The sequence below is a fragment of the Pseudopipra pipra genome, unplaced genomic scaffold (genome assembly GCF_036250125.1).
Source record: "Pseudopipra pipra isolate bDixPip1 unplaced genomic scaffold, bDixPip1.hap1 HAP1_SCAFFOLD_61, whole genome shotgun sequence".
Classification (NCBI taxonomy): Eukaryota; Metazoa; Chordata; class Aves; order Passeriformes; family Pipridae; genus Pseudopipra; species Pseudopipra pipra.
In genome coordinates, this window is record NW_026991099.1 from 118115 (window position 1) to 188430 (window position 70316).

At 52.2% G+C, this 70316-nt stretch overlaps 2 protein-coding genes and 2 long non-coding RNA genes across 5 annotated transcripts in view; all 4 read right to left on the reverse strand.

The window, feature by feature from the left end:
* Window positions 1-11382: 11382 nt before the first annotated feature.
* On the reverse strand, window positions 11383-13899 carry LOC135408760 (uncharacterized). Its single transcript, XM_064643753.1, has 4 exons — window positions 13883-13899; window positions 13479-13564; window positions 12164-13020; window positions 11383-11582 (listed from the first exon to the last, which is right to left on the reverse strand). The coding sequence occupies exons 1-4, from the start codon at window positions 13897-13899 to the stop codon at window positions 11526-11528; spliced, it is 1017 nt and encodes a 338-aa protein (XP_064499823.1). The 3' UTR covers window positions 11383-11525.
* An 8763-nt stretch (window positions 13900-22662) lies between these two features.
* LOC135408762 (uncharacterized) lies at window positions 22663-28034 on the reverse strand. Of its 2 annotated transcripts, XR_010427823.1 has the most exons (3): window positions 27884-28018; window positions 23424-23562; window positions 22663-23006 (listed from the first exon to the last, which is right to left on the reverse strand). It is a non-coding gene; the product is annotated as an uncharacterized LOC135408762 (long non-coding RNA). The 2 variants fall into 2 exon arrangements; XR_010427824.1 differs by lacking the exon at window positions 23424-23562 and having other exon boundaries at window positions 27884-28034.
* A 54-nt stretch (window positions 28035-28088) lies between these two features.
* Window positions 28089-29725, reverse strand: LOC135408759 (uncharacterized). The gene is made up of 3 exons (XR_010427822.1): window positions 29564-29725; window positions 28708-28746; window positions 28089-28163 (listed from the first exon to the last, which is right to left on the reverse strand). It is a non-coding gene; the product is annotated as an uncharacterized LOC135408759 (long non-coding RNA).
* Window positions 29726-64125: 34400 nt separating this feature from the next.
* LOC135408761 (GPN-loop GTPase 1-like) overlaps window positions 64126-70316 on the reverse strand; it is a 14361-nt gene continuing 8170 nt past the window's right edge. The window contains exons 2-6 of the mRNA XM_064643754.1: window positions 69536-69605; window positions 69326-69427; window positions 66527-66598; window positions 65728-65845; window positions 64126-64449 (exon numbers count right to left, since the gene is read on the reverse strand). Of these exons, the coding sequence (XP_064499824.1) occupies window positions 64397-64449; window positions 65728-65845; window positions 66527-66598; window positions 69326-69427; window positions 69536-69605 (415 nt within the window). The 3' untranslated portion in view covers window positions 64126-64396. The remainder of the gene's footprint in view (window positions 64450-65727; window positions 65846-66526; window positions 66599-69325; window positions 69428-69535; window positions 69606-70316) is intronic.

The window sequence follows — 70316 nt, forward strand, 5'->3', positions numbered from 1 at the left end:
CTATCCCAGTGGTGGCCCAGTGTGTCCTAGTGCCTCCCCAGTGCCTCTCAGTCGTATCCCAGTGCCTCCAGTCCCTCCCCAGGGAATCCCAGTCCCAGCCCAGTTCCCCCAAGTGCCCCCAGGGCCTCTTCAGTGCCCTCAGTTGTACTGGGAAGGGACTGGGAATCACTTAGGAGGGACTGGGATGGGACTAGGCAAACTGGGGAAGGACTGGGTTGCACTGCAGGAGGACACTTGGGAGGGAAAGGAGGTGGTGGGTTGCAGTGGGGGAAGTGGGGAGAGACTGGGATGGGAGTGGGGACACTGGGGTGGGACTGGGAGGACAGGTGGCACTGGGCCAGGACTGGGGGAACTGGGGAGGGAGCAGGGAGGGACTGCGAAGTGACTGGGATGGGAATGGGATGCACAGGGAAAAGGAGTACAACGCACTGGGGAGGGACTGGAGGCAGTCGGGAGGGACTGGGATGGGACTGAGGACACTTCAAGGGAGTTGGATTCACTGGGTGCGATTAGGGGCACTGGGTGCGACTATGGGCACTGGAGAGGGATTGGGGGTAGTAGGGAGGGACTGGGATGGGACTGAGGGCACTGGAGATGGACTGGGGAGAACTGGGCTGGCACTGGGGGCACTGGACTGCAACTGGGATTTCTCAGGGGAGGGACTAGGGAAAGTGGGATGGGACAGGGGTCATTGGGGAAGGATTGGGGTCAGTGGGACTACAGGCACTGGGATGGGACTGAGATGCGCTGGGTGGGCACAGGAATGGGACTGAGGTCACTGGGGAGGGAACTGGGATGGGACTGGGAGCACTGGGAAAGGGACTGCAGGGACTGGGATAGCACTGGGAAGGGACTGCAAGGGGACTGTGAGAGGACTGGGGAGGGGACTGGAGAGCGTGCCTGGGATGGGCCTGAGAATCTCTGGGGAGGGACTGGGACCACTGGGATGGGAGTGCTGTCACTGGGATGGGATGCAGTTATACTAGGAAGGGACTGGGAATCACTTAGGAGGGACTGGGATGGGACTAGGCAAACTGGGGAAGGACTGGGTTGCGCTGCGAGAGCACACTTGGGAGGGAAAGGAGGTGGTGGGTTGCAGTGGGGGAAGTGGGGAGAGACTGGGATGAGAGTGGGGGCACTGGGGTGGGACTGGGAGGACAGGTGGCACTGGGCTAGGACTGGGGGAACTGGGGAGGGAGCAGGGAGGGACTGGGAGGGGGCTGGGAAGGGAACTGGGATGGTACTGGGATGGGAATGGGATGCATGGGAGGAAGGAGCGGAATGCACTGGGGAGGGACTGGGAGCAACGGGAAAGCCACTGCAGGGACTGGGATTGGACTGGGGAGGGACTGCAAGAGGACTGTGACAGGACTGGGGAGTGGGCCTGAGATGGGACTGGGATGCACAGGGGGAAAGAACCGGGATGCCCTGGGGAGGGACTGAGGTCACGGGAGGGCTGGGGATGGGTCAGGGGCACTGGGGAGGGACCTGGGATGGGACTTGGATGTTCTAGGGAGGGACTGGCATGCACTGGGAGGGACTGGGGGCAGTGGGGAGGGATGGGGATGGGACTGGGGACACTGGAGAGGGACTGGGGGCACTGGGGGGATTTGGGCTGGGAGTGGGGACCCTGGGGTGGGACTGAGATTTTCGGGGGGCGGAGGGGGACTGGGAGCACTGGGATGGGACTGGGGGTCATTGGGGAGGGACTGGGGACCATGGGACTGGGGGCACTGGGATAGGAGTGAGATGCACTGGGGAGGGACTGGGCCGGGACTGAGGGCACTGGAGAGGCCCTGGGGGCACTTGGGGGAAGTGGGCTGGGACTGGGATTCTCTGGGGAGGGACTGGAGGCACTGGGATAGGACTGAGAGGCACTGGGGAGGCACTAGGACACACTGGGGCACCACTGGGATGGGACTGGGATCACTGGGGAGGGAATTGGAACGGCACTGGGGGCAGTGGGAAAGGACTGGGATGGGACTGGGCAAACTGGGGAAGGACTGAGTTGCACTGCAGGAGGACACTTGGGAAGGAATGGGTGCGCTGGCTTGCACTGAGAGAAGTGGGAAGGGACTGGGATGAGAGTGGGGGTACTGCGGTGGGACTGGGAGCACTGGTGGCACTGGGCTAGGACTGGGGCAACTGGGGAGGGAGCAGGGAGGGACTGCGAAGTGACTGGGATGGGAATGGGATGCACAGGGAAAAGGAGCACAACGCACTGGGGAGGGACTGGGGGCAGTGGGGAGGAACTGGGATGGGACTGGGGACACTTCAAGGGGGTTGGATGCCCTGGGTGCGACTAGGGGCACTGGGCTGAGACTAGGGGCACTGGAGAGGGACTAGGGGTAGTAGGGAGGGACTGGGATGGGACTGAGGGCACTGGAGATGCTCCCTGTCCCACCCCAGTGCCCCCATTCTCGTCCCAGTCCCTTCCCACTTCTCTCAGTGCAAGCCAGTGCACCCATTCCTTCCCAAGTGTCCTCCTGCAGTGCAACCCAGTCCTTCCCCAGTTTGCCCAGTCCCATCCCAGTCCCTTCCCACTGCCCCCAGTCCCATCCCAATTCCCTCCCCGGTGATTCCAGTCCTATCCCAGTGGTGGCCCAGTGTGTCCTAGTGCCTCCCCAGTGCCTCTCAGTCGTATCCCAGTGCCTCCAGTCCCTCCCCAGGGAATCCCAGTCCCAGCCCAGTTCCCCCAAGTGCCCCCAGGGCCTCTTCAGTGCCCTCAGTTGTACTGGGAAGGGACTGGGAATCACTTAGGAGGGACTGGGATGGGACTAGGCAAACTGGGGAAGGACTGGGTTGCACTGCAGGAGGACACTTGGGAGGGAAAGGAGGTGGTGGGTTGCAGTGGGGGAAGTGGGGAGAGACTGGGATGGGAGTGGGGACACTGGGGTGGGACTGGGAGGACAGGTGGCACTGGGCCAGGACTGGGGGAACTGGGGAGGGAGCAGGGAGGGACTGCGAAGTGACTGGGATGGGAATGGGATGCACAGGGAAAAGGAGTACAACGCACTGGGGAGGGACTGGAGGCAGTCGGGAGGGACTGGGATGGGACTGAGGACACTTCAAGGGAGTTGGATTCACTGGGTGCGACTAGGGGCACTGGGTGCGACTATGGGCACTGGAGAGGGATTGGGGGTAGTAGGGAGGGACTGGGATGGTACTGAGGGCACTGGAGATGGACTGGGGAGAACTGGGCTGGCACTGGGGGCACTGGACTGCAACTGGGATTTCTCAGGGGAGGGACTAGGGAAAGTGGGATGGGACAGGGGTCATTGGGGAAGGATTGGGGTCAGTGGGACTACAGGCACTGGGATGGGACTGAGATGCGCTGGGTGGGCACAGGAATGGGACTGAGGTCACTGGAAAGGGAACTGGGATGGGACTGGGAGCACTGGGAAAGGGACTGCAGGGACTGGGATAGGACTGGGAAGGGACTGCAAGGGGACTGTGAGAGGACTGGGGAGGGGACTGGAGAGCGTGCCTGGGATGGGCCTGAGAATCTCTGAGGAGGGACTGGGACCACTGGGATGGGACTGCTGTCACTGGGAAGGGATGCATTTGTACTGGGAAGGGACTGGGGAGGGACTGGGATGGGACTGGGTGCAGTAGGAAGGGACTGGGATGGGACTGGGCGAACTGGGGAAGGACTGGGTTGCACTGCAGGAAGATACTTGGGAAGGAATGGGTGCACTGGCTTGCACTGAGAGAAGTGGGAAGGGACTGGGATGAGAGTGGGGGCACTGGGGTGGGACTGGGAGCACTGGTGGCACTGGGCTAGGACTGGGGCAACTCGGGAGGGAGCAGGGAGGGACTGCGAAGTGACTGGGATGGGAATGGGATGCACAGGGAAAAGGAGCACAACGCACTGGGGAGGGACTGGGATGGGACTGGGGACACTTCAAGGGAGTTGGATGCACTGGGTGCGACTAGGGGCACTGGGTGCGACTATGGGCACTGGAGAGGGATTGGGGGTAGTAGGGAGGGACTGGGATGGGACTGAGGGCACTGGAGATGGACTGGGGAGAACTGGGCTGGCACTGGGGGCACTGGACTGCAACTGGGATTTCTCAGGGGAGGGACTAGGGAAAGTGGGATGGGACAGGGGTCATTGGGGAAGGATTGGGGTCAGTGGGACTACAGGCACTGGGATGGGACTGAGATGCGCTGGGTGGGCACAGGAATGGGACTGAGGTCACTGGAAAGGGAACTGGGATGGGACTGGGAGCACTGGGAAAGGGACTGCAGGGACTGGGATAGGACTGGGAAGGGACTGCAAGGGGACTGTGAGAGGACTGGGGAGGGGACTGGAGAGCGTGCCTGGGATGGGCCTGAGAATCTCTGGGGAGGGACTGGGACCACTGGGATGGGAGTGCTGTCACTGGGATGGGATGCAGTTATACTAGGAAGGGACTGGGAATCACTTAGGAGGGACTGGGATGGGACTAGGCAAACTGGGGAAGGACTGGGTTGCGCTGCGAGAGCACACTTGGGAGGGAAAGGAGGTGGTGGGTTGCAGTGGGGGAAGTGGGGAGAGACTGGGATGAGAGTGGGGGCACTGGGGTGGGACTGGGAGGACAGGTGGCACTGGGCTAGGACTGGGGGAACTGGGGAGGGAGCAGGGAGGGACTGGGAGGGGGCTGGGAAGGGAACTGGGATGGTACTGGGATGGGAATGGGATGCATGGGAGGAAGGAGCGGAATGCACTGGGGAGGGACTGGGAGCAACGGGAAAGCCACTGCAGGGACTGGGATTGGACTGGGGAGGGACTGCAAGAGGACTGTGACAGGACTGGGGAGTGGGCCTGAGATGGGACTGGGATGCACAGGGGGAAAGAACCGGGATGCCCTGGGGAGGGACTGAGGTCACGGGAGGGCTGGGGATGGGTCAGGGGCACTGGGGAGGGACCTGGGATGGGACTTGGATGTTCTAGGGAGGGACTGGCATGCACTGGGAGGGACTGGGGGCAGTGGGGAGGGATGGGGATGGGACTGGGGACACTGGAGAGGGACTGGGGGCACTGGGGGGATTTGGGCTGGGAGTGGGGACCCTGGGGTGGGACTGAGATTTTCGGGGGGCGGAGGGGGACTGGGAGCACTGGGATGGGACTGGGGGTCATTGGGGAGGGACTGGGGACCATGGGACTGGGGGCACTGGGATAGGAGTGAGATGCACTGGGGAGGGACTGGGCCGGGACTGAGGGCACTGGAGAGGCCCTGGGGGCACTTGGGGGAAGTGGGCTGGGACTGGGATTCTCTGGGGAGGGACTGGAGGCACTGGGATAGGACTGAGAGGCACTGGGGAGGCACTAGGACACACTGGGGCACCACTGGGATGGGACTGGGATCACTGGGGAGGGAATTGGAACGGCACTGGGGGCAGTGGGAAAGGACTGGGATGGGACTGGGCAAACTGGGGAAGGACTGAGTTGCACTGCAGGAGGACACTTGGGAAGGAATGGGTGCGCTGGCTTGCACTGAGAGAAGTGGGAAGGGACTGGGATGAGAGTGGGGGTACTGCGGTGGGACTGGGAGCACTGGTGGCACTGGGCTAGGACTGGGGCAACTGGGGAGGGAGCAGGGAGGGACTGCGAAGTGACTGGGATGGGAATGGGATGCACAGGGAAAAGGAGCACAACGCACTGGGGAGGGACTGGGGGCAGTGGGGAGGAACTGGGATGGGACTGGGGACACTTCAAGGGGGTTGGATGCCCTGGGTGCGACTAGGGGCACTGGGCTGAGACTAGGGGCACTGGAGAGGGACTAGGGGTAGTAGGGAGGGACTGGGATGGGACTGAGGGCACTGGAGATGCTCCCTGTCCCACCCCAGTGCCCCCATTCTCGTCCCAGTCCCTTCCCACTTCTCTCAGTGCAAGCCAGTGCACCCATTCCTTCCCAAGTGTCCTCCTGCAGTGCAACCCAGTCCTTCCCCAGTTTGCCCAGTCCCATCCCAGTCCCTTCCCACTGCCCCCAGTCCCATCCCAATTCCCTCCCCGGTGATTCCAGTCCTATCCCAGTGGTGGCCCAGTGTGTCCTAGTGCCTCCCCAGTGCCTCTCAGTCGTATCCCAGTGCCTCCAGTCCCTCCCCAGGGAATCCCAGTCCCAGCCCAGTTCCCCCAAGTGCCCCCAGGGCCTCTTCAGTGCCCTCAGTTGTACTGGGAAGGGACTGGGAATCACTTAGGAGGGACTGGGATGGGACTAGGCAAACTGGGGAAGGACTGGGTTGCACTGCAGGAGGACACTTGGGAGGGAAAGGAGGTGGTGGGTTGCAGTGGGGGAAGTGGGGAGAGACTGGGATGGGAGTGGGGACACTGGGGTGGGACTGGGAGGACAGGTGGCACTGGGCCAGGACTGGGGGAACTGGGGAGGGAGCAGGGAGGGACTGCGAAGTGACTGGGATGGGAATGGGATGCACAGGGAAAAGGAGTACAACGCACTGGGGAGGGACTGGAGGCAGTCGGGAGGGACTGGGATGGGACTGAGGACACTTCAAGGGAGTTGGATTCACTGGGTGCGATTAGGGGCACTGGGTGCGACTATGGGCACTGGAGAGGGATTGGGGGTAGTAGGGAGGGACTGGGATGGGACTGAGGGCACTGGAGATGGACTGGGGAGAACTGGGCTGGCACTGGGGGCACTGGACTGCAACTGGGATTTCTCAGGGGAGGGACTAGGGAAAGTGGGATGGGACAGGGGTCATTGGGGAAGGATTGGGGTCAGTGGGACTACAGGCACTGGGATGGGACTGAGATGCGCTGGGTGGGCACAGGAATGGGACTGAGGTCACTGGAAAGGGAACTGGGATGGGACTGGGAGCACTGGGAAAGGGACTGCAGGGACTGGGATAGGACTGGGAAGGGACTGCAAGGGGACTGTGAGAGGACTGGGGAGGGGACTGGAGAGCGTGCCTGGGATGGGCCTGAGAATCTCTGAGGAGGGACTGGGACCACTGGGATGGGACTGCTGTCACTGGGAAGGGATGCATTTGTACTGGGAAGGGACTGGGGAGGGACTGGGATGGGACTGGGTGCAGTAGGAAGGGACTGGGATGGGACTGGGCGAACTGGGGAAGGACTGGGTTGCACTGCAGGAAGATACTTGGGAAGGAATGGGTGCACTGGCTTGCACTGAGAGAAGTGGGAAGGGACTGGGATGAGAGTGGGGGCACTGGGGTGGGACTGGGAGCACTGGTGGCACTGGGCTAGGACTGGGGCAACTCGGGAGGGAGCAGGGAGGGACTGCGAAGTGACTGGGATGGGAATGGGATGCACAGGGAAAAGGAGCACAACGCACTGGGGAGGGACTGGGATGGGACTGGGGACACTTCAAGGGAGTTGGATGCACTGGGTGCGACTAGGGGCACTGGGTGCGACTATGGGCACTGGAGAGGGATTGGGGGTAGTAGGGAGGGACTGGGATGGGACTGAGGGCACTGGAGATGGACTGGGGAGAACTGGGCTGGCACTGGGGGCACTGGACTGCAACTGGGATTTCTCAGGGGAGGGACTAGGGAAAGTGGGATGGGACAGGGGTCATTGGGGAAGGATTGGGGTCAGTTGGACTACAGGCACTGGGATGGGACTGAGATGCGCTGGGTGGGCACAGGAATGGGACTGAGGTCACTGGGGAGGGAACTGGGATGGGACTGGGAGCACTGGGAAAGGGACTGCAGGGACTGGGATAGGACTGGGAAGGGACTGCAAGGGGACTGTGAGAGGACTGGGGAGGGGACTGGAGAGCGTGCCTGGGATGGGCCTGAGAATCTCTGGGGAGGGACTGGGACCACTGGGATGGGAGTGCTGTCACTGGGATGGGATGCAGTTATACTAGGAAGGGACTGGGAATCACTTAGGAGGGACTGGGATGGGACTAGGCAAACTGGGGAAGGACTGGGTTGCACTGCAGGAGGACACTTGGGAGGGAAAGGAGGTGGTGGGTTGCAGTGGGGGAAGTGGGGAGAGACTGGGATGGGAGTGGGGACACTGGGGTGGGACTGGGAGGACAGGTGGCACTGGGCCAGGACTGGGGGAACTGGGGAGGGAGCAGGGAGGGACTGCGAAGTGACTGGGATGGGAATGGGATGCACAGGGAAAAGGAGTACAACGCACTGGGGAGGGACTGGAGGCAGTCGGGAGGGACTGGGATGGGACTGAGGACACTTCAAGGGAGTTGGATTCACTGGGTGCGACTAGGGGCACTGGGTGCGACTATGGGCACTGGAGAGGGATTGGGGGTAGTAGGGAGGGACTGGGATGGGACTGAGGGCACTGGAGATGGACTGGGGAGAACTGGGCTGGCACTGGGGGCACTGGACTGCAACTGGGATTTCTCAGGGGAGGGACTAGGGAAAGTGGGATGGGACAGGGGTCATTGGGGAAGGATTGGGGTCAGTGGGACTACAGGCACTGGGATGGGACTGAGATGCGCTGGGTGGGCACAGGAATGGGACTGAGGTCACTGGGGAGGGAACTGGGATGGGACTGGGAGCACTGGGAAAGGGACTGCAGGGACTGGGATAGGACTGGGAAGGGACTGCAAGGGGACTGTGAGAGGACTGGGGAGGGGACTGGAGAGCATGCCTGGGATGGGCCTGAGAATCTCTGGGGAGGGACTGGGACCACTGGGATGGGGCGCAGATGTACTGGGAAGGGACTGGGGTGAGACTGGGATTTGATTGTAAGCACTGGGGAGGGACTAGGAATCATTTAGGAGGGACTTGGATGGGACTGGGGAGGGACTGGGGCCACTGATGATGGCTCTTTAATGCACTTGGGAGGGACTGGGAGCACTGGGTTGCAGTGGGGAAGGACTGGAGGTACTTGGATGGGACTGAGAGAACTAGGATTGCACTGTGGGCACTGGGGAGGTACCAGGGGCACTGGGTTGGGACTGGGCTGCACTGGGGGCACTTGGGAGCAAGTGGGATCACTGGGGAGGGAACTAGGATGGGACTGAAGGCACTGGGGAGGGACTGCAATGGGTTTGAAACAACTTGGGAAGGACTTGGAGCACTGGGGAGGTTCTGGAGGGAACTGCACAGGGAGCTTGGTTGGACTGAGGGTACTAGGGATGGACTGGGATGGGACTGGGGTGTAGTGGGAGCAATTGGGAAGAAGTGGAGGCACTGGGGAAGGAACAGGGAGGGGACTGACTGCACTGGGATGGGGTTTGGGGTACTTGGGAGAAACTGGGAAGGACTCAGGAGGGACTGGGGACAGTGGGGAGGGACTGGGGACAGTGGGAAGGGACTGAAAAGGTGAAATTGAAACAGACTCACCTGAGTCATGCTCTAAGAAGTTCTGCTACAGCTCCTGACTCCGAACAATAGCCAAGGGGCCTCAGCCCAAGCCCTGGCCCCTCCTCCCCCTCATTGTTAACACCTGGGCCTTCCCCATAGAACAGCTGACTCTACCCAGTACTCCCAGTTCCCTCCAATGGCTTGCAATAAAATTACTAGACTCCCCAGTGCGCACAAAAATACAATCCCAATCCCACAGTAATTTCTACTCAAAACCAACAGTCCCTGACCAAAGTATCCAGTCCATATTCTAGCCCCCAGCTCTATCCCAGCCCCTCAGTGATTTTAGCTTGAGACCCACAAGCTTTATTGCACTGCCAGCTCTGCTCTCTCAGCAGCAGCTCCAAATCTTGCAGGATCTTCATCTTGGCTCCATCTCTGTGACTTTCCAGCTCCACCCTCACACTCCCATTCCCAGTCCCCCAATTACTCCTCCAGCCCCACAAACCCTAGCCCAATTCAAAACTCACAAACCCAGCACTAGACTAATTTAACCTCTCCTCGCCCAGTCCATGTTCCTGCCCATCAATCAATAGTCCACAGTCGCATAGGTTTTTAAGTAACGGTGCCAGTCCCTATCCGAGCTCCAGACACTCTCCCAGCTCCAGAGATGCAATCCTAAAACTATACTGACTTCAGGCCCAGCCTCCCAGTCCGCATTCCCAATTTACAATCCCAATTCCAACCACATAGGGATTTTAGCGACGGTGCCACAGGCCCTATCTCACAGTGATTGCTTTGATTACTGCCCAAGTGTTACTGTCCCCAGCCCAGAGCCCATCCCTACCCCAGCCCCTCAGTGATTTCAGCTCGAGACCCACAAGCTTTATTGCACTGCCAGCTCTGCTCTCTCAGCAGTAGCTCTGCATCTTGCCAGCGCCGCCACAGGAAGCTGCTCCAGGTTCTCACTGCAGGATCTTCATCTTGGCTCCAGCTCTGCCACTTTCCAGCTCCACCCTCCCAATCCCAGTCCTCCAGGTGCTCCTCCAGCCCCAAAATTCCTATCCCAATACCAAAGACACAAGCCCAGCACTAGACTGATTTCAGCTCTCCCGCCCAGTCCACATTCCCAATTTACAATCCCATTTCCAGCTGCATAGAGATTTCAGCGACGGTGCCACAGGCCCTATCTGAGCTCCAGACACTCTCCCAGCTCCACAGATGCAATCCTAGCATTATGCTGATTTCACCCCCAGCCTCTCAGTCCACATTCCCAATTATAATCCCAATTCCACAGCCACACAGAGATTTCAGCGACGGTGCCACAGGCCCTATCTCCTCCTCACACGGATTCCTGCCCAAGTGTTACAGTCCCAAGCCCAAACCCTGTCCCTACCCCAGCCCCTCAGTGATTTCAGCTCGAGACCCACAAGCTTTATTGCACTGCCAGCTCTGCTCTCTCAGCAGTAGCTCTGCATCTTGCCAGCGCCACCACGGGAAGCTGCTCCAGGTTCTCACTGCAGGATGTTCAGCTTGGCTCCAGCTCTGCCACTTTCCAGCTCCACCCTCACACTCCCAGTCCCAGTCCCCCAGGTGCTCCTCCAGCCCCAGAATTCCTATCCCAATGCCAAAGACACAAGCCCAGCCCTAGACTGATTTCAGCTCTCCCACCCAATCCACATTCCCACCCATCAATCCCTATATCAGACACACAGCCATTGCAGCGACGGTGCCACAGGCCCTATCTCACAGTGATTGCTCTGATTACTGCCCCAAGTATTACAGTCCCAAGCCCAAACCCTGTCCCTACTCCAGCCCCTCAGTGATTTCAGCTTGAGACCCACAAGCTTTATTGCACTGCCAGCTCTGCTCTCTCAGCAGTAGCTCTGTATCTTGCCAGCACCACCATGGGAAGCTGCTCCAGGTTCTCACTGCAGGATGTTCAGCTTAGCTCCAGCTCTGCGACTTTCCAGCTCCCACCTCACACTCCCAGTCCCAGTCCCCCAGGTACTCCTCTAGCCCCACAAACCTGATCCCAACTCCAAAGTCCAGATCCCTGCCCTAGACTGATTTCAGCTCTTCCCCCCGTCCACGTTCCCGCCCATCAATCCTATTTCACAGACACACAGATGTTTGAGCGACGGTGCCAGTCCCTGTCTCAATCCTACAGTGATTTCTGCTGCAGTGCCACAGTCCCTATCCCTGCTCCACAGTCCCTTTCCGAGCACCAATCTCCCTATCCCATACCCAGACCCACAACCTTTATTTCTCTGCCAGCTCTGCTGTCAGCTCCCGGTAAAGCTGCTGCACGTTCCAATCCTAGCATCTTCCTTTTGTTTAAGGTCTGAGTTTTCCACCCCAGTTCTCAAGCCCACATTCCAGGCCAGGCCTGACTATTTTTATCCCAGCTCCATCCCTGTAGTACTTATGCCAGGTCCATGCTCCCTAATCCAGCCCCACTCTTGTTCTGCCCACAGTCCTACCGTCTTTATGTCTCCACCAGCTCTGCTGCCTGAGCTCCAGGTTCTCAGCTTTCTGCTGCCTCTGCCTAAATCCGCTCCTGGGTATCTCTGCAGCCCCGGGCTGTTGACAAGGTCACAAATCAGTCTTTGTCGTTCACTTAAATATCTCTAGGAGCTGTCCCACCCATCCCAACGGGAACAGCAACAAAACAATAGAATAAACAATCAAGTAGTCAAAGATGAAAATAAAAGTAAAATAAAATTATAATAGAATGAAACATCTTTTATTACTTTTCTTTGTAACAATACTTTCAGTACCAGCCCCACTGAGAGGCTGCATCCTAGTCCTTCTGGTTCGGGGGAGCACCCCTGAGCATGGGCTGCTCCCCCACTGAGCACTGACCAAAGCTGGCCGGCACAGCTGCCCGGGGCACCGCCTGCCCACCGCCCTGCCTCGGCAGCTGTGGGGGACCGACCCCGGCTCCCCCTGGATCGGCAGCCGAGGGGGTGCTGCCCCATGACTCCCCACCGCTCCCTGGAGCGGCAGCCGCGAGGGTCCCACCCTGGCTCACCGCCGCTCCTCGGCCCAGCGGCCGCGCCAATCCCGGGCCGGCTCCCGCCGCTCCAGCGCCGCCCCCAGCCCCGCCGCCGAACTGCCCCCAGCGCCCCCCGCCCACGCCGTTTATAGCCCGCGGCCCGCACAGCCCCGCCCCCCTCGTGCCAGCCCAGCCAATCCCAGCGTCCGGCAGCGTCCGGCCCCGCCAATCCCCGCCTGCCCGTTCCCGCCCTGCCCGTCCCCAAGAACCCCGCTGTCCCCTCAGGACCCGCTCCCAGGGGCTGCTCCGCTTCCGCCCGCTCCCCGCCTCCCTCCCCTTCTCCCGGGAGAACTCCGGGACGGGACGGGACCGCGGACCTCCCACCCGCCCTCCCAACAGCGCCTGCGGGCACCGCGGCAGCGCAGGCGCGGCTCCGCCGGATCCCGAAGCAAAGGCGCCGAGACCGGCGCCTGAGGGGAACGCGGGGGACGAGGTGGAGAGGGGGGCGGCTCCGCGCCGCGGCTGAGCGGGCAGAGCTTGCTCGACCGCGGCCCCGTTGAAAGGGCCGCCGCCGCTCCCGCCCCCTCCCCGCCTCTCGGAAGAACTCCCAGACGGGACGTGAGCGCGGAGCTGTGCCACCCGCCCTCCCTGGTCCCAACAGGGCCTGTCGGGGGCTGCGGCAGCGCAGGTGCGGCTCCGGAAGCAAAGGCGCCGGCACCTACAGCGCCTGAGGGGAACGTGGGGAAGGGGGGCGGCGCCGCGCCGCGGCTGAGCGGGCAGAGCTTACGGGACCGCGGCCCCATTGAAAGGGCGGGCTACGATTGGACGGAGCGGAGAAAAGCGGGCTGGGAGTGGCGGGCCGGGATCGGACCTGCACGTCGGGACCGGCAGCCGCGGGAGTCCCGCCCCAGCTCACCGCCGATCTCGCCCCGGCTCCCGCCGCTCCAGCGCCGCTTCCACCTCCGCCGCCGAACTGCCCCCAGCGCCCCCCGCCCACGCCGTTTATAGCCCGCGGCCCGCACAGCCCCGCCCCCCTCGTGCCAGCCCAGCCAATCCCAGCGTCCGGCAGCGTCCGGCCCCGCCAATCCCCGCCTGCCCGTTCTCGCCCTGCCCGTCCCCAAGAACCCCGCTGTCCCCTCAGGACCCGCTCCCAGGGGCTGCTCCGCTTCCGCCCGCTCCCCGCCTCCCTCCCCTTCTCCCAGGAGAACTCCGGGACGGGACGGGACCGCGGACCTCCCACCCGCCCTCCCAACAGCGCCTGCGGGCACCGCGGCAGCGCAGGCGCGGCTCCGCCGGATCCCGAAGCAAAGGCGCCGAGACCGGCGCCTGAGGGGAACGCGGGGGACGAGGTGGAGAGGGGGGCGGCTCCGCGCCGCGGCTGAGCGGGCAGAGCTTGCTCGACCGCGGCCCCCGTTGAAAGGGCCGCCGCCGCTCCCGCCCCCTCCCCGCCTCCCGGAAGAACTCCCAGACGGGACGTGAGCGCGGAGCTGTGCCACCCGCCCTCCCTGGTCCCAACAGGGCCTGTCGGGGGCTGCGGCAGCGCAGGTGCGGCTCCGGAAGCAAAGGCGCCGGCACCTACAGCGCCTGAGGGGAACGTGGGGAAGGGGGGCGGCGCCGCGCCGCGGCTGAGCGGGCAGAGCTTACGGGACCCGCGGCCCCATTGAAAGGGCGGGCTACGATTGGACGGAGCGGAGAAAAGCGGGCTGGGAGTGGCGGGCCGGGATCGGACCTGCACGTCGGGACCGGCAGCCGCGGGAGTCCCGCCCCAGCTCACCGCCGATCTCGCCCCGGCTCCCGCCGCTCCAGCGCCGCTTCCACCTCCGCCGCCGAACTGCCCCCCCCCCCCCCCCTCCCCCGCTATTTATAGCCCGCGGCCCGCACGGCCCCGCCCCCCCGTGCCAGCCCAGCCAATCCCCGCCCGCCCGTTCCCGAGAACCCCGCTGGTCCCGCAGGCCCCGCTCCCGGAGCCCCTCCCGCCCTCTCCCCGCCTCCCTCTCCTTCTCCTGGGAGAGCTCCCGGACGGGACGTGACCGCGGAGCTCCCACCGCCCTTCCGTGGTCCCAGCAGCGCCTGAGGGGAACGGGGGGACGGTGCCGCGCGGAGGGGCCGCGCCGCGTCTGAGCTTGCGAGACCGCTGCCGGATTGAAAAGGCGGGCTGTGATTGGACGGTGCCGAGAAAGGCGGCCCGGGATTGGCGGGCCAGACGCTGCCTCGGGCCCGGATTGGCGGGGCTTGGAGCCTGCGGGGTGGCGGGAGGTGCTCGGGTGGTCAGGAGGAGGGACTAGGGCCGTGTCGGAGGGGCCCTTCCCGCGGGTCCGTGGCCGTCCTGGGTCCCGCTCCCGGGACCCCGTCCCCTGCCCCGCCCCTTGGTCGGGCTGCACCCCCGGGGTCCCGGCCCCAAGGCCCCTGCAGAGCCCCTCGGGGAGCCCCCCACCGGCACACGGGGCGGTTCCGGATCGCGAAGGCGACTTAGACTGCCCCGACTGGGTGCTGGCTGAGATCAGCTCCCTGGCCGAAATCTTTAAGTGCCTGCCCCCACCCCCATCCCCCTGCCTGCCCCAGGCCCGCTGCCCACCCTCCTTCTCCTGCGCAGTCCCCGCTGCTGCTGAAGTTCAGCACTATTTCGGTACTTGTTCTACTTGTGTTTCTGAAAAAAAGCTAGAATCAGGATAGCCAAAGCAACATCGACAGTCTATTCCATCTTCAGCTACATTACAGGGCAAAGGAAATAAGTGATCCTACCCATCAGTGGAACAGGGAAAGAATGAAGATTAAGTCTGTGAGCTATAGAAGAGAAAAATCACACTGTAACAACTTAGAAGATTGCTCCAAGACCACAGTCACAGGAAAAGGGAAGAGAGCCAGGGGCAGAAACTGTAAGGCCAAAAAGATGATGGACACATCTGTGCATCAATCAGGTTCAGAGGTCACTGCATGCCCCAAGCCTAACGAGTTCTCTGGTTTATGTGTGTTATACACCTATTAATTACTTGAATAGAAAATTTACAAATGAACTTTCACAAAGGTTACAGAGTGATATCCCTGCACTGACCATTGCAGCTGAGCTTCTGCTACAGATTCTGACACGTCAGGTGACTGAATGTTTGCTTGTTTTCTAGGCTCTCCTTACAGTCCATCCAGGTCATGAAATATAGAGGGGATTTCTTGAGAGGCAGCTTTTAGACCTCATTCCCTTACCTTCATGGTCAATGCCATCAGCATCACTCTCCCTCTCTTCTTGCTCTTCATCGAGAGTTCCTCGTGTTAGTATTAGCTCAGAGGGACCCATTGCAGAAGCATCAGGTCCTTGAAGGGAACAGAAACGGCTGTACACAAACCAGCTTGCTAAAGGTAAGGTTTCTATCTGCACAGAAACCCAGCAATGAACACCTGCTCTAAGGGGACAGAAAGCTGCTTGTGGATCCCAGACACAGGACAGACTCCATCAGCACCTACTCGCCTCATCTAAGGAACAGTGCAGCCAACAGCAGAGCTTTCTCATATTCTGATCTGACTGTTTCGCCTTTTCTAAAGTATTTCATTATTTCTAGTAGGTGCACTGCTTTAGCTACACAGCGGGGTTTCTTCCAAACCTGTGACTGACACAGGAAGAGCTAAGTGTGACCAATCCCACAGGAACTAAAGCCCTGCTCCTCTAACATGGAGCTGCTTTCACATTTCTGCTGTGAGGACAAAGAAGCACTGTACTACTTCACAAGGCAAACTCTTCAGAAAACTTCTGCAGTAAACTTTATCTTCCTGGGGAGGTACCTGCCAGTGTGCTGCCCTGCACACACACGCTGCCCATGTCCTTCCACAAGTGTTCCAGCTGCTCTCTCTTTTGTTTATTTTGAGCTTTCTCCCGTAGACAAAGATTTACATGTGGATTCTGAGAACATTTAAAACATCAGGAGAAGAGAAACCTCACCCAAGCCCAGCAGCCTGTCCCCCAGTCAGAGAGCAGAAGTCACTACGCAGGTCTTACATTTCAACTCAGGTTACACAGAACTTCTGACTAAGCGTGGAAAGCAACCTCCAGTCAGGTGGGATTCTAGGACGTTTTCAGCAGCGCCGGGAAGCCAAACTCTGTGTAGCTGTGCCTGCAGGGAACTGTCCTTTGGACAGCCAGAACTCAAGGTGAGCAGAGCTACTGATTTTGGCACTGCAATTCAGTCTTTCTTACTAAGTCAAACTAGTACTCTTCACTGGTGCAGGAAGATACAGGGATAGTCTCAACAAATCCCTTTGGAAATTTATTTTTAAGAACTCTCTGTCCATCTGAATGGAAGACACAATCTTATTTCCCAATCATTTTCACACAATTAGCTCAAGTATTAGCACTAAACCAGTGAGCAACATCTGTTTTACAAAATCTTTAGTTTTGTAAAGATATGCTCCACCACATCTAGGAAAAAAAAAGGCAAATGGTGGACTCCTTCAGGACAGGAGTTTTCCCACAGTGAGTACGACTAGTAAATGAAATGTTAGACCCTCTCAACATAAAGGCAATTGTGCGCCTAAAAGCGACCCAAGATACACTGTTCAGGTGTAAAACAGCTAAAAACACTTACCAGTGTTTTTCTCAGGCGCTCGTATTCTGGCCGATACTCTCTGAAAAGGTGAATAAAGGGAGTGCATTCAGTCTGAAAAACACATGATTTGGATTGCATAAGGATCATCCTGGAGGCTTCTTTTTACTCACAAAAAAAAGTTTTCTCTAGGCTTTCATGTTTGAGAGACATTTCAGAAAGACAGTACTTTTTTCCCCCGATTTGGATTCTGAAACCAATGGATGCAAAATCAATGAACATACTTCATTAAAACAGCAACAATTCAAAACTTGGTATGGAACTACAAGAAAAAAATTACTTCACAGACTTGCTGGCACAGATAGCTTTTACTTTTTCACGGAACAGCACAAAAAATCATCCCTGAATAGTTCCTTTTTACTGCTGCTTTTTATGCTGATACTGGACACCCTAAGCTACCTTGGCTATGGCAACTGTACACTCCTTCAAATCAAAGGAGCAGACTCATGAATCAGGACCTTCAGGAAGTGGTCACTGGGTCGCGGACCAGAAGTTATCCCCTTACCTCTCCTATTCATCTACAGCTTTAGAAAGCTGGGTAAAAATCTCCCCCAGTCCTGTGCCAAACACTGCAGAAACACCAACCACCTGGAAAAGAGAACACACCAGAACTAGAGAGTAACTGAGCCAGATTTTTAATACAGAAAAAAAACCAAAATAAAAACAAACAAACAAACAATCCCCCACAACGACAACAAAAAAAATCAACACCACCGAAAAACCCAACAACGACGAACTACTAATCTAAACCTAACAACACCCATTTAATCAGCACAGTGGCCTAAGAGTGGGCAGTAACACTTCTGCTTCTGTCCAGCCCGCTTTCAAACTCTTCCTCCACTTGCTGTTCATGTTTGTTACTTCTGCTTTTTGGCTGTCGGTGATTTTGTGTTTGGTGAGTTGTTGGGGTATTTTGGGGGGTGTTTCTTTGGGGAAGGAGGTTTGTTTGGTACTTTGTAACACTGTAGGGCAATTCGAAAGAAAGGTCAAGTCTTTCTGCTGTTTACTTCTTTACTGTTAATAACCCGAGTTCTCATTCTGCATCTAGGGTTATAAGTGGTTAGCAAGTATCAGTGTACTAGAATTAAAGTGCAAAAGAGACAACAAGAACTGACCTTTTGGCTCTGAAATAGTCTAATACTTTTTATTTAGCCAAAGCACATTTAAAAGGTCCCCAGAACAGCAAGAGAGGGAGAATTTAATCAGTTGCTATGACAATACATTCAAAATGCACATCTACTTTCTAATTTCAACTTGTCTCTCATTACACTTCTGGCCATTTGTTCTGCTTGTATTAAATCAATTCTCTAAAAATACCTTGAATTAAGACTATTACCAGCCAGAATCCTACATCCTCTAACGAAAATTCTCCCTCTTTTTCATAGGCAAGACAGTCTCAACTACTGACTTCCAAATGGAAGACCTTTCCCAACACAGCCTTGCATTTGATCATTAATACAGTAAATATGCAGACAGCTCTCCAAAGGATTTTAAGCATTAAGGCCAGGCGCTGTGCCAATATATATCAATATTTATACTTTCCCTGCACTTCAGTACAAGCTGCCTTTTACTCCGTAATCCTCCTCATATGACCTGCTCTCCATCCAGTGCTCCAACAGTCCTGACAGGCAGATAAACATGACCTGATCAGCAAATAAGGAACAGGAAGTATGTTAGTTCTGTATATGGGACCACTACAATCCCTTTTGAAATTCTGTATATTGTTCCACATAGGACACTTACAATAGTTTTGGTTTGGCTCTGTTATCATTATCTACATGAATGGAATCATTTCGTTCCTGTAATATCCACACAGCCGAGAAGGCTTGCTTTTTCTTTAGTAAAAGCTGATGACAAACACAATCAGCTAAAACCTTTAGCACAGACTATGGGATCATTAACAGCCTCCAGTGTATACTGTTGTCAGAGAAACAATTAATTTGTCCTCTCAAAACCTGGCTGAGTGGAATAACAATCTTCTTCTTGCACAAGCAAATCTAAAGGGGTTTTTTGTTCATTTATTTGCTTTGGAGATTCTTTCCCTTCTTCCTATGTAGTACATTGCCCAACTGTACTTGACACTTTCAGAACAAGGAAAATTACCTCAGGTGGGAAATGCTGCAGCAAAGAACACTGCCTCTTACCAGCCTATCTGAGCTTTCATCTTGTGATTAATCACAGTTCAATATTAAATTATTCAGGCTGCCATTCAGTGTGACAAGCTGCAGTGTAACAAGCTGCAGTGTGACCTCAACACAGGTCATCAACAGATTACAGTTCAAAAGGGCAGTGCAAAGCCCCTTTAGAGAAGGACAGAATGGTGGGGGTTGGACAATACCTCTGGAGATCATCTAGTCCAGTCTCTCCTGCTCAAAAAGCGGGATTAGGCAGAAGAGGTTGCTCACACCTTTGCCTGAGCAAAAGTGTTTTAAGCATCTCCGGGGATGGAGACTCCACAATTTCTCTGGACCAGTCCAGAGGAGAACTTCTTAAGTTATTGTTTTCAGTGGGAAGGTAGGGACAGAAACAAGCGATCCCAAAACTTCAAACCCATCCCCACAGCGGTCCAGAGCAGCTTGAGCCCAGGCTCCTGCCTTCCCAGGGCCAGGCTCTTCTCTCTGCGAGGCACCCACCAGCCGGGCACTGCCCTGCCCGGCGGCCCCGAGCGCCTCAGGCGCCGGCCTGGCCAACGCCTCGCCCTGCGCGGGCGCCGCTTCCAAAAGCACTACCCAAGAGACACAGCAATCAAAGCAGAGGGACTGCACTCCCAGCTTTTCTTACCTGCAGGCACACACAGCACAGCACGCTGGACATAAAAGCCACAGGGTTAGTCCTGCCAGAGGCATCCGGCACACCCACGGCGACCGAAGGAAAACAGGGAGCCTGGGAACACGGAGTAAAAGACACCTTAATTAGGACTACACTGAGCACTAGCCAGGTCATTCCCACAGACAGCTTCACCGTCCAGTCACACAAAAAGCACTGACCTACCGGGGCCTCAGTTAGGATGGCTCCTGACGCTGACACCTCCGTTTGCCCCGGGGGGTCAAGAAGAACATCCCTGGGAAGAAGTCACCCCCAACAACAAAAAGGCAAAATTAGTGAAGCACGGCGTCCTCTTCTGACTAGATTGCCACCAGCATTCCATAGCAAATGCCACGACTATTCTGTGACAGACGAGAAAACCCCGTTCTCCCAAACAAGCAGCGAGGAGATTTATGGGCACGCCTGGAAATTTCCTGTGAGGAACTTTTTGTAACTAAGGAGCAGGTGCTATCTTGAGTTGAAGGCATCCATTTGACAGACACTTAGTACAGCAAACTCTTCAGCAGAGCAATTAATTGCTGCCTATTTGAACAGCAGGGGAGAGAAAATGACAGTCGAAGGGAAGACAAGAAAAGCAGAACTGCAATCAGCTGACTTTTCTTCCATCTCTCCCGAGAAAGCCTAGTTTGTCTGTTCTAATAATTCTATGCCCTTTTCTACAGGAAACTTAGACCAAGGCTGAAAAAACAACTAGAAAACACGGAGAGAAGCTTTTTAGAATTCCACGTGATTTTCCCAAACCGATCCCAGAAAAGCAGAACTCGGTAGAATGTACTCACCTCGAGGCCTTTGGTCTTTTTTTCCATAAGCTTCGTCACCTGATTGAAAAAGCAGAGTAGACTCGGTATTTAGGCTCACACCAGGAAAACTTCCCCTTCGTTTCCTAAAAGAAACTACATTAATTTGCACAGCTGCAGGCGCGTCTCCAGCTGTTAAAGCCTTTCAGCTTTTCAAAGGGTGAGAATGCCCTGCGAAGGAAGGCTGAAAAATGCTCGGAGCCTGCCCAGGTCAAAGAGCCCCTCGATTTTGTCTGTGTTCCAGTCCCCGGCTAAAGAAAGGGCAGAAGAAGCGCAGCTGTTGCTTGCCTTTTCCCTCAGAGGTTTTGCCAGGCGCCGGGCCAGCCCGGGCACTGCGGGGGAAGGCCGGCAGCGCCCAAACCCCGCCGCTTTCCCGGGGGCGTCGCTTGCGAGAGCGCCCCCGAGCGCCGGGCCCTGCCTCACAGTCGCCGCCTGGCGGACACGGCCGGGAGCGGCACTGCAGCACTGCGCTCCCCCCCCCCCTTGGCGAGACCCGCGGCGCCTTTCGCGCGTACGGGCCTTTGTTCCCTAAAACCTGCCCTTGCCTAGGAAAAGCTGAGCAGTTCACAGAGTTGCTGTTTCCCGCCCAGCTTCCCAAAGGATTTCTCTCTCCCGGCAGCACAGACAGGGGCCCCGAGGCAGCGCACACCCTCCCCGCGGGGGGGTGTGGTGCGTGTGCAATGCCAGGGCACATCCGAACCCGGCCCTGCGGCGGCACGCAGGTGCAAGTTTCTCCGCAGAGGCGAGAAACTTGCCTGTCGCTTCCCCTGCCTGCAGTCGCCGATGGCCGCGGGGGAGGCAGAAGAGCGGCCGCGCCGAACCGCCGCGCCCAGCTTACCCCGGGGACGATCTCCGTCAGATCTGGCGCCGTGGGTCGCTTCCTGGGGGGGGGGGGGGAAGGCGGCGGCGCAGCTCCGACAGCATCTCCAGGGCACGGCGGGAGCGGGAGCGGAGGGGAGCGGGGGGGGGGAGCGGGGGCGGGAGGGGAGCGGAGCGGAACGAGGCGGGAGGGCGGAGCGCCGCGCCGCCATCTTTAGTGTGGTCGTTCCGGCCCTGGCGGCGCCATCTTTACTGTGGGCTTGGCGGACTTCCGGGCAGGGGCGCCATCTTTAGTGTGGTCGTTCCGGTCCTGGCGGCGCCATCTTTACTGTGGGCTTGGCGGACTTCCGGGACGGGGCCTTGGAGGACTTCCGGTCGCTCTCTACTTCCGGTGACCGAGTTTACCCAAATTAGCGTCCCTCCTCGCTAATTTCTGCGCTTTCACCCCCCAAAAAATCTTCATGTTATTCCCCCCACACACACCCCGGGAGAGACGGGAGACCGCCAGTCCCGCCCTGCCGCCGGAACCGGCCCTTAACTCGAGCAGGGAGCGCTGCACCGGCACGAGAGCCACTGCGCATGCGCCGCCGGTCCCGCTCCTGCCTGCCCTTACTTACCACGTGATCGCCGGCGTCTTGCCAACGACTGCGCACGCGCCGGCGTCGCCACCTCGGCTCCCCTCCCCACCCCGCCGCCCGACCGCCCGGCTTCGCTTTCTTACTGCGGCTCCCCCTCCACTTTTTCGGCTCCCTGGGGTTCCCTCACCCACATTTTCGGGTCCCCTTCTCACTATTTAGGGGTGATGACCCCGCAATTTACGGTTCGGGGGGGGGGGAGGAGAGGAAACGGGGTGCCCAAGAAGGGGTTTCTTTTTTTTTTTTTTTTTTTTTTTCTCTTTTATTTCATTTTCATTTTATTTCCTTTTTAGGTTTTTTGCCCCTTTTTTTTTTTTAATTTTCTTTTCTATTTTATATTTCCTTTTTTATTTCGGTTATTTTTTATTCCCTTTATTTTTCATTTGCTCTCCCAGTGCTCCCCAGTAACACCCAGTGCTCCCCAACAACCCTCAGTAACACCCAGTGCTCCCCAGTGCACCCCAGTAACACCCAGTGCTCCTCAACAACCCCCAGTAACACCCAGTGCTCCCCAGGAAACACCCAGTGCTCCCCAACAACCCCCAGTAACACCCAGTGCTCCCCAAAAATTGACCCCAAACCGACCCAAATCACCCCAAAAGCTGACCCAAAACTGACCCCAAAACCTGACCCAAATCATCCCAAAAGCTGACCCAAAACTGACCCCAATCACCCCAAAAGCTGACCCAAAACTGACCCAAATCACCCCGAACAATGACCCCAAACTGACCCCAAAAACTGACTCAAATCATCCCAAAAACTGACCCAAAACTCTGCATTTATTTGGCATCATTTCCTCTCAAAAACAACATCTCCAATTTAGTTGATTGCTAAAGCCATCATTTTAAAATCATCTCAGGAATCAAAAGGGACCGGAAAACACACACAAATCCTTCCTGCACCCACCAAATCATTAGGAATTGGAACCCAATTCCCTCATCTCTCTCCTTGTTCTTCTTGGCTGGAAAACCTGATGATCCCCACTGGCTATTTTTAGGCTGCTTTTCTTCCACAGCTCCTTTCCTCCCGGCTGAAACCTCCTGGCACATTCAGGGCTTATCTGGAGGGAAGCCCCTCTGAAGTATTTCCTCTCGTGGCAATTCTGTGGGATGAAGAAGCAAAAAAAAGCACATCAAGAGCTCCTTCTCCCCCCTTCCTTCGCAAACACCCTCCCAGTTTGTCCTTGGCAGCTCCATCCCCCCGGCACCCGCACCCGACGCTTCGGCTCCGCTGGGAAAGGCAAGTGCAGAAGCAAGTTCAGTGCTGGGCAGGGGCTCCCTGGGGAACGGCACTTCAGTGCTTTAGTCCGTGGCCTTTCCTGCTGCCCTCCCTCCTGGAGGCAGAGGATCACCCGGCCCTTGTTTCTCCCACGCTCGCAGACCCAGGTCCTGCTCCTTTGGCCCCACTTTTCTTAGCAGACCCGGCCTCATTTTCCAGGGTCCCCAGGAAACTTCTGCACTTGACCCATTGCTAAGTGCAGAGCACAGGGCAAGGGAAGGACAAATTTCTTGGCACCCACCCCCTGGAATTTTCCTTCTCCGCAGCACGCTCCCGTTCCCGCTGTCTCTGGAGGGGCCCGCACGAGTCCTCCTTCTCCCAGCACCTCAGAGAATGTCCTTTTCACCCGGGTCCTGCTTACCGGCGTCCAACAAAACACGCTGACAACATTTTTCAGGATGCCAGTGGAGAGATATTAGAGCACACTGCACAGGGAAGCTGAGCCTGCCCCATCCCTGGAAGTGTTCCAGGCCAGGCTGGACGGGACTGGGAGCAACCGGGGACAGTGGAAGGTGTCCCTGCCCACGGAAGACAGGCTGGCCTTTGAAGGTCCCCTTCAAACCAAATCGCTCTGGGATTCCCCTCCAAAAGCACTACCAAAGGGACACAGCAATCAAAGCAGAGGGACTGCACTCCCAGCTTTTCTTACCTGCAGGCACACACAGCACAGCAGCTTGCTAAAGGTAAGGTTTCTATCTGCACAGAAACCCAGCAATGAACACCTGCTCTAAGGGGACAGAAAGCTGCTTGTGGATCCCAGACACAGGACAGACTCCATCAGCACCTACTCGCCTCATCTAAGGAACAGTGCAGCCAACAGCAGAGCTTTCTCATATTCTGATCTGACTGTTTCGCCTTTTCTAAAGTATTTCATTATTTCTAGTAGGTGCACTGCTTTAGCTACACAGCGGGGTTTCTTCCAAACCTGTGACTGACACAGGAAGAGCTAAGTGTGACCAATCCCACAGGAACTAAAGCCCTGCTCCTCTAACATGGAGCTGCTTTCACATTTCTGCTGTGAGGACAAAGAAGCACTGTACTACTTCACAAGGCAAACTCTTCAGAAAACTTGTGCAGTAAACTTTATCTTCCTGGGGAGGTACCTGCCAGTGTGCTGCCCTGCACACACACGCTGCCCATGTCCTTCCACAAGTGTTCCAGCTGCTCTCTCTTTTGTTTATTTTGAGCTTTCTCCCGTAGACAAAGATTTACATGTGGATTCTGAGAACATTTAAAACATCAGGAGAAGAGAAACCTCACCCAAACCCAGCAGCCTGTCCCCCAGTCAGAGAGCAGAAGTCACTACGCAGGTCTTACATTTCAACTCAGGTTACACAGAACTTCTGACTAAGCGTGGAAAGCAACCTCCAGTCAGGTGGGATTCTAGGACGTTTTCAGCAGCGCCGGGAAGCCAAACTCTGTGTAGCTGTGCCTGCAGGGAACTGTCCTTTGGACAGCCAGAACTCAAGGTGAGCAGAGCTACTGATTTTGGCACTGCAATTCAGTCTTTCTTACTAAGTCAAACTAGTACTCTTCACTGGTGCAGGAAGATACAGGGATAGTCTCAACAAATCCCTTTGGAAATTTATTTTTAAGAACTCTCTGTCCATCTGAATGGAAGACACAATCTTATTTCCCAATCATTTTCACACAATTAGCTCAAGTATTAGCACTAAACCAGTGAGCAACATCTGTTTTACAAAATCTTTAGTTTTGTAAAGATATGCTCCACCACATCTAGGAAAAAAAAGGCAAATGGTGGACTCCTTCAGGACAGGAGTTTTCCCACAGTGAGTACGACTAGTAAATGAAATGTTAGACCCTCTCAACATAAAGGCAATTGTGCGCCTAAAAGCGACCCAAGATACACTGTTCAGGTGTAAAACAGCTAAAAACACTTACCAGTGTTTTTCTCAGGCGCTCGTATTCTGGCCGATACTCTCTGAAAAGGTGAATAAAGGGAGTGCATTCAGTCTGAAAAACACATGATTTGGATTGCATAAGGATCATCCTGGAGGCTTCTTTTTACTCACAAAAAAAAGTTTTCTCTAGGCTTTCATGTTTGAGAGACATTTCAGAAAGACAGTACTTTTTTCCCCCGATTTGGATTCTGAAACCAATGGATGCAAAATCAATGAACATACTTCATTAAAACAGCAACAATTCAAAACTTGGTATGGAACTACAAGAAAAAAATTACTTCACAGACTTGCTGGCACAGATAGCTTTTACTTTTTCACGGAACAGCACAAAAAATCATCCCTGAATAGTTCCTTTTTACTGCTGCTTTTTATGCTGATACTGGACACCCTAAGCTACCTTGGCTATGGCAACTGTACACTCCTTCAAATCAAAGGAGCAGACTCATGAATCAGGACCTTCAGGAAGTGGTCACTGGGTCGCGGACCAGAAGTTATCCCCTTACCTCTCCTATTCATCTACAGCTTTAGAAAGCTGGGTAAAAATCTCCCCCAGTCCTGTGCCAAACACTGCAGAAACACCAACCACCTGGAAAAGAGAACACACCAGAACTAGAGAGTAACTGAGCCAGATTTTTAATACAGAAAAAAAACCAAAATAAAAACAAACAAACAAACAATCCCCCACAACGACAACAAAAAAAATCAACACCACCGAAAAACCCAACAACGACGAACTACTAATCTAAACCTAACAACACCCATTTAATCAGCACAGTGGCCTAAGAGTGGGCAGTAACACTTCTGCTTCTGTCCAGCCCGCTTTCAAACTCTTCCTCCACTTGCTGTTCATGTTTGTTACTTCTGCTTTTTGGCTGTCGGTGATTTTGTGTTTGGTGAGTTGTTGGGGTATTTTGGGGGGTGTTTCTTTGGGGAAGGAGGTTTGTTTGGTACTTTGTAACACTGTAGGGCAATTCGAAAGAAAGGTCAAGTCTTTCTGCTGTTTACTTCTTTACTGTTAATAACCCGAGTTCTCATTCTGCATCTAGGGTTATAAGTGGTTAGCAAGTATCAGTGTACTAGAATTAAAGTGCAAAAGAGACAACAAGAACTGACCTTTTGGCTCTGAAATAGTCTAATACTTTTTATTTAGCCAAAGCACATTTAAAAGGTCCCCAGAACAGCAAGAGAGGGAGAATTTAATCAGTTGCTATGACAATACATTCAAAATGCACATCTACTTTCTAATTTCAACTTGTCTCTCATTACACTTCTGGCCATTTGTTCTGCTTGTATTAAATCAATTCTCTAAAAATACCTTGAATTAAGACTATTACCAGCCAGAATCCTACATCCTCTAACGAAAATTCTCCCTCTTTTTCATAGGCAAGACAGTCTCAACTACTGACTTCCAAATGGAAGACCTTTCCCAACACAGCCTTGCATTTGATCATTAATACAGTAAATATGCAGACAGCTCTCCAAAGGATTTTAAGCATTAAGGCCAGGCGCTGTGCCAATATATATCAATATTTATACTTTCCCTGCACTTCAGTACAAGCTGCCTTTTACTCCGTAATCCTCCTCATATGACCTGCTCTCCATCCAGTGCTCCAACAGTCCTGACAGGCAGATAAACATGACCTGATCAGCAAATAAGGAACAGGAAGTATGTTAGTTCTGTATATGGGACCACTACAATCCCTTTTGAAATTCTGTATATTGTTCCACATAGGACACTTACAATAGTTTTGGTTTGGCTCTGTTATCATTATCTACATGAATGGAATCATTTCGTTCCTGTAATATCCACACAGCCGAGAAGGCTTGCTTTTTCTTTAGTAAAAGCTGATGACAAACACAATCAGCTAAAACCTTTAGCACAGACTATGGGATCATTAACAGCCTCCAGTGTATACTGTTGTCAGAGAAACAATTAATTTGTCCTCTCAAAACCTGGCTGAGTGGAATAACAATCTTCTTCTTGCACAAGCAAATCTAAAGGGGTTTTTTGTTCATTTATTTGCTTTGGAGATTCTTTCCCTTCTTCCTATGTAGTACATTGCCCAACTGTACTTGACACTTTCAGAACAAGGAAAATTACCTCAGGTGGGAAATGCTGCAGCAAAGAACACTGCCTCTTACCAGCCTATCTGAGCTTTCATCTTGTGATTAATCACAGTTCAATATTAAATTATTCAGGCTGCCATTCAGTGTGACAAGCTGCAGTGTAACAAGCTGCAGTGTGACCTCAACACAGGTCATCAACAGATTACAGTTCAAAAGGGCAGTGCCAAGCCCCTTTAGAGAAGGACAGAATGGTGGGGGTTGGACAATACCTCTGGAGATCATCTAGTCCAGTCTCTCCTGCTCAAAAAGCGGGATTAGGCAGAAGAGGTTGCTCACAACTTTGCCTGAGCAAAAGTGTTTTAAGCATCTCCGGGGATGGAGACTCCACAATTTCTCTGGACCAGTCCAGAGGAGAACTTCTTAAGTTATTGTTTTCAGTGGGAAGGTAGGGACAGAAACAAGCGATCCCAAAACTTCAAACCCATCCCCACAGCGGTCCAGAGCAGCTTGAGCCCAGGCTCCTGCCTTCCCAGGGCCAGGCTCTTCTCTCTGCGAGGCACCCACCAGCCGGGCACTGCCCTGCCCGGCGGCCCCGAGCGCCTCAGGCGCCGGCCCGGCCAACGCCTCGCTCTGCGCGGGCGCCGCTTCCAAAAGCACTACCCAAGAGACACAGCAATCAAAGCAGAGGGACTGCACTCCCAGCTTTTCTTACCTGCAGGCACACACAGCACAGCACGTTGGACATAAAAGCCACAGGGTTAGTCCTGCCAGAGGCGTCCGGCACACCCACGGCGACCGAAGGGAAACAGGGAGCCTGGGAACACGGAGTAAAAGACACCTTAATTAGGACTACACTGAGCACTAGCCAGGTCATTCCCACAGACAGCTTCACCGTCCAGTCACACAAAAAGCACTGACCTACCAGGGCCCCAGTTAGGATGGCTCCTGACGCTGACACCTCCGTTTGCCCCGGGGGATCAAGAAGAACATCCCTGGGAAGAAGTCACCCCCAACAACAAAAAGGCAAAATTAGTGAAGCACGGGGTCCTCTTCTGATTAGATTGCCACCAGCATTCCATAGCAAATGCCACGACTATTCTGTGACAGACGAGAAAACCCCGTTCTCCCAAACAAGCAGCGAGGAGATTTATGGGCACGCCTGGAAATTTCCTGTGAGGAACTTTTTGTAACTAAGGAGCAGGTGCTATCTTGAGTTGAAGGCATCCATTTGACAGACACTTAGTACAGCAAACTCTTCAGCAGAGCAATTAATTGCTGCCTATTTGAACAGCAGGGGAGAGAAAATGACAGTCGAAGGGAAGACAAGAAAAGCAGAACTGCAATCAGCTGACTTTTCTTCCATCTCTCCCGAGAAAGCCTAGTTTGTCTGTTCTAATAATTCTATGCCCTTTTCTACAGGAAACTTAGACCAAGGCTGAAAAAACAACTAGAAAACACGGAGAGAAGCTTTTTAGAATTCCACGTGATTTTCCCAAACCGATCCCAGAAAAGCAGAACTCGGTAGAATGTACTCACCTCGAGGCCTTTGGTCTTTTTTTCCATAAGCTTCGTCACCTGATTGAAAAAGCAGAGTAGACTCGGTATTTAGGCTCACACCAGGAAAACTTCCCCTTCGTTTCCTAAAAGAAACTACATTAATTTGCACAGCTGCAGGCGCGTCTCCAGCTGTTAAAGCCTTTCAGCTTTTCAAAGGGTGAGAATGCCCTGCGAAGGAAGGCTGAAAAATGCTCGGAGCCTGCCCAGGTCAAAGAGCCCCTCGATTTTGTCTGTGTTCCAGTCCCCGGCTAAAGAAAGGGCAGAAGAAGCGCAGCTGTTGCTTGCCTTTTCCCTCAGAGGTTTTGCCAGGCGCCGGGCCAGCCCGGGCACTGCGGGGGAAGGCCGGCAGCGCCCAAACCCCGCCGCTTTCCCGGGGGCGTCGCTTGCGAGAGCGCCCCCGAGCGCCGGGCCCTGCCTCACAGTCGCCGCCTGGCGGACACGGCCGGGAGCGGCACTGCAGCACTGCGCTCCCCCCCCCCCTTGGCGAGACCCGCGGCGCCTTTCGCGCGTACGGGCCTTTGTTCCCTAAAACCTGCCCTTGCCTAGGAAAAGCTGAGCAGTTCACAGAGTTGCTGTTTCCCGCCCAGCTTCCCAAAGGATTTCTCTCTCCCGGCAGCACAGACAGGGGCCCCGAGGCAGCGCACACCCTCCCCGCGGGGGGGTGTGGTGCGTGTGCAATGCCAGGGCACATCCGAACCCGGCCCTGCGGCGGCACGCAGGTGCAAGTTTCTCCGCAGAGGCGAGAAACTTGCCTGTCGCTTCCCCTGCCTGCAGTCGCCGATGGCCGCGGGGGAGGCAGAAGAGCGGCCGCGCCGAACCGCCGCGCCCAGCTTACCCCGGGGACGATCTCCGTCAGATCTGGCGCCGTGGGTCGCTTCCTGGGGGGGGGGGGGGAAGGCGGCGGCGCAGCTCCGACAGCATCTCCAGGGCACGGCGGGAGCGGGAGCGGAGGGGAGCGGGGGGGGGGAGCGGGGGCGGGAGGGGAGCGGAGCGGAACGAGGCGGGAGGGCGGAGCGCCGCGCCGCCATCTTTAGTGTGGTCGTTCCGGCCCTGGCGGCGCCATCTTTACTGTGGGCTTGGCGGACTTCCGGGCAGGGGCGCCATCTTTAGTGTGGTCGTTCCGGTCCTGGCGGCGCCATCTTTACTGTGGGCTTGGCGGACTTCCGGGACGGGGCCTTGGAGGACTTCCGGTCGCTCTCTACTTCCGGTGACCGAGTTTACCCAAATTAGCGTCCCTCCTCGCTAATTTCTGCGCTTTCACCCCCCAAAAAATCTTCATGTTATTCCCCCCACACACACCCCGGGAGAGACGGGAGACCGCCAGTCCCGCCCTGCCGCCGGAACCGGCCCTTAACTCGAGCAGGGAGCGCTGCACCGGCACGAGAGCCACTGCGCATGCGCCGCCGGTCCCGCTCCTGCCTGCCCTTACTTACCACGTGATCGCCGGCGTCTTGCCAACGACTGCGCACGCGCCGGCGTCGCCACCTCGGCTCCCCTCCCCACCCCGCCGCCCGACCGCCCGGCTTCGCTTTCTTACTGCGGCTCCCCCTCCACTTTTTCGGCTCCCTGGGGTTCCCTCACCCACATTTTCGGGTCCCCTTCTCACTATTTAGGGGTGATGACCCCGCAATTTACGGTTCGGGGGGGGGGGGAGGAGAGGAAACGGGGTGCCCAAGAAGGGGTTTCTTTTTTTTTTTTTTTTTTTTTTCTCTTTTATTTCATTTTCATTTTATTTCCTTTTTAGGTTTTTTGCCCCTTTTTTTTTTTTAATTTTCTTTTCTATTTTATATTTCCTTTTTTATTTCGGTTATTTTTTATTCCCTTTATTTTTCATTTGCTCTCCCAGTGCTCCCCAGTAACACCCAGTGCTCCCCAACAACCCTCAGTAACACCCAGTGCTCCCCAGTGCACCCCAGTAACACCCAGTGCTCCTCAACAACCCCCAGTAACACCCAGTGCTCCCCAGGAAACACCCAGTGCTCCCCAACAACCCCCAGTAACACCCAGTGCTCCCCAAAAATTGACCCCAAACCGACCCAAATCACCCCAAAAGCTGACCCAAAACTGACCCCAAAACCTGACCCAAATCATCCCAAAAGCTGACCCAAAACTGACCCCAATCACCCCAAAAGCTGACCCAAAACTGACCCAAATCACCCCGAACAATGACCCCAAACTGACCCCAAAAACTGACTCAAATCATCCCAAAAACTGACCCAAAACTCTGCATTTATTTGGCATCATTTCCTCTCAAAAACAACATCTCCAATTTAGTTGATTGCTAAAGCCATCATTTTAAAATCATCTCAGGAATCAAAAGGGACTGGAAAACACACACAAATCCTTCCTGCACCCACCAAATCATTAGGAATTGGAACCCAATTCCCTCATCTCTCTCCTTGTTCTTCTTGGCTGGAAAACCTGATGATCCCCACTGGCTATTTTTAGGCTGCTTTTCTTCCACAGCTCCTTTCCTCCCGGCTGAAACCTCCTGGCACATTCAGGGCTTATCTGGAGGGAAGCCCCTCTGAAGTATTTCCTCTCGTGGCAATTCTGTGGGATGAAGAAGCAAAAAAAAGCACATCAAGAGCTCCTTCTCCCCCCTTCCTTCGCAAACACCCTCCCAGTTTGTCCTTGGCAGCTCCATCCCCCCGGCACCCGCACCCGACGCTTCGGCTCCGCTGGGAAAGGCAAGTGCAGAAGCAAGTTCAGTGCTGGGCAGGGGCTCCCTGGGGAACGGCACTTCAGTGCTTTAGTCCGTGGCCTTTCCTGCTGCCCTCCCTCCTGGAGGCAGAGGATCACCCGGCCCTTGTTTCTCCCACGCTCGCAGACCCAGGTCCTGCTCCTTTGGCCCCACTTTTCTTAGCAGACCCGGCCTCATTTTCCAGGGTCCCCAGGAAACTTCTGCACTTGACCCATTGCTAAGTGCAGAGCACAGGGCAAGGGAAGGACAAATTTCTTGGCACCCACCCCCTGGAATTTTCCTTCTCCGCAGCACGCTCCCGTTCCCGCTGTCTCTGGAGGGGCCCGCACGAGTCCTCCTTCTCCCAGCACCTCAGAGAATGTCCTTTTCACCCGGGTCCTGCTTACCGGCGTCCAACAAAACACGCTGACAACATTTTTCAGGATGCCAGTGGAGAGATATTAGAGCACACTGCACAGGGAAGCTGAGCCTGCCCCATCCCTGGAAGTGTTCCAGGCCAGGCTGGACGGGACTGGGAGCAACCGGGGACAGTGGAAGGTGTCCCTGCCCACGGAAGACAGGCTGGCCTTTGAAGGTCCCCTTCAAACCAAATCGCTCTGGGATTCCCCTCCAAAAGCACTACCAAAGGGACACAGCAATCAAAGCAGAGGGACTGCACTCCCAGCTTTTCTTACCTGCAGGCACACACAGCACAGCAGCTTGCTAAAGGTAAGGTTTCTATCTGCACAGAAACCCAGCAATGAACACCTGCTCTAAGGGGACAGAAAGCTGCTTGTGGATCCCAGACACAGGACAGACTCCATCAGCACCTACTCGCCTCATCTAAGGAACAGTGCAGCCAACAGCAGAGCTTTCTCATATTCTGATCTGACTGTTTCGCCTTTTCTAAAGTATTTCATTATTTCTAGTAGGTGCACTGCTTTAGCTACACAGCGGGGTTTCTTCCAAACCTGTGACTGACACAGGAAGAGCTAAGTGTGACCAATCCCACAGGAACTAAAGCCCTGCTCCTCTAACATGGAGCTGCTTTCACATTTCTGCTGTGAGGACAAAGAAGCACTGTACTACTTCACAAGGCAAACTCTTCAGAAAACTTGTGCAGTAAACTTTATCTTCCTGGGGAGGTACCTGCCAGTGTGCTGCCCTGCACACACACGCTGCCCATGTCCTTCCACAAGTGTTCCAGCTGCTCTCTCTTTTGTTTATTTTGAGCTTTCTCCCGTAGACAAAGATTTACATGTGGATTCTGAGAACATTTAAAACATCAGGAGAAGAGAAACCTCACCCAAACCCAGCAGCCTGTCCCCCAGTCAGAGAGCAGAAGTCACTACGCAGGTCTTACATTTCAACTCAGGTTACACAGAACTTCGGACTAAGCGTGGAAAGCAACCTCCAGTCAGGTGGGATTCTAGGACGTTTTCAGCAGCGCCGGGAAGCCAAACTCTGTGTAGCTGTGCCTGCAGGGAACTGTCCTTTGGACAGCCAGAACTCAAGGTGAGCAGAGCTACTGATTTTGGCACTGCAATTCAGTCTTTCTTACTAAGTCAAACTAGTACTCTTCACTGGTGCAGGAAGATACAGGGATAGTCTCAACAAATCCCTTTGGAAATTTATTTTTAAGAACTCTCTGTCCATCTGAATGGAAGACACAATCTTATTTCCCAATCATTTTCACACAATTAGCTCAAGTATTAGCACTAAACCAGTGAGCAACATCTGTTTTACAAAATCTTTAGTTTTGTAAAGATATGCTCCACCACATCTAGGAAAAAAAAGGCAAATGGTGGACTCCTTCAGGACAGGAGTTTTCCCACAGTGAGTACGACTAGTAAATGAAATGTTAGACCCTCTCAACATAAAGGCAATTGTGCGCCTAAAAGCGACCCAAGATACACTGTTCAGGTGTAAAACAGCTAAAAACACTTACCAGTGTTTTTCTCAGGCGCTCGTATTCTGGCCGATACTCTCTGAAAAGGTGAATAAAGGGAGTGCATTCAGTCTGAAAAACACATGATTTGGATTGCATAAGGATCATCCTGGAGGCTTCTTTTTACTCACAAAAAAAAGTTTTCTCTAGGCTTTCATGTTTGAGAGACATTTCAGAAAGACAGTACTTTTTTCCCCCGATTTGGATTCTGAAACCAATGGATGCAAAATCAATGAACATACTTCATTAAAACAGCAACAATTCAAAACTTGGTATGGAACTACAAGAAAAAAATTACTTCACAGACTTGCTGGCACAGATAGCTTTTACTTTTTCACGGAACAGCACAAAAAATCATCCCTGAATAGTTCCTTTTTACTGCTGCTTTTTATGCTGATACTGGACACCCTAAGCTACCTTGGCTATGGCAACTGTACACTCCTTCAAATCAAAGGAGCAGACTCATGAATCAGGACCTTCAGGAAGTGGTCACTGGGTCGCGGACCAGAAGTTATCCCCTTACCTCTCCTACTCATCTACAGCTTTAGAAAGCTGGGTAAAAATCTCCCCCAGTCCTGTGCCAAACACTGCAGAAACACCAACCACCTGGAAAAGAGAACACACCAGAACTAGAGAGTAACTGAGCCAGATTTTTAATACAGAAAAAAAACCAAAATAAAAACAAACAAACAAACAATCCCCCACAACGACAACAAAAAAAATCAACACCACCGAAAAACCCAACAACGACGAACTACTAATCTAAACCTAACAACACCCATTTAATCAGCACAGTGGCCTAAGAGTGGGCAGTAACACTTCTGCTTCTGTCCAGCCCGCTTTCAAACTCTTCCTCCACTTGCTGTTCATGTTTGTTACTTCTGCTTTTTGGCTGTCGGTGATTTTGTGTTTGGTGAGTTGTTGGGGTATTTTGGGGGGTGTTTCTTTGGGGAAGGAGGTTTGTTTGGTACTTTGTAACACTGTAGGGCAATTCGAAAGAAAGGTCAAGTCTTTCTGCTGTTTACTTCTTTACTGTTAATAACCCGAGTTCTCATTCTGCATCTAGGGTTATAAGTGGTTAGCAAGTATCAGTGTACTAGAATTAAAGTGCAAAAGAGACAACAAGAACTGACCTTTTGGCTCTGAAATAGTCTAATACTTTTTATTTAGCCAAAGCACATTTAAAAGGTCCCCAGAACAGCAAGAGAGGGAGAATTTAATCAGTTGCTATGACAATACATTCAAAATGCACATCTACTTTCTAATTTCAACTTGTCTCTCATTACACTTCTGGCCATTTGTTCTGCTTGTATTAAATCAATTCTCTAAAAATACCTTGAATTAAGACTATTACCAGCCAGAATCCTACATCCTCTAACGAAAATTCTCCCTCTTTTTCATAGGCAAGACAGTCTCAACTACTGACTTCCAAATGGAAGACCTTTCCCAACACAGCCTTGCATTTGATCATTAATACAGTAAATATGCAGACAGCTCTCCAAAGGATTTTAAGCATTAAGGCCAGGCGCTGTGCCAATATATATCAATATTTATACTTTCCCTGCACTTCAGTACAAGCTGCCTTTTACTCCGTAATCCTCCTCATATGACCTGCTCTCCATCCAGTGCTCCAACAGTCCTGACAGGCAGATAAACATGACCTGATCAGCAAATAAGGAACAGGAAGTATGTTAGTTCTGTATATGGGACCACTACAATCCCTTTTGAAATTCTGTATATTGTTCCACATAGGACACTTACAATAGTTTTGGTTTGGCTCTGTTATCATTATCTACATGAATGGAATCATTTCGTTCCTGTAATATCCACACAGCCGAGAAGGCTTGCTTTTTCTTTAGTAAAAGCTGATGACAAACACAATCAGCTAAAACCTTTAGCACAGACTATGGGATCATTAACAGCCTCCAGTGTATACTGTTGTCAGAGAAACAATTAATTTGTCCTCTCAAAACCTGGCTGAGTGGAATAACAATCTTCTTCTTGCACAAGCAAATCTAAAGGGGTTTTTTGTTCATTTATTTGCTTTGGAGATTCTTTCCCTTCTTCCTATGTAGTACATTGCCCAACTGTACTTGACACTTTCAGAACAAGGAAAATTACCTCAGGTGGGAAATGCTGCAGCAAAGAACACTGCCTCTTACCAGCCTATCTGAGCTTTCATCTTGTGATTAATCACAGTTCAATATTAAATTATTCAGGCTGCCATTCAGTGTGACAAGCTGCAGTGTAACAAGCTGCAGTGTGACCTCAACACAGGTCATCAACAGATTACAGTTCAAAAGGGCAGTGCCAAGCCCCTTTAGAGAAGGACAGAATGGTGGGGGTTGGACAATACCTCTGGAGATCATCTAGTCCAGTCTCTCCTGCTCAAAAAGCGGGATTAGGCAGAAGAGGTTGCTCACAACTTTGCCTGAGCAAAAGTGTTTTAAGCATCTCCAGGGATGGAGACTCCACAATTTCTCTGGACCAGTCCAGAGGAGAACTTCTTAAGTTATTGTTTTCAGTGGGAAGGTAGGGACAGAAACAAGCGATCCCAAAACTTCAAACCCATCCCCACAGCGGTCCAGAGCAGCTTGAGCCCAGGCTCCTGCCTTCCCAGGGCCAGGCTCTTCTCTCTGCGAGGCACCCACCAGCCGGGCACTGCCCTGCCCGGCGGCCCCGAGCGCCTCAGGCGCCGGCCCGGCCAACGCCTCGCCCTGCGCGGGCGCCGCTTCCAAAATCACTACCCAAGAGACACAGCAATCAAAGCAGAGGGACTGCACTCCCAGCTTTTCTTACCTGCAGGCACACACAGCACAGCACGCTGGACATAAAAGCCACAGGGTTAGTCCTGCCAGAGGCGTCCGGCACACCCACGGCGACCGAAGGGAAACAGGGAGCCTGGGAACACGGAGTAAAAGACACCTTAATTAGGACTACACTGAGCACTAGCCAGGTCATTCCCACAGACAGCTTCACCGTCCAGTCACACAAAAAGCACTGACCTACCGGGGCCTCAGTTAGGATGGCTCCTGACGCTGACACCTCCGTTTGCCCCGGGGGGTCAAGAAGAACATCCCTGGGAAGAAGTCACCCCCAACAACAAAAAGGCAAAATTAGTGAAGCACGGGGTCCTCTTCTGATTAGATTGCCACCAGCATTCCATAGCAAATGCCACGACTATTCTGTGACAGACGAGAAAACCCCGTTCTCCCAAACAAGCAGCGAGGAGATTTATGGGCACGCCTGGAAATTTCCTGTGAGGAACTTTTTGTAACTAAGGAGCAGGTGCTATCTTGAGTTGAAGGCATCCATTTGACAGACACTTAGTACAGCAAACTCTTCAGCAGAGCAATTAATTGCTGCCTATTTGAACAGCAGGGGAGAGAAAATGACAGTCGAAGGGAAGACAAGAAAAGCAGAACTGCAATCAGCTGACTTTTCTTCCATCTCTCCCGAGAAAGCCTAGTTTGTCTGTTCTAATAATTCTATGCCCTTTTCTACAGGAAACTTAGACCAAGGCTGAAAAAACAACTAGAAAACACGGAGAGAAGCTTTTTAGAATTCCACGTGATTTTCCCAAACCGATCCCAGAAAAGCAGAACTCGGTAGAATGTACTCACCTCGAGGCCTTTGGTCTTTTTTTCCATAAGCTTCGTCACCTGATTGAAAAAGCAGAGTAGACTCGGTATTTAGGCTCACACCAGGAAAACTTCCCCTTCGTTTCCTAAAAGAAACTACATTAATTTGCACAGCTGCAGGCGCGTCTCCAGCTGTTAAAGCCTTTCAGCTTTTCAAAGGGTGAGAATGCCCTGCGAAGGAAGGCTGAAAAATGCTCGGAGCCTGCCCAGGTCAAAGAGCCCCTCGATTTTGTCTGTGTTCCAGTCCCTGGCTAAAGAAAGGGCAGAAGAAGCGCAGCTGTTGCTTGCCTTTTCCCTCAGAGGTTTTGCCAGGCGCCGGGCCAGCCCGGGCGCTCCGGGGGAAGGCCGGCAGCGCCCAAAGCCCGCCGCTTTCCCGGGGGCGTCGCTTGCGAGAGCGCCCCCGAGCGCCGGGCCCTGCCTCACAGTCGCCGCCTGGCGGACACGGCCGGGAGCGGCACTGCAGCCGCGCGCGGCACTGCAGCCGCCCCCCCCCCCCCCCACCTTGGCGAGACCCGCGGCGCCTTTCGCGCGTACGGGCCTTTGTTCCCTAAAACCTGCCCTTGCCTAGGAAAAGCTGAGCAGTTCACAGAGTTGCTGTTTCCCGCCCAGCTTCCCAAAGGATTTCTCTCTCCCGGCAGCACAGACAGGGTCCCCGAGGCAGCGCACACCCTCCCCGCGGGGGGGTGTGGTGCGTGTGCAATGCCAGGGCACATCCGAACCCGGCCCTGCGGCGGCACGCAGGTGCAAGTTTCTCCGCAGAGGCGAGAAACTTGCCTGTCGCTTCCCCTGCCTGCAGTCGCCGATGGCCGCGGGGGAGGCAGAAGAGCGGCCGCGCCGAACCGCCGCGCCCAGCTTACCCCGGGGACGATCTCCGTCGAATCTGGCGCCGTGGGTCGCTTCCTGGGGGGGGGGGGAAGGCGGCGGCGCAGCTCCGACAGCATCTCCAGGGCACGGCGGGAGCGGGAGCGGAGGGGAGCGGGGGGGGGGAGCGGGGGCGGGAGGGGAGCGGAGCGGAACGAGGCGGGAGGGCGGAGCGCCGCGCCGCCATCTTTAGTGTGGTCGTTCCGGTCCTGGCGGCGCCATCTTTACTGTGGGCTTGGCGGACTTCCGGGCAGGGGCGCCATCTTTAGTGTGGTCGTTCCGGTCCTGGCGGCGCCATCTTTACTGTGGGCTTGGCGGACTTCCGGGACGGGGCCTTGGAGGACTTCCGGTCGCTCTCTACTTCCGGTGACCGAGTTTACCCAAATTAGCGTCCCTCCTGGCTAATTTCTGCGCTTTCACCCCCAAAAAAATCTTCATGTTATTCCCCACACACACACCCCGGGAGAGACGGGAGACCGCCAGTCCCGCCCTGCCGCCGGAACCGGCCCTTGACTCGAGCAGGGAGCGCTGCACCGGCACGAGAGCCACTGCGCATGCGCCGCCGGTCCCGCTCCTGCCTGCCCTTACTTACCACGTGATCGCCGGCGTCTTGCCAACGACTGCGCACGCGCCGGCGTCGCCACCTCGGCTCCCCCCCCACCCCGCCGCCCGACCGCCCGGCTTCGCTTTCTTACTGCGGCTCCCCCTCCGCTTTTTCGGCTCCCTGGGGTTCCCTCACCCACATTTTCGGGTCCCCTTCTCACTATTTAGGGGTGATGACCCCGCAATTTACGGTTCGGGGGGGGGAGGAGAGGAAACGGGGTGCCCAAGAAGGGGTTTCTTTTTTTTTTTTTTTTTTTTTTCTCTTTTATTTCATTTTCATTTTATTTCCTTTTTAGGTTTTTTGCCCCTTTTTTTTTTTTTTTAATTTTCTTTTCTATTTTATATTTCCTTTTTTATTTCGGTTATTTTTTATTCCCTTTATTTTTCATTTGCTCTCCCAGTGCTCCCCAGTAACACCCAGTGCTCCCCAACAACCCTCAGTAACACCCAGTGCTCCCCAGTGCACCCCAGTAACACCCAGTGCTCCTCAACAACCCCCAGTAACACCCAGTGCTCCCCAGGAAACACCCAGTGCTCCCCAACAACCCCCAGTAACACCCAGTGCTCCCCAAAAATTGACCCCAAACCGACCCAAATCACCCCAAAAGCTGACCCAAAACTGACCCCAAAACCTGACCCAAATCATCCCAAAAGCTGACCCAAAACTGACCCCAATCACCCCAAAAGCTGACCCAAAACTGACCCAAATCACCCCGAACAATGACCCCAAACTGACCCCAAAAACTGACTCAAATCATCCCAAAAACTGACCCAAAACTCTGCATTTATTTGGCATCATTTCCTCTCAAAAACAACATCTCCAATTTAGTTGATTGCTAAAGCCATCATTTTAAAATCATCTCAGGAATCAAAAGGGACCGGAAAACACACACAAATCCTTCCTGCACCCACCAAATCATTAGGAATTGGAACCCAATTCCCTCATCTCTCTCCTTGTTCTTCTTGGCTGGAAAACCTGATGATCCCCACTGGCTATTTTTAGGCTGCTTTTCTTCCACAGCTCCTTTCCTCCCGGCTGAAACCTCCTGGCACATTCAGGGCTTATCTGGAGGGAAGCCCCTCTGAAGTATTTCCTCTCGTGGCAATTCTGTGGGATGAAGAAGCAAAAAAAGCACATCAAGAGCTCCTTCTCCCCCCTTCCTTCGCAAACACCCTCCCAGTTTGTCCTTGGCAGCTCCATCCCCCCGGCACCCGCACCCGACGCTTCGGCTCCGCTCGGAAAGGCAAGTGCAGAAGCAAGTTCAGTGCTGGGCAGGGGCTCCCTGGGGAACGGCACTTCAGTGCTTTAGTCCGTGGCCTTTCCTGCTGCCCTCCCTCCTGGAGGCAGAGGATCACCCGGCCCTTGTTTCTCCCACGCTCGCAGACCCAGGTCCTGCTCCTTTGGCCCCACTTTTCTTAGCAGACCCGGCCTCATTTTCCAGGGTCCCCAGGAAACTTCTGCACTTGACCCATTGCTAAGTGCAGAGCACAGGGCAAGGGAAGGACAAATTTCTTGGCACCCACCCCCTGGAATTTTCCTTCTCCGCAGCACGCTCCCGTTCCCGCTGTCTCTGGAGGTGCCCGCACGAGTCCTCCTTCTCCCAGCACCTCACAGAATGTCCTTTTCACCCGGGTCCTGCTTACCGGCGTCCAACAAAACACGCTGACAACATTTTTCAGGATGCCAGTGGAGAGATATTAGAGCACACTGCACAGGGAAGCTGAGCCTGCCCCATCCCTGGAAGTGTTCCAGGCCAGGCTGGACGGGACTCGGAGCAACCGGGGACAGTGGAAGGTGTCCCTGCCCACGGAAGACAGGCTGGCCTTTGAAGGTCCCCTTCAAACCAAATGGCTCTGGGATTCCCCTCCAAAAGCACTACCAAAGGGACACAGCAATCAAAGCAGAGGGACTGCACTCCCAGCTTTTCTTACCTGCAGGCACACACAGCACAGCAGCTTGCTAAAGGTAAGGTTTCTATCTGCACAGAAACCCAGCAATGAACACCTGCTCTAAGGGGACAGAAAGCTGCTTGTGGATCCCAGACACAGGACAGACTCCATCAGCACCTACTCGCCTCATCTAAGGAACAGTGCAGCCAACAGCAGAGCTTTCTCATATTCTGATCTGACTGTTTCGCCTTTTCTAAAGTATTTCATTATTTCTAGTAGGTGCACTGCTTTAGCTACACAGCGGGGTTTCTTCCAAACCTGTGACTGACACAGGACGAGCTGAGTGTGACCAATCCCACAGGAACTAAAGCCCTGCTCCTCTAACATGGAGCTGCTTTCACATTTCTGCTGTGAGGACAAAGAAGCACTGTACTACTTCACAAGGCAAACTCTTCAGAAAACTTCTGCAGTAAACTTTATCTTCCTGGGGAGGTACCTGCCAGTGTGCTGCCCTGCACACACACGCTGCCCATGTCCTTCCACAAGTGTTCCAGCTGCTCTCTCTTTTGTTTATTTTGAGCTTTCTCCCGTAGACAAAGATTTACATGTGGATTCTGAGAACATTTAAAACATCAGGAGAAGAGAAACCTCACCCAAACCCAGCAGCCTGTCCCCCAGTCAGAGAGCAGAAGTCACTACGCAGGTCTTACATTTCAACTCAGGTTACACAGAACTTCGGACTAAGCGTGGAAAGCAACCTCCAGTCAGGTGGGATTCTAGGACGTTTTCAGCAGCGCCGGGAAGCCAAACTCTGTGTAGCTGTGCCTGCAGGGAACTGTCCTTTGGACAGCCAGAACTCAAGGTGAGCAGAGCTACTGATTTTGGCACTGCGATTCAGTCTTTCTTACTAAGTCAAACTAGTACTCTTCACTGGTGCAGGAAGATACAGGGATAGTCTCAACAAATCCCTTTGGAAATTTATTTTTAAGAACTCTCTGTCCATCTGAATGGAAGACACAATCTTATTTCCCAATCATTTTCACACAATTAGCTCAAGTATTAGCACTAAACCAGTGAGCAACATCTGTTTTACAAAATCTTTAGTTTTGTAAAGATATGCTCCACCACATCTAGGAAAAAAAAGGCAAATGGTGGACTCCTTCAGGACAGGAGTTTTCCCACAGTGAGTACGACTAGTAAATGAAATGTTAGACCCTCTCAACATAAAGGCAATTGTGCGCCTAAAAGCGACCCAAGATACACTGTTCAGGTGTAAAACAGCTAAAAACACTTACCAGTGTTTTTCTCAGGCGCTCGTATTCTGGCCGATACTCTCTGAAAAGGTGAATAAAGGGAGTGCATTCAGTCTGAAAAACACATGATTTGGATTGCATAAGGATCATCCTGGAGGCTTCTTTTTACTCACAAAAAAAAGTTTTCTCTAGGCTTTCATGTTTGAGAGACATTTCAGAAAGACAGTACTTTTTTCCCCCGATTTGGATTCTGAAACCAATGGATGCAAAATCAATGAACATACTTCATTAAAACAGCAACAATTCAAAACTTGGTATGGAACTACAAGAAAAAAATTACTTCACAGACTTGCTGGCACAGATAGCTTTTACTTTTTCACGGAACAGCACAAAAAATCATCCCTGAATAGTTCCTTTTTACTGCTGCTTTTTATGCTGATACTGGACACCCTAAGCTACCTTGGCTATGGCAACTGTACACTCCTTCAAATCAAAGGAGCAGACTCATGAATCAGGACCTTCAGGAAGTGGTCACTGGGTCGCGGACCAGAAGTTATCCCCTTACCTCTCCTACTCATCTACAGCTTTAGAAAGCTGGGTAAAAATCTCCCCCAGTCCTGTGCCAAACACTGCAGAAACACCAACCACCTGGAAAAGAGAACACACCAGAACTAGAGAGTAACTGAGCCAGATTTTTAATACAGAAAAAAAACCAAAATAAAAACAAACAAACAAACAATCCCCCACAACGACAACAAAAAAAATCAACACCACCGAAAAACCCAACAACGACGAACTACTAATCTAAACCTAACAACACCCATTTAATCAGCACAGTGGCCTAAGAGTGGGCAGTAACACTTCTGCTTCTGTCCAGCCCGCTTTCAAACTCTTCCTCCACTTGCTGTTCATGTTTGTTACTTCTGCTTTTTGGCTGTCGGTGATTTTGTGTTTGGTGAGTTGTTGGGGTATTTTGGGGGGTGTTTCTTTGGGGAAGGAGGTTTGTTTGGTACTTTGTAACACTGTAGGGCAATTCGAAAGAAAGGTCAAGTCTTTCTGCTGTTTACTTCTTTACTGTTAATAACCCGAGTTCTCATTCTGCATCTAGGGTTATAAGTGGTTAGCAAGTATCAGTGTACTAGAATTAAAGTGCAAAAGAGACAACAAGAACTGACCTTTTGGCTCTGAAATAGTCTAATACTTTTTATTTAGCCAAAGCACATTTAAAAGGTCCCCAGAACAGCAAGAGAGGGAGAATTTAATCAGTTGCTATGACAATACATTCAAAATGCACATCTACTTTCTAATTTCAACTTGTCTCTCATTACACTTCTGGCCATTTGTTCTGCTTGTATTAAATCAATTCTCTAAAAATACCTTGAATTAAGACTATTACCAGCCAGAATCCTACATCCTCTAACGAAAATTCTCCCTCTTTTTCATAGGCAAGACAGTCTCAACTACTGACTTCCAAATGGAAGACCTTTCCCAACACAGCCTTGCATTTGATCATTAATACAGTAAATATGCAGACAGCTCTCCAAAGGATTTTAAGCATTAAGGCCAGGCGCTGTGCCAATATATATCAATATTTATACTTTCCCTGCACTTCAGTACAAGCTGCCTTTTACTCCGTAATCCTCCTCATATGACCTGCTCTCCATCCAGTGCTCCAACAGTCCTGACAGGCAGATAAACATGACCTGATCAGCAAATAAGGAACAGGAAGTATGTTAGTTCTGTATATGGGACCACTACAATCCCTTTTGAAATTCTGTATATTGTTCCACATAGGACACTTACAATAGTTTTGGTTTGGCTCTGTTATCATTATCTACATGAATGGAATCATTTCGTTCCTGTAATATCCACACAGCCGAGAAGGCTTGCTTTTTCTTTAGTAAAAGCTGATGACAAACACAATCAGCTAAAACCTTTAGCACAGACTATGGGATCATTAACAGCCTCCAGTGTATACTGTTGTCAGAGAAACAATTAATTTGTCCTCTCAAAACCTGGCTGAGTGGAATAACAATCTTCTTCTTGCACAAGCAAATCTAAAGGGGTTTTTTGTTCATTTATTTGCTTTGGAGATTCTTTCCCTTCTTCCTATGTAGTACATTGCCCAACTGTACTTGACACTTTCAGAACAAGGAAAATTACCTCAGGTGGGAAATGCTGCAGCAAAGAACACTGCCTCTTACCAGCCTATCTGAGCTTTCATCTTGTGATTAATCACAGTTCAATATGAAATTATTCAGGCTGCCATTCAGTGTGACAAGCTGCAGTGTAACAAGCTGCAGTGTGACCTCAACACAGGTCATCAACAGATTACAGTTCAAAAGGGCAGTGCCAAGCCCCTTTAGAGAAGGACAGAATGGTGGGGGTTGGACAATACCTCTGGAGATCATCTAGTCCAGTCTCTCCTGCTCAAAAAGCGGGATTAGGCAGAAGAGGTTGCTCACAACTTTGCCTGAGCAAAAGTGTTTTAAGCATCTCCAGGGATGGAGACTCCACAATTTCTCTGGACCAGTCCAGAGGAGAACTTCTTAAGTTATTGTTTTCAGTGGGAAGGTAGGGACAGAAACAAGTGATCCCAAAACTTCAAACCCATCCCCACAGCGGTCCAGAGCAGCTTGAGCCCAGGCTCCTGCCTTCCCAGGGCCAGGCTCTTCTCTCTGCGAGGCACCCACCAGCCGGGCACTGCCCTGCCCGGCGGCCCCGAGCGCCTCAGGCGCCGGCCCGGCCAACGCCTCGCCCTGCGCGGGCGCCGCTTCCAAAATCACTACCCAAGAGACACAGCAATCAAAGCAGAGGGACTGCACTCCCAGCTTTTCTTACCTGCAGGCACACACAGCACAGCACGTTGGACATAAAAGCCACAGGGTTAGTCCTGCCAGAGGCGTCCGGCACATCCACGGCGACCGAAGGGAAACAGGGAGCCTGGGAACACGGAGTAAAAGACACCTTAATTAGGACTACACTGAGCACTAGCCAGGTCATTCCCACAGACAGCTTCACCGTCCAGTCACACAAAAAGCACTGACCTACCGGGGCCTCAGTTAGGATGGCTCCTGACGCTGACACCTCCGTTTGCCCCGGGGGGTCAAGAAGAACATCCCTGGGAAGAAGTCACCCCCAACAACAAAAAGGCAAAATTAGTGAAGCACGGGGTCCTCTTCTGATTAGATTGCCACCAGCATTCCATAGCAAATGCCACGACTATTCTGTGACAGACGAGAAAACCCCGTTCTCCCAAACAAGCAGCGAGGAGATTTATGGGCACGCCTGGAAATTTCCTGTGAGGAACTTTTTGTAACTAAGGAGCAGGTGCTATCTTGAGTTGAAGGCATCCATTTGACAGACACTTAGTACAGCAAACTCTTCAGCAGAGCAATTAATTGCTGCCTATTTGAACAGCAGGGGAGAGAAAATGACAGTCGAAGGGAAGACAAGAAAAGCAGAACTGCAATCAGCTGACTTTTCTTCCATCTCTCCCGAGAAAGCCTAGTTTGTCTGTTCTAATAATTCTATGCCCTTTTCTACAGGAAACTTAGACCAAGGCTGAAAAAACAACTAGAAAACACGGAGAGAAGCTTTTTAGCATTCCACGTGATTTTCCCAAACCGATCCCAGAAAAGCAGAACTCGGTAGAATGTACTCACCTCGAGGCCTTTGGTCTTTTTTTCCATAAGCTTCGTCACCTGATTGAAAAAGCAGAGTAGACTCGGTATTTAGGCTCACAACAGGAAAACTTCCCCTTCGTTTCCTAAAAGAAACTACATTAATTTGCACAGCTGCAGGCGCGTCTCCAGCTGTTAAAGCCTTTCAGCTTTTCGGAGGGTGAGAATGCCCTGCGAAGGAAGGCTGAAAAATGCTCGGAGCCTGCCCAGGTCAAAGAGCCCCTCGATTTTGTCTGTGTTCCAGTCCCTGGCTAAAGAAAGGGCAGAACAAGCGCAGCTGTTGCTTGCCTTTTCCCTCAGAGGTTTTGCCAGGCGCCGGGCCAGCCCGGGCACTGCGGGGGAAGGCCGGCAGCGCCCAAACCCCGCCGCTTTCCCGGGGGCGTCGCTTGCGAGAGCGCCCCCGAGCGCCGGGCCCCGCCTCACAGTCGCCGCCTGGCGGACACGGCCGGGAGCGGCACTGCAGCCGCGCGCGGCACTGCAGCCGCGCGCCCCCCCCCCCCCCACCTTGGCGAGACCCGCGGCGCCTTTCGCGCGTACGGGCCTTTGTTCCCTAAAACCTGCCCTTGCCTAGGAAAAGCTGAGCAGTTCACAGAGTTGCTGTTTCCCGCCCAGCTTCCCAAAGGATTTCTCTCTCCCGGCAGCACAGACAGGGTCCCCGAGGCAGCGCACACCCTCCCCGCGGGGGGGTGTGGTGCGTGTGCAATGCCAGGGCACATCCGAACCCGGCCCTGCGGCGGCACGCAGGTGCAAGTTTCTCCGCAGAGGCGAGAAACTTGCCTGTCGCTTCCCCTGCCTGCAGTCGCCGATGGCCGCGGGGGAGGCAGAAGAGCGGCCGCGCCGAACCGCCGCGCCCAGCTTATCCCGGGGACGATCTCCGTCGAATCTGGCGCCGTGGGTCGCTTCCTGGGGGGGGGGGGAAGGCGGCGGCGCAGCTCCGACAGCATCTCCAGGGCACGGCGGGAGCGGGAGCGGAGGGGAGCGGGGGGGGGGAGCGGGGGCGGGAGGGGAGCGGAGCGGAACGAGGCGGGAGGGCGGAGCGCCGCGCCGCCATCTTTAGTGTGGTCGTTCCGGTCCTGGCGGCGCCATCTTTACTGTGGGCTTGGCGGACTTCCGGGCAGGGGCGCCATCTTTAGTGTGGTCGTTCCGGTCCTGGCGGCGCCATCTTTACTGTGGGCTTGGCGGACTTCCGGGACGGGGCCTTGGAGGACTTCCGGTCGCTCTCTACTTCCGGTGACCGAGTTTACCCAAATTAGCGTCCCTCCTGGCTAATTTCTGCGCTTTCACCCCCAAAAAAATCTTCATGTTATTCCCCACACACACACCCCGGGAGAGACGGGAGACCGCCAGTCCCGCCCTGCCGCCGGAACCGGCCCTTAACTCGAGCAGGGAGCGCTGCACCGGCACGAGAGCCACTGCGCATGCGCCGCCGGTCCCGCTCCTGCCTGCCCTTACTTACCACGTGATCGCCGGCGTCTTGCCAACGACTGCGCACGCGCCGGCGTCGCCACCTCGGCTCCCCCCCCACCCCGCCGCCCGACCGCCCGGCTTCGCTTTCTTACTGCGGCTCCCCCTCCGCTTTTTCGGCTCCCTGGGGTTCCCTCACCCACATTTTCGGGTCCCCTTCTCACTATTTAGGGGTGATGACCCCGCAATTTACGGTTCGGGGGGGGGGAGGAGAGGAAACGGGGTGCCCAAGAAGGGGTTTCTTTTTTTTTTTTTTTTTTTTTTCTCTTTTATTTCATTTTCATTTTATTTCCTTTTTAGGTTTTTTGCCCCTTTTTTTTTTTTTTAATTTTCTTTTCTATTTTATATTTCCTTTTTTATTTCGGTTATTTTTTATTCCCTTTATTTTTCATTTGCTCTCCCAGTGCTCCCCAGTAACACCCAGTGCTCCCCAACAACCCTCAGTAACACCCAGTGCTCCCCAGTGCACCCCAGTAACACCCAGTGCTCCTCAACAACCCCCAGTAACACCCAGTGCTCCCCAGGAAACACCCAGTGCTCCCCAACAACCCCCAGTAACACCCAGTGCTCCCCAAAAATTGACCCCAAACCGACCCAAATCACCCCAAAAGCTGACCCAAAACTGACCCCAAAACCTGACCCAAATCATCCCAAAAGCTGACCCAAAACTGACCCCAATCACCCCAAAAGCTGACCCAAAACTGACCCAAATCACCCCGAACAATGACCCCAAACTGACCCCAAAAACTGACTCAAATCATCCCAAAAACTGACCCAAAACTCTGCATTTATTTGGCATCATTTCCTCTCAAAAACAACATCTCCAATTTAGTTGATTGCTAAAGCCATCATTTTAAAATCATCCCAGGAATCAAAAGGGACCGGAAAACACACACAAATCCTTCCTGCACCCACCAAATCATTAGGAATTGGAACCCAATTCCCTCATCTCTCTCCTTGTTCTTCTTGGCTGGAAAACCTGATGATCCCCACTGGCTATTTTTAGGCTGCTTTTCTTCCACAGCTCCTTTCCTCCCGGCTGAAACCTCCTGGCACATTCAGGGCTTATCTGGAGGGAAGCCCCTCTGAAGTATTTCCTCTCGTGGCAATTCTGTGGGATGAAGAAGCAAAAAAAGCACATCAAGAGCTCCTTCTCCCCCCTTCCTTCGCAAACACCCTCCCAGTTTGTCCTTGGCAGCTCCATCCCCCCGGCACCCGCACCCGACGCTTCGGCTCCGCTGGGAAAGGCAAGTGCAGAAGCAAGTTCAGTGCTGGGCAGGGGCTCCCTGGGGAACGGCACTTCAGTGCTTTAGTCCGTGGCCTTTCCTGCTGCCCTCCCTCCTGGAGGCAGAGGATGACCCGGCCCTTGTTTCTCCCACGCTCGCAGACCCAGGTCCTGCTCCTTTGGCCCCACTTTTCTTAGCAGACCCGGCCTCATTTTCCAGGGTCCCCAGGAAACTTCTGCACTTGACCCATTGCTAAGTGCAGAGCACAGGGCAAGGGAAGGACAAATTTCTTGGCACCCACCCCCTGGAATTTTCCTTCTCCGCAGCACGCTCCCGTTCCCGCTGTCTCTGGAGGGGCCCGCACGAGTCCTCCTTCTCCCAGCACCTCACAGAATGTCCTTTTCACCCGGGTCCTGCTTACCGGCGTCCAACAAAACACGCTGACAACATTTTTCAGGATGCCAGTGGAGAGATATTAGAGCACACTGCACAGGGAAGCTGAGCCTGCCCCATCCCTGGAAGTGTTCCAGGCCAGGCTGGACGGGACTCGGAGCAACCGGGGACAGTGGAAGGTGTCCCTGCCCACGGAAGACAGGCTGGCCTTTGAAGGTCCCCTTCAAACCAAATGGCTCTGGGATTCCCCTCCAAAAGCACTACCAAAGGGACACAGCAATCAAAGCAGAGGGACTGCACTCCCAGCTTTTCTTACCTGCAGGCACACACAGCACAGCAGCTTGCTAAAGGTAAGGTTTCTATCTGCACAGAAACCCAGCAATGAACACCTGCTCTAAGGGGACAGAAAGCTGCTTGTGGATCCCAGACACAGGACAGACTCCATCAGCACCTACTCGCCTCATCTAAGGAACAGTGCAGCCAACAGCAGAGCTTTCTCATATTCTGATCTGACTGTTTCGCCTTTTCTAAAGTATTTCATTATTTCTAGTAGGTGCACTGCTTTAGCTACACAGCGGGGTTTCTTCCAAACCTGTGACTGACACAGGACGAGCTGAGTGTGACCAATCCCACAGGAACTAAAGCCCTGCTCCTCTAACATGGAGCTGCTTTCACATTTCTGCTGTGAGGACAAAGAAGCACTGTACTACTTCACAAGGCAAACTCTTCAGAAAACTTCTGCAGTAAACTTTATCTTCCTGGGGAGGTACCTGCCAGTGTGCTGCCCTGCACACACACGCTGCCCATGTCCTTCCACAAGTGTTCCAGCTGCTCTCTCTTTTGTTTATTTTGAGCTTTCTCCCGTAGACAAAGATTTACATGTGGATTCTGAGAACATTTAAAACATCAGGAGAAGAGAAACCTCACCCAAACCCAGCAGCCTGTCCCCCAGTCAGAGAGCAGAAGTCACTACGCAGGTCTTACATTTCAACTCAGGTTACACAGAACTTCGGACTAAGCGTGGAAAGCAACCTCCAGTCAGGTGGGATTCTAGGACGTTTTCAGCAGCGCCGGGAAGCCAAACTCTGTGTAGCTGTGCCTGCAGGGAACTGTCCTTTGGACAGCCAGAACTCAAGGTGAGCAGAGCTACTGATTTTGGCACTGCAATTCAGTCTTTCTTACTAAGTCAAACTAGTACTCTTCACTGGTGCAGGAAGATACAGGGATAGTCTCAACAAATCCCTTTGGAAATTTATTTTTAAGAACTCTCTGTCCATCTGAATGGAAGACACAATCTTATTTCCCAATCATTTTCACACAATTAGCTCAAGTATTAGCACTAAACCAGTGAGCAACATCTGTTTTACAAAATCTTTAGTTTTGTAAAGATATGCTCCACCACATCTAGGAAAAAAAAGGCAAATGGTGGACTCCTTCAGGACAGGAGTTTTCCCACAGTGAGTACGACTAGTAAATGAAATGTTAGACCCTCTCAACATAAAGGCAATTGTGCGCCTAAAAGCGACCCAAGATACACTGTTCAGGTGTAAAACAGCTAAAAACACTTACCAGTGTTTTTCTCAGGCGCTCGTATTCTGGCCGATACTCTCTGAAAAGGTGAATAAAGGGAGTGCATTCAGTCTGAAAAACACATGATTTGGATTGCATAAGGATCATCCTGGAGGCTTCTTTTTACTCACAAAAAAAAGTTTTCTCTAGGCTTTCATGTTTGAGAGACATTTCAGAAAGACAGTACTTTTTTCCCCCGATTTGGATTCTGAAACCAATGGATGCAAAATCAATGAACATACTTCATTAAAACAGCAACAATTCAAAACTTGGTATGGAACTACAAGAAAAAAATTACTTCACAGACTTGCTGGCACAGATAGCTTTTACTTTTTCACGGAACAGCACAAAAAATCATCCCTGAATAGTTCCTTTTTACTGCTGCTTTTTATGCTGATACTGGACACCCTAAGCTACCTTGGCTATGGCAACTGTACACTCCTTCAAATCAAAGGAGCAGACTCATGAATCAGGACCTTCAGGAAGTGGTCACTGGGTCGCGGACCAGAAGTTATCCCCTTACCTCTCCTACTCATCTACAGCTTTAGAAAGCTGGGTAAAAATCTCCCCCAGTCCTGTGCCAAACACTGCAGAAACACCAACCACCTGGAAAAGAGAACACACCAGAACTAGAGAGTAACTGAGCCAGATTTTTAATACAGAAAAAAAACCAAAATAAAAACAAACAAACAAACAATCCCCCACAACGACAACAAAAAAAATCAACACCACCGAAAAACCCAACAACGACGAACTACTAATCTAAACCTAACAACACCCATTTAATCAGCACAGTGGCCTAAGAGTGGGCAGTAACACTTCTGCTTCTGTCCAGCCCGCTTTCAAACTCTTCCTCCACTTGCTGTTCATGTTTGTTACTTCTGCTTTTTGGCTGTCGGTGATTTTGTGTTTGGTGAGTTGTTGGGGTATTTTGGGGGGTGTTTCTTTGGGGAAGGAGGTTTGTTTGGTACTTTGTAACACTGTAGGGCAATTCGAAAGAAAGGTCAAGTCTTTCTGCTGTTTACTTCTTTACTGTTAATAACCCGAGTTCTCATTCTGCATCTAGGGTTATAAGTGGTTAGCAAGTATCAGTGTACTAGAATTAAAGTGCAAAAGAGACAACAAGAACTGACCTTTTGGCTCTGAAATAGTCTAATACTTTTTATTTAGCCAAAGCACATTTAAAAGGTCCCCAGAACAGCAAGAGAGGGAGAATTTAATCAGTTGCTATGACAATACATTCAAAATGCACATCTACTTTCTAATTTCAACTTGTCTCTCATTACACTTCTGGCCATTTGTTCTGCTTGTATTAAATCAATTCTCTAAAAATACCTTGAATTAAGACTATTACCAGCCAGAATCCTACATCCTCTAACGAAAATTCTCCCTCTTTTTCATAGGCAAGACAGTCTCAACTACTGACTTCCAAATGGAAGACCTTTCCCAACACAGCCTTGCATTTGATCATTAATACAGTAAATATGCAGACAGCTCTCCAAAGGATTTTAAGCATTAAGGCCAGGCGCTGTGCCAATATATATCAATATTTATACTTTCCCTGCACTTCAGTACAAGCTGCCTTTTACTCCGTAATCCTCCTCATATGACCTGCTCTCCATCCAGTGCTCCAACAGTCCTGACAGGCAGATAAACATGACCTGATCAGCAAATAAGGAACAGGAAGTATGTTAGTTCTGTATATGGGACCACTACAATCCCTTTTGAAATTCTGTATATTGTTCCACATAGGACACTTACAATAGTTTTGGTTTGGCTCTGTTATCATTATCTACATGAATGGAATCATTTCGTTCCTGTAATATCCACACAGCCGAGAAGGCTTGCTTTTTCTTTAGTAAAAGCTGATGACAAACACAATCAGCTAAAACCTTTAGCACAGACTATGGGATCATTAACAGCCTCCAGTGTATACTGTTGTCAGAGAAACAATTAATTTGTCCTCTCAAAACCTGGCTGAGTGGAATAACAATCTTCTTCTTGCACAAGCAAATCTAAAGGGGTTTTTTGTTCATTTATTTGCTTTGGAGATTCTTTCCCTTCTTCCTATGTAGTACATTGCCCAACTGTACTTGACACTTTCAGAACAAGGAAAATTACCTCAGGTGGGAAATGCTGCAGCAAAGAACACTGCCTCTTACCAGCCTATCTGAGCTTTCATCTTGTGATTAATCACAGTTCAATATTAAATTATTCAGGCTGCCATTCAGTGTGACAAGCTGCAGTGTAACAAGCTGCAGTGTGACCTCAACACAGGTCATCAACAGATTACAGTTCAAAAGGGCAGTGCCAAGCCCCTTTAGAGAAGGACAGAATGGTGGGGGTTGGACAATACCTCTGGAGATCATCTAGTCCAGTCTCTCCTGCTCAAAAAGCGGGATTAGGCAGAAGAGGTTGCTCACAACTTTGCCTGAGCAAAAGTGTTTTAAGCATCTCCAGGGATGGAGACTCCACAATTTCTCTGGACCAGTCCAGAGGAGAACTTCTTAAGTTATTGTTTTCAGTGGGAAGGTAGGGACAGAAACAAGCGATCCCAAAACTTCAAACCCATCCCCACAGCGGTCCAGAGCAGCTTGAGCCCAGGCTCCTGCCTTCCCAGGGCCAGGCTCTTCTCTCTGCGAGGCACCCACCAGCCGGGCACTGCCCTGCCCGGCGGCCCCGAGCGCCTCAGGCGCCGGCCCGGCCAACGCCTCGCCCTGCGCGGGCGCCGCTTCCAAAATCACTACCCAAGAGACACAGCAATCAAAGCAGAGGGACTGCACTCCCAGCTTTTCTTACCTGCAGGCACACACAGCACAGCACGCTGGACATAAAAGCCACAGGGTTAGTCCTGCCAGAGGCGTCCGGCACACCCACGGCGACCGAAGGGAAACAGGGAGCCTGGGAACACGGAGTAAAAGACACCTTAATTAGGACTACACTGAGCACTAGCCAGGTCATTCCCACAGACAGCTTCACCGTCCAGTCACACAAAAAGCACTGACCTACCGGGGCCTCAGTTAGGATGGCTCCTGACGCTGACACCTCCGTTTGCCCCGGGGGGTCAAGAAGAACATCCCTGGGAAGAAGTCACCCCCAACAACAAAAAGGCAAAATTAGTGAAGCACGGGGTCCTCTTCTGATTAGATTGCCACCAGCATTCCATAGCAAATGCCACGACTATTCTGTGACAGACGAGAAAACCCCGTTCTCCCAAACAAGCAGCGAGGAGATTTATGGGCACGCCTGGAAATTTCCTGTGAGGAACTTTTTGTAACTAAGGAGCAGGTGCTATCTTGAGTTGAAGGCATCCATTTGACAGACACTTAGTACAGCAAACTCTTCAGCAGAGCAATTAATTGCTGCCTATTTGAACAGCAGGGGAGAGAAAATGACAGTCGAAGGGAAGACAAGAAAAGCAGAACTGCAATCAGCTGACTTTTCTTCCATCTCTCCCGAGAAAGCCTAGTTTGTCTGTTCTAATAATTCTATGCCCTTTTCTACAGGAAACTTAGACCAAGGCTGAAAAAACAACTAGAAAACACGGAGAGAAGCTTTTTAGAATTCCACGTGATTTTCCCAAACCGATCCCAGAAAAGCAGAACTCGGTAGAATGTACTCACCTCGAGGCCTTTGGTCTTTTTTTCCATAAGCTTCGTCACCTGATTGAAAAAGCAGAGTAGACTCGGTATTTAGGCTCACACCAGGAAAACTTCCCCTTCGTTTCCTAAAAGAAACTACATTAATTTGCACAGCTGCAGGCGCGTCTCCAGCTGTTAAAGCCTTTCAGCTTTTCAAAGGGTGAGAATGCCCTGCGAAGGAAGGCTGAAAAATGCTCGGAGCCTGCCCAGGTCAAAGAGCCCCTCGATTTTGTCTGTGTTCCAGTCCCTGGCTAAAGAAAGGGCAGAAGAAGCGCAGCTGTTGCTTGCCTTTTCCCTCAGAGGTTTTGCCAGGCGCCGGGCCAGCCCGGGCGCTCCGGGGGAAGGCCGGCAGCGCCCAAAGCCCGCCGCTTTCCCGGGGGCGTCGCTTGCGAGAGCGCCCCCGAGCGCCGGGCCCTGCCTCACAGTCGCCGCCTGGCGGACACGGCCGGGAGCGGCACTGCAGCCGCGCGCGGCACTGCAGCCGCCCCCCCCCCCCCCCCACCTTGGCGAGACCCGCGGCGCCTTTCGCGCGTACGGGCCTTTGTTCCCTAAAACCTGCCCTTGCCTAGGAAAAGCTGAGCAGTTCACAGAGTTGCTGTTTCCCGCCCAGCTTCCCAAAGGATTTCTCTCTCCCGGCAGCACAGACAGGGTCCCCGAGGCAGCGCACACCCTCCCCGCGGGGGGGTGTGGTGCGTGTGCAATGCCAGGGCACATCCGAACCCGGCCCTGCGGCGGCACGCAGGTGCAAGTTTCTCCGCAGAGGCGAGAAACTTGCCTGTCGCTTCCCCTGCCTGCAGTCGCCGATGGCCGCGGGGGAGGCAGAAGAGCGGCCGCGCCGAACCGCCGCGCCCAGCTTACCCCGGGGACGATCTCCGTCGAATCTGGCGCCGTGGGTCGCTTCCTGGGGGGGGGGGGAAGGCGGCGGCGCAGCTCCGACAGCATCTCCAGGGCACGGCGGGAGCGGGAGCGGAGGGGAGCGGGGGGGGGGAGCGGGGGCGGGAGGGGAGCGGAGCGGAACGAGGCGGGAGGGCGGAGCGCCGCGCCGCCATCTTTAGTGTGGTCGTTCCGGTCCTGGCGGCGCCATCTTTACTGTGGGCTTGGCGGACTTCCGGGCAGGGGCGCCATCTTTAGTGTGGTCGTTCCGGTCCTGGCGGCGCCATCTTTACTGTGGGCTTGGCGGACTTCCGGGACGGGGCCTTGGAGGACTTCCGGTCGCTCTCTACTTCCGGTGACCGAGTTTACCCAAATTAGCGTCCCTCCTGGCTAATTTCTGCGCTTTCACCCCCAAAAAAATCTTCATGTTATTCCCCACACACACACCCCGGGAGAGACGGGAGACCGCCAGTCCCGCCCTGCCGCCGGAACCGGCCCTTAACTCGAGCAGGGAGCGCTGCACCGGCACGAGAGCCACTGCGCATGCGCCGCCGGTCCCGCTCCTGCCTGCCCTTACTTACCACGTGATCGCCGGCGTCTTGCCAACGACTGCGCACGCGCCGGCGTCGCCACCTCGGCTCCCCCCCCACCCCGCCGCCCGACCGCCCGGCTTCGCTTTCTTACTGCGGCTCCCCCTCCGCTTTTTCGGCTCCCTGGGGTTCCCTCACCCACATTTTCGGGTCCCCTTCTCACTATTTAGGGGTGATGACCCCGCAATTTACGGTTCGGGGGGGGGAGGAGAGGAAACGGGGTGCCCAAGAAGGGGTTTCTTTTTTTTTTTTTTTTTTTTTTCTCTTTTATTTCATTTTCATTTTATTTCCTTTTTAGGTTTTTTGCCCCTTTTTTTTTTTTTTAATTTTCTTTTCTATTTTATATTTCCTTTTTTATTTCGGTTATTTTTTATTCCCTTTATTTTTCATTTGCTCTCCCAGTGCTCCCCAGTAACACCCAGTGCTCCCCAACAACCCTCAGTAACACCCAGTGCTCCCCAGTGCACCCCAGTAACACCCAGTGCTCCTCAACAACCCCCAGTAACACCCAGTGCTCCCCAGGAAACACCCAGTGCTCCCCAACAACCCCCAGTAACACCCAGTGCTCCCCAAAAATTGACCCCAAACCGACCCAAATCACCCCAAAAGCTGACCCAAAACTGACCCCAAAACCTGACCCAAATCATCCCAAAAGCTGACCCAAAACTGACCCCAATCACCCCAAAAGCTGACCCAAAACTGACCCAAATCACCCCGAACAATGACCCCAAACTGACCCCAAAAACTGACTCAAATCATCCCAAAAACTGACCCAAAACTCTGCATTTATTTGGCATCATTTCCTCTCAAAAACAACATCTCCAATTTAGTTGATTGCTAAAGCCATCATTTTAAAATCATCTCAGGAATCAAAAGGGACCGGAAAACACACACAAATCCTTCCTGCACCCACCAAATCATTAGGAATTGGAACCCAATTCCCTCATCTCTCTCCTTGTTCTTCTTGGCTGGAAAACCTGATGATCCCCACTGGCTATTTTTAGGCTGCTTTTCTTCCACAGCTCCTTTCCTCCCGGCTGAAACCTCCTGGCACATTCAGGGCTTATCTGGAGGGAAGCCCCTCTGAAGTATTTCCTCTCGTGGCAATTCTGTGGGATGAAGAAGCAAAAAAAGCACATCAAGAGCTCCTTCTCCCCCCTTCCTTCGCAAACACCCTCCCAGTTTGTCCTTGGCAGCTCCATCCCCCCGGCACCCGCACCCGACGCTTCGGCTCCGCTCGGAAAGGCAAGTGCAGAAGCAAGTTCAGTGCTGGGCAGGGGCTCCCTGGGGAACGGCACTTCAGTGCTTTAGTCCGTGGCCTTTCCTGCTGCCCTCCCTCCTGGAGGCAGAGGATCACCCGGCCCTTGTTTCTCCCACGCTCGCAGACCCAGGTCCTGCTCCTTTGGCCCCACTTTTCTTAGCAGACCCGGCCTCATTTTCCAGGGTCCCCAGGAAACTTCTGCACTTGACCCATTGCTAAGTGCAGAGCACAGGGCAAGGGAAGGACAAATTTCTTGGCACCCACCCCCTGGAATTTTCCTTCTCCGCAGCACGCTCCCGTTCCCGCTGTCTCTGGAGGTGCCCGCACGAGTCCTCCTTCTCCCAGCACCTCACAGAATGTCCTTTTCACCCGGGTCCTGCTTACCGGCGTCCAACAAAACACGCTGACAACATTTTTCAGGATGCCAGTGGAGAGATATTAGAGCACACTGCACAGGGAAGCTGAGCCTGCCCCATCCCTGGAAGTGTTCCAGGCCAGGCTGGACGGGACTCGGAGCAACCGGGGACAGTGGAAGGTGTCCCTGCCCACGGAAGACAGGCTGGCCTTTGAAGGTCCCCTTCAAACCAAATGGCTCTGGGATTCCCCTCCAAAAGCACTACCAAAGGGACACAGCAATCAAAGCAGAGGGACTGCACTCCCAGCTTTTCTTACCTGCAGGCACACACAGCACAGCAGCTTGCTAAAGGTAAGGTTTCTATCTGCACAGAAACCCAGCAATGAACACCTGCTCTAAGGGGACAGAAAGCTGCTTGTGGATCCCAGACACAGGACAGACTCCATCAGCACCTACTCGCCTCATCTAAGGAACAGTGCAGCCAACAGCAGAGCTTTCTCATATTCTGATCTGACTGTTTCGCCTTTTCTAAAGTATTTCATTATTTCTAGTAGGTGCACTGCTTTAGCTACACAGCGGGGTTTCTTCCAAACCTGTGACTGACACAGGACGAGCTGAGTGTGACCAATCCCACAGGAACTAAAGCCCTGCTCCTCTAACATGGAGCTGCTTTCACATTTCTGCTGTGAGGACAAAGAAGCACTGTACTACTTCACAAGGCAAACTCTTCAGAAAACTTCTGCAGTAAACTTTATCTTCCTGGGGAGGTACCTGCCAGTGTGCTGCCCTGCACACACACGCTGCCCATGTCCTTCCACAAGTGTTCCAGCTGCTCTCTCTTTTGTTTATTTTGAGCTTTCTCCCGTAGACAAAGATTTACATGTGGATTCTGAGAACATTTAAAACATCAGGAGAAGAGAAACCTCACCCAAACCCAGCAGCCTGTCCCCCAGTCAGAGAGCAGAAGTCACTACGCAGGTCTTACATTTCAACTCAGGTTACACAGAACTTCGGACTAAGCGTGGAAAGCAACCTCCAGTCAGGTGGGATTCTAGGACGTTTTCAGCAGCGCCGGGAAGCCAAACTCTGTGTAGCTGTGCCTGCAGGGAACTGTCCTTTGGACAGCCAGAACTCAAGGTGAGCAGAGCTACTGATTTTGGCACTGCGATTCAGTCTTTCTTACTAAGTCAAACTAGTACTCTTCACTGGTGCAGGAAGATACAGGGATAGTCTCAACAAATCCCTTTGGAAATTTATTTTTAAGAACTCTCTGTCCATCTGAATGGAAGACACAATCTTATTTCCCAATCATTTTCACACAATTAGCTCAAGTATTAGCACTAAACCAGTGAGCAACATCTGTTTTACAAAATCTTTAGTTTTGTAAAGATATGCTCCACCACATCTAGGAAAAAAAAGGCAAATGGTGGACTCCTTCAGGACAGGAGTTTTCCCACAGTGAGTACGACTAGTAAATGAAATGTTAGACCCTCTCAACATAAAGGCAATTGTGCGCCTAAAAGCGACCCAAGATACACTGTTCAGGTGTAAAACAGCTAAAAACACTTACCAGTGTTTTTCTCAGGCGCTCGTATTCTGGCCGATACTCTCTGAAAAGGTGAATAAAGGGAGTGCATTCAGTCTGAAAAACACATGATTTGGATTGCATAAGGATCATCCTGGAGGCTTCTTTTTACTCACAAAAAAAAGTTTTCTCTAGGCTTTCATGTTTGAGAGACATTTCAGAAAGACAGTACTTTTTTCCCCCGATTTGGATTCTGAAACCAATGGATGCAAAATCAATGAACATACTTCATTAAAACAGCAACAATTCAAAACTTGGTATGGAACTACAAGAAAAAAATTACTTCACAGACTTGCTGGCACAGATAGCTTTTACTTTTTCACGGAACAGCACAAAAAATCATCCCTGAATAGTTCCTTTTTACTGCTGCTTTTTATGCTGATACTGGACACCCTAAGCTACCTTGGCTATGGCAACTGTACACTCCTTCAAATCAAAGGAGCAGACTCATGAATCAGGACCTTCAGGAAGTGGTCACTGGGTCGCGGACCAGAAGTTATCCCCTTACCTCTCCTACTCATCTACAGCTTTAGAAAGCTGGGTAAAAATCTCCCCCAGTCCTGTGCCAAACACTGCAGAAACACCAACCACCTGGAAAAGAGAACACACCAGAACTAGAGAGTAACTGAGCCAGATTTTTAATACAGAAAAAAAACCAAAATAAAAACAAACAAACAAACAATCCCCCACAACGACAACAAAAAAAATCAACACCACCGAAAAACCCAACAACGACGAACTACTAATCTAAACCTAACAACACCCATTTAATCAGCACAGTGGCCTAAGAGTGGGCAGTAACACTTCTGCTTCTGTCCAGCCCGCTTTCAAACTCTTCCTCCACTTGCTGTTCATGTTTGTTACTTCTGCTTTTTGGCTGTCGGTGATTTTGTGTTTGGTGAGTTGTTGGGGTATTTTGGGGGGTGTTTCTTTGGGGAAGGAGGTTTGTTTGGTACTTTGTAACACTGTAGGGCAATTCGAAAGAAAGGTCAAGTCTTTCTGCTGTTTACTTCTTTACTGTTAATAACCCGAGTTCTCATTCTGCATCTAGGGTTATAAGTGGTTAGCAAGTATCAGTGTACTAGAATTAAAGTGCAAAAGAGACAACAAGAACTGACCTTTTGGCTCTGAAATAGTCTAATACTTTTTATTTAGCCAAAGCACATTTAAAAGGTCCCCAGAACAGCAAGAGAGGGAGAATTTAATCAGTTGCTATGACAATACATTCAAAATGCACATCTACTTTCTAATTTCAACTTGTCTCTCATTACACTTCTGGCCATTTGTTCTGCTTGTATTAAATCAATTCTCTAAAAATACCTTGAATTAAGACTATTACCAGCCAGAATCCTACATCCTCTAACGAAAATTCTCCCTCTTTTTCATAGGCAAGACAGTCTCAACTACTGACTTCCAAATGGAAGACCTTTCCCAACACAGCCTTGCATTTGATCATTAATACAGTAAATATGCAGACAGCTCTCCAAAGGATTTTAAGCATTAAGGCCAGGCGCTGTGCCAATATATATCAATATTTATACTTTCCCTGCACTTCAGTACAAGCTGCCTTTTACTCCGTAATCCTCCTCATATGACCTGCTCTCCATCCAGTGCTCCAACAGTCCTGACAGGCAGATAAACATGACCTGATCAGCAAATAAGGAACAGGAAGTATGTTAGTTCTGTATATGGGACCACTACAATCCCTTTTGAAATTCTGTATATTGTTCCACATAGGACACTTACAATAGTTTTGGTTTGGCTCTGTTATCATTATCTACATGAATGGAATCATTTCGTTCCTGTAATATCCACACAGCCGAGAAGGCTTGCTTTTTCTTTAGTAAAAGCTGATGACAAACACAATCAGCTAAAACCTTTAGCACAGACTATGGGATCATTAACAGCCTCCAGTGTATACTGTTGTCAGAGAAACAATTAATTTGTCCTCTCAAAACCTGGCTGAGTGGAATAACAATCTTCTTCTTGCACAAGCAAATCTAAAGGGGTTTTTTGTTCATTTATTTGCTTTGGAGATTCTTTCCCTTCTTCCTATGTAGTACATTGCCCAACTGTACTTGACACTTTCAGAACAAGGAAAATTACCTCAGGTGGGAAATGCTGCAGCAAAGAACACTGCCTCTTACCAGCCTATCTGAGCTTTCATCTTGTGATTAATCACAGTTCAATATGAAATTATTCAGGCTGCCATTCAGTGTGACAAGCTGCAGTGTAACAAGCTGCAGTGTGACCTCAACACAGGTCATCAACAGATTACAGTTCAAAAGGGCAGTGCCAAGCCCCTTTAGAGAAGGACAGAATGGTGGGGGTTGGACAATACCTCTGGAGATCATCTAGTCCAGTCTCTCCTGCTCAAAAAGCGGGATTAGGCAGAAGAGGTTGCTCACAACTTTGCCTGAGCAAAAGTGTTTTAAGCATCTCCAGGGATGGAGACTCCACAATTTCTCTGGACCAGTCCAGAGGAGAACTTCTTAAGTTATTGTTTTCAGTGGGAAGGTAGGGACAGAAACAAGCGATCCCAAAACTTCAAACCCATCCCCACAGCGGTCCAGAGCAGCTTGAGCCCAGGCTCCTGCCTTCCCAGGGCCAGGCTCTTCTCTCTGCGAGGCACCCACCAGCCGGGCACTGCCCTGCCCGGCGGCCCCGAGCGCCTCAGGCGCCGGCCCGGCCAACGCCTCGCCCTGCGCGGGCGCCGCTTCCAAAATCACTACCCAAGAGACACAGCAATCAAAGCAGAGGGACTGCACTCCCAGCTTTTCTTACCTGCAGGCACACACAGCACAGCACGTTGGACATAAAAGCCACAGGGTTAGTCCTGCCAGAGGCGTCCGGCACATCCACGGCGACCGAAGGGAAACAGGGAGCCTGGGAACACGGAGTAAAAGACACCTTAATTAGGACTACACTGAGCACTAGCCAGGTCATTCCCACAGACAGCTTCACCGTCCAGTCACACAAAAAGCACTGACCTACCGGGGCCTCAGTTAGGATGGCTCCTGACGCTGACACCTCCGTTTGCCCCGGGGGGTCAAGAAGAACATCCCTGGGAAGAAGTCACCCCCAACAACAAAAAGGCAAAATTAGTGAAGCACGGGGTCCTCTTCTGATTAGATTGCCACCAGCATTCCATAGCAAATGCCACGACTATTCTGTGACAGACGAGAAAACCCCGTTCTCCCAAACAAGCAGCGAGGAGATTTATGGGCACGCCTGGAAATTTCCTGTGAGGAACTTTTTGTAACTAAGGAGCAGGTGCTATCTTGAGTTGAAGGCATCCATTTGACAGACACTTAGTACAGCAAACTCTTCAGCAGAGCAATTAATTGCTGCCTATTTGAACAGCAGGGGAGAGAAAATGACAGTCGAAGGGAAGACAAGAAAAGCAGAACTGCAATCAGCTGACTTTTCTTCCATCTCTCCCGAGAAAGCCTAGTTTGTCTGTTCTAATAATTCTATGCCCTTTTCTACAGGAAACTTAGACCAAGGCTGAAAAAACAACTAGAAAACACGGAGAGAAGCTTTTTAGCATTCCACGTGATTTTCCCAAACCGATCCCAGAAAAGCAGAACTCGGTAGAATGTACTCACCTCGAGGCCTTTGGTCTTTTTTTCCATAAGCTTCGTCACCTGATTGAAAAAGCAGAGTAGACTCGGTATTTAGGCTCACAACAGGAAAACTTCCCCTTCGTTTCCTAAAAGAAACTACATTAATTTGCACAGCTGCAGGCGCGTCTCCAGCTGTTAAAGCCTTTCAGCTTTTCGGAGGGTGAGAATGCCCTGCGAAGGAAGGCTGAAAAATGCTCGGAGCCTGCCCAGGTCAAAGAGCCCCTCGATTTTGTCTGTGTTCCAGTCCCTGGCTAAAGAAAGGGCAGAACAAGCGCAGCTGTTGCTTGCCTTTTCCCTCAGAGGTTTTGCCAGGCGCCGGGCCAGCCCGGGCACTGCGGGGGAAGGCCGGCAGCGCCCAAACCCCGCCGCTTTCCCGGGGGCGTCGCTTGCGAGAGCGCCCCCGAGCGCCGGGCCCCGCCTCACAGTCGCCGCCTGGCGGACACGGCCGGGAGCGGCACTGCAGCCGCGCGCGGCACTGCAGCCGCGCGCCCCCCCCCCCCCCACCTTGGCGAGACCCGCGGCGCCTTTCGCGCGTACGGGCCTTTGTTCCCTAAAACCTGCCCTTGCCTAGGAAAAGCTGAGCAGTTCACAGAGTTGCTGTTTCCCGCCCAGCTTCCCAAAGGATTTCTCTCTCCCGGCAGCACAGACAGGGTCCCCGAGGCAGCGCACACCCTCCCCGCGGGGGGGTGTGGTGCGTGTGCAATGCCAGGGCACATCCGAACCCGGCCCTGCGGCGGCACGCAGGTGCAAGTTTCTCCGCAGAGGCGAGAAACTTGCCTGTCGCTTCCCCTGCCTGCAGTCGCCGATGGCCGCGGGGGAGGCAGAAGAGCGGCCGCGCCGAACCGCCGCGCCCAGCTTATCCCGGGGACGATCTCCGTCGAATCTGGCGCCGTGGGTCGCTTCCTGGGGGGGGGGGGAAGGCGGCGGCGCAGCTCCGACAGCATCTCCAGGGCACGGCGGGAGCGGGAGCGGAGGGGAGCGGGGGGGGGGGAGCGGGGGCGGGAGGGGAGCGGAGCGGAACGAGGCGGGAGGGCGGAGCGCCGCGCCGCCATCTTTAGTGTGGTCGTTCCGGTCCTGGCGGCGCCATCTTTACTGTGGGCTTGGCGGACTTCCGGGCAGGGGCGCCATCTTTAGTGTGGTCGTTCCGGTCCTGGCGGCGCCATCTTTACTGTGGGCTTGGCGGACTTCCGGGACGGGGCCTTGGAGGACTTCCGGTCGCTCTCTACTTCCGGTGACCGAGTTTACCCAAATTAGCGTCCCTCCTGGCTAATTTCTGCGCTTTCACCCCCAAAAAAATCTTCATGTTATTCCCCACACACACACCCCGGGAGAGACGGGAGACCGCCAGTCCCGCCCTGCCGCCGGAACCGGCCCTTAACTCGAGCAGGGAGCGCTGCACCGGCACGAGAGCCACTGCGCATGCGCCGCCGGTCCCGCTCCTGCCTGCCCTTACTTACCACGTGATCGCCGGCGTCTTGCCAACGACTGCGCACGCGCCGGCGTCGCCACCTCGGCTCCCCCCCCACCCCGCCGCCCGACCGCCCGGCTTCGCTTTCTTACTGCGGCTCCCCCTCCGCTTTTTCGGCTCCCTGGGGTTCCCTCACCCACATTTTCGGGTCCCCTTCTCACTATTTAGGGGTGATGACCCCGCAATTTACGGTTCGGGGGGGGGGAGGAGAGGAAACGGGGTGCCCAAGAAGGGGTTTCTTTTTTTTTTTTTTTTTTTTTTCTCTTTTATTTCATTTTCATTTTATTTCCTTTTTAGGTTTTTTGCCCCTTTTTTTTTTTTTTAATTTTCTTTTCTATTTTATATTTCCTTTTTTATTTCGGTTATTTTTTATTCCCTTTATTTTTCATTTGCTCTCCCAGTGCTCCCCAGTAACACCCAGTGCTCCCCAACAACCCTCAGTAACACCCAGTGCTCCCCAGTGCACCCCAGTAACACCCAGTGCTCCTCAACAACCCCCAGTAACACCCAGTGCTCCCCAGGAAACACCCAGTGCTCCCCAACAACCCCCAGTAACACCCAGTGCTCCCCAAAAATTGACCCCAAACCGACCCAAATCACCCCAAAAGCTGACCCAAAACTGACCCCAAAACCTGACCCAAATCATCCCAAAAGCTGACCCAAAACTGACCCCAATCACCCCAAAAGCTGACCCAAAACTGACCCAAATCACCCCGAACAATGACCCCAAACTGACCCCAAAAACTGACTCAAATCATCCCAAAAACTGACCCAAAACTCTGCATTTATTTGGCATCATTTCCTCTCAAAAACAACATCTCCAATTTAGTTGATTGCTAAAGCCATCATTTTAAAATCATCCCAGGAATCAAAAGGGACCGGAAAACACACACAAATCCTTCCTGCACCCACCAAATCATTAGGAATTGGAACCCAATTCCCTCATCTCTCTCCTTGTTCTTCTTGGCTGGAAAACCTGATGATCCCCACTGGCTATTTTTAGGCTGCTTTTCTTCCACAGCTCCTTTCCTCCCGGCTGAAACCTCCTGGCACATTCAGGGCTTATCTGGAGGGAAGCCCCTCTGAAGTATTTCCTCTCGTGGCAATTCTGTGGGATGAAGAAGCAAAAAAAGCACATCAAGAGCTCCTTCTCCCCCCTTCCTTCGCAAACACCCTCCCAGTTTGTCCTTGGCAGCTCCATCCCCCCGGCACCCGCACCCGACGCTTCGGCTCCGCTGGGAAAGGCAAGTGCAGAAGCAAGTTCAGTGCTGGGCAGGGGCTCCCTGGGGAACGGCACTTCAGTGCTTTAGTCCGTGGCCTTTCCTGCTGCCCTCCCTCCTGGAGGCAGAGGATGACCCGGCCCTTGTTTCTCCCACGCTCGCAGACCCAGGTCCTGCTCCTTTGGCCCCACTTTTCTTAGCAGACCCGGCCTCATTTTCCAGGGTCCCCAGGAAACTTCTGCACTTGACCCATTGCTAAGTGCAGAGCACAGGGCAAGGGAAGGACAAATTTCTTGGCACCCACCCCCTGGAATTTTCCTTCTCCGCAGCACGCTCCCGTTCCCGCTGTCTCTGGAGGGGCCCGCACGAGTCCTCCTTCTCCCAGCACCTCACAGAATGTCCTTTTCACCCGGGTCCTGCTTACCGGCGTCCAACAAAACACGCTGACAACATTTTTCAGGATGCCAGTGGAGAGATATTAGAGCACACTGCACAGGGAAGCTGAGCCTGCCCCATCCCTGGAAGTGTTCCAGGCCAGGCTGGACGGGACTCGGAGCAACCGGGGACAGTGGAAGGTGTCCCTGCCCACGGAAGACAGGCTGGCCTTTGAAGGTCCCCTTCAAACCAAATGGCTCTGGGATTCCCCTCCAAAAGCACTACCAAAGGGACACAGCAATCAAAGCAGAGGGACTGCACTCCCAGCTTTTCTTACCTGCAGGCACACACAGCACAGCAGCTTGCTAAAGGTAAGGTTTCTATCTGCACAGAAACCCAGCAATGAACACCTGCTCTAAGGGGACAGAAAGCTGCTTGTGGATCCCAGACACAGGACAGACTCCATCAGCACCTACTCGCCTCATCTAAGGAACAGTGCAGCCAACAGCAGAGCTTTCTCATATTCTGATCTGACTGTTTCGCCTTTTCTAAAGTATTTCATTATTTCTAGTAGGTGCACTGCTTTAGCTACACAGCGGGGTTTCTTCCAAACCTGTGACTGACACAGGACGAGCTGAGTGTGACCAATCCCACAGGAACTAAAGCCCTGCTCCTCTAACATGGAGCTGCTTTCACATTTCTGCTGTGAGGACAAAGAAGCACTGTACTACTTCACAAGGCAAACTCTTCAGAAAACTTCTGCAGTAAACTTTATCTTCCTGGGGAGGTACCTGCCAGTGTGCTGCCCTGCACACACACGCTGCCCATGTCCTTCCACAAGTGTTCCAGCTGCTCTCTCTTTTGTTTATTTTGAGCTTTCTCCCGTAGACAAAGATTTACATGTGGATTCTGAGAACATTTAAAACATCAGGAGAAGAGAAACCTCACCCAAACCCAGCAGCCTGTCCCCCAGTCAGAGAGCAGAAGTCACTACGCAGGTCTTACATTTCAACTCAGGTTACACAGAACTTCGGACTAAGCGTGGAAAGCAACCTCCAGTCAGGTGGGATTCTAGGACGTTTTCAGCAGCGCCGGGAAGCCAAACTCTGTGTAGCTGTGCCTGCAGGGAACTGTCCTTTGGACAGCCAGAACTCAAGGTGAGCAGAGCTACTGATTTTGGCACTGCAATTCAGTCTTTCTTACTAAGTCAAACTAGTACTCTTCACTGGTGCAGGAAGATACAGGGATAGTCTCAACAAATCCCTTTGGAAATTTATTTTTAAGAACTCTCTGTCCATCTGAATGGAAGACACAATCTTATTTCCCAATCATTTTCACACAATTAGCTCAAGTATTAGCACTAAACCAGTGAGCAACATCTGTTTTACAAAATCTTTAGTTTTGTAAAGATATGCTCCACCACATCTAGGAAAAAAAAGGCAAATGGTGGACTCCTTCAGGACAGGAGTTTTCCCACAGTGAGTACGACTAGTAAATGAAATGTTAGACCCTCTCAACATAAAGGCAATTGTGCGCCTAAAAGCGACCCAAGATACACTGTTCAGGTGTAAAACAGCTAAAAACACTTACCAGTGTTTTTCTCAGGCGCTCGTATTCTGGCCGATACTCTCTGAAAAGGTGAATAAAGGGAGTGCATTCAGTCTGAAAAACACATGATTTGGATTGCATAAGGATCATCCTGGAGGCTTCTTTTTACTCACAAAAAAAAGTTTTCTCTAGGCTTTCATGTTTGAGAGACATTTCAGAAAGACAGTACTTTTTTCCCCCGATTTGGATTCTGAAACCAATGGATGCAAAATCAATGAACATACTTCATTAAAACAGCAACAATTCAAAACTTGGTATGGAACTACAAGAAAAAAATTACTTCACAGACTTGCTGGCACAGATAGCTTTTACTTTTTCACGGAACAGCACAAAAAATCATCCCTGAATAGTTCCTTTTTACTGCTGCTTTTTATGCTGATACTGGACACCCTAAGCTACCTTGGCTATGGCAACTGTACACTCCTTCAAATCAAAGGAGCAGACTCATGAATCAGGACCTTCAGGAAGTGGTCACTGGGTCGCGGACCAGAAGTTATCCCCTTACCTCTCCTACTCATCTACAGCTTTAGAAAGCTGGGTAAAAATCTCCCCCAGTCCTGTGCCAAACACTGCAGAAACACCAACCACCTGGAAAAGAGAACACACCAGAACTAGAGAGTAACTGAGCCAGATTTTTAATACAGAAAAAAAACCAAAATAAAAACAAACAAACAAACAATCCCCCACAACGACAACAAAAAAAATCAACACCACCGAAAAACCCAACAACGACGAACTACTAATCTAAACCTAACAACACCCATTTAATCAGCACAGTGGCCTAAGAGTGGGCAGTAACACTTCTGCTTCTGTCCAGCCCGCTTTCAAACTCTTCCTCCACTTGCTGTTCATGTTTGTTACTTCTGCTTTTTGGCTGTCGGTGATTTTGTGTTTGGTGAGTTGTTGGGGTATTTTGGGGGGTGTTTCTTTGGGGAAGGAGGTTTGTTTGGTACTTTGTAACACTGTAGGGCAATTCGAAAGAAAGGTCAAGTCTTTCTGCTGTTTACTTCTTTACTGTTAATAACCCGAGTTCTCATTCTGCATCTAGGGTTATAAGTGGTTAGCAAGTATCAGTGTACTAGAATTAAAGTGCAAAAGAGACAACAAGAACTGACCTTTTGGCTCTGAAATAGTCTAATACTTTTTATTTAGCCAAAGCACATTTAAAAGGTCCCCAGAACAGCAAGAGAGGGAGAATTTAATCAGTTGCTATGACAATACATTCAAAATGCACATCTACTTTCTAATTTCAACTTGTCTCTCATTACACTTCTGGCCATTTGTTCTGCTTGTATTAAATCAATTCTCTAAAAATACCTTGAATTAAGACTATTACCAGCCAGAATCCTACATCCTCTAACGAAAATTCTCCCTCTTTTTCATAGGCAAGACAGTCTCAACTACTGACTTCCAAATGGAAGACCTTTCCCAACACAGCCTTGCATTTGATCATTAATACAGTAAATATGCAGACAGCTCTCCAAAGGATTTTAAGCATTAAGGCCAGGCGCTGTGCCAATATATATCAATATTTATACTTTCCCTGCACTTCAGTACAAGCTGCCTTTTACTCCGTAATCCTCCTCATATGACCTGCTCTCCATCCAGTGCTCCAACAGTCCTGACAGGCAGATAAACATGACCTGATCAGCAAATAAGGAACAGGAAGTATGTTAGTTCTGTATATGGGACCACTACAATCCCTTTTGAAATTCTGTATATTGTTCCACATAGGACACTTACAATAGTTTTGGTTTGGCTCTGTTATCATTATCTACATGAATGGAATCATTTCGTTCCTGTAATATCCACACAGCCGAGAAGGCTTGCTTTTTCTTTAGTAAAAGCTGATGACAAACACAATCAGCTAAAACCTTTAGCACAGACTATGGGATCATTAACAGCCTCCAGTGTATACTGTTGTCAGAGAAACAATTAATTTGTCCTCTCAAAACCTGGCTGAGTGGAATAACAATCTTCTTCTTGCACAAGCAAATCTAAAGGGGTTTTTTGTTCATTTATTTGCTTTGGAGATTCTTTCCCTTCTTCCTATGTAGTACATTGCCCAACTGTACTTGACACTTTCAGAACAAGGAAAATTACCTCAGGTGGGAAATGCTGCAGCAAAGAACACTGCCTCTTACCAGCCTATCTGAGCTTTCATCTTGTGATTAATCACAGTTCAATATGAAATTATTCAGGCTGCCATTCAGTGTGACAAGCTGCAGTGTAACAAGCTGCAGTGTGACCTCAACACAGGTCATCAACAGATTACAGTTCAAAAGGGCAGTGCCAAGCCCCTTTAGAGAAGGACAGAATGGTGGGGGTTGGACAATACCTCTGGAGATCATCTAGTCCAGTCTCTCCTGCTCAAAAAGCGGGATTAGGCAGAAGAGGTTGCTCACAACTTTGCCTGAGCAAAAGTGTTTTAAGCATCTCCAGGGATGGAGACTCCACAATTTCTCTGGACCAGTCCAGAGGAGAACTTCTTAAGTTATTGTTTTCAGTGGGAAGGTAGGGACAGAAACAAGTGATCCCAAAACTTCAAACCCATCCCCACAGCGGTCCAGAGCAGCTTGAGCCCAGGCTCCTGCCTTCCCAGGGCCAGGCTCTTCTCTCTGCGAGGCACCCACCAGCCGGGCACTGCCCTGCCCGGCGGCCCCGAGCGCCTCAGGCGCCGGCCCGGCCAACGCCTCGCCCTGCGCGGGCGCCGCTTCCAAAATCACTACCCAAGAGACACAGCAATCAAAGCAGAGGGACTGCACTCCCAGCTTTTCTTACCTGCAGGCACACACAGCACAGCACGTTGGACATAAAAGCCACAGGGTTAGTCCTGCCAGAGGCGTCCGGCACATCCACGGCGACCGAAGGGAAACAGGGAGCCTGGGAACACGGAGTAAAAGACACCTTAATTAGGACTACACTGAGCACTAGCCAGGTCATTCCCACAGACAGCTTCACCGTCCAGTCACACAAAAAGCACTGACCTACCGGGGCCTCAGTTAGGATGGCTCCTGACGCTGACACCTCCGTTTGCCCCGGGGGGTCAAGAAGAACATCCCTGGGAAGAAGTCACCCCCAACAACAAAAAGGCAAAATTAGTGAAGCACGGGGTCCTCTTCTGATTAGATTGCCACCAGCATTCCATAGCAAATGCCACGACTATTCTGTGACAGACGAGAAAACCCCGTTCTCCCAAACAAGCAGCGAGGAGATTTATGGGCACGCCTGGAAATTTCCTGTGAGGAACTTTTTGTAACTAAGGAGCAGGTGCTATCTTGAGTTGAAGGCATCCATTTGACAGACACTTAGTACAGCAAACTCTTCAGCAGAGCAATTAATTGCTGCCTATTTGAACAGCAGGGGAGAGAAAATGACAGTCGAAGGGAAGACAAGAAAAGCAGAACTGCAATCAGCTGACTTTTCTTCCATCTCTCCCGAGAAAGCCTAGTTTGTCTGTTCTAATAATTCTATGCCCTTTTCTACAGGAAACTTAGACCAAGGCTGAAAAAACAACTAGAAAACACGGAGAGAAGCTTTTTAGCATTCCACGTGATTTTCCCAAACCGATCCCAGAAAAGCAGAACTCGGTAGAATGTACTCACCTCGAGGCCTTTGGTCTTTTTTTCCATAAGCTTCGTCACCTGATTGAAAAAGCAGAGTAGACTCGGTATTTAGGCTCACAACAGGAAAACTTCCCCTTCGTTTCCTAAAAGAAACTACATTAATTTGCACAGCTGCAGGCGCGTCTCCAGCTGTTAAAGCCTTTCAG

What these genes read in the sequence shown, in the direction of transcription:
- LOC135408760 (XM_064643753.1), bottom strand. An exon ending in AGGCGCTGTTGGGAGGGCGG is followed by an intron (nt 13,021 to 13,478) that starts GTGGGAGGTCCG and finishes CGGTCCCGTAAG; the next exon opens with CTCTGCCCGCTCAGCCGCGG. An exon ending in CCGGGGTCGGTCCCCCACAG is followed by an intron (nt 11,583 to 12,163) that starts CTGCCGAGGCAG and finishes GAAAACTCAGAC; the next exon opens with CTTAAACAAAAGGAAGATGC.